Source organism: Atractosteus spatula, chromosome 25 (genome assembly GCF_055471065.1).
Source record: "Atractosteus spatula isolate fAtrSpa1 chromosome 25, fAtrSpa1.hap1, whole genome shotgun sequence".
NCBI lineage: Eukaryota > Metazoa > Chordata > Actinopteri > Semionotiformes > Lepisosteidae > Atractosteus > Atractosteus spatula.
In genome coordinates this window covers 2,745,892-2,797,709 of record NC_142730.1, presented here as the reverse complement: position 1 = coordinate 2,797,709, position 51,818 = coordinate 2,745,892, and the positions used below count along the sequence as shown (strand labels likewise).

Below are 51,818 nucleotides of genomic sequence, written 5' to 3'. Positions count from 1 at the left end.
TTCTACAGCATCCATGCCAAATCAGAAAGGGGGGCATGTCTCTCAGAGCACCCCGCGTTCAGAGCAGGCAAGTGTGAAACGGTACCCCCGTGTTAACTGGGTGGAAAAAAGACAAGGTGTCCGTCTGAGAAATAACTTCTTTTCTGTGCTGCTCCTTCTAAAAAAAAATTTGGGTGGTTCTGTCAGGAGAGATCCTACATCACAAACACACACAAAAACAAAATACCAGTTTGACAGGAACTACCTGTGGAAATCTTCTGTTTGAAGCACAGACAGTGTCTCTTTCCTCATAACTTGTACTTCACTTCCAGTTTCCTTGTTACCTGTTGAACTGCCCGTGATCTGTCTTAGATTGTGTTAAAGATTTCCAAACAGATATAATCCTAAAACTCAAATGTCGGATCAGAAGATATGAAAGGGTACAGACAAGAAGAGGCCATTTGGGTCACTTACAAGAACAGCAGCAATATCTGAAAACATGAGTGTCACTGGATTTGCATTGCTACAGGATAAATAAAGGAACACACCCAGAAATAAAGCTGTGAAGCTTTTTTTTTTGCATTTTACCTGACATAAAATAGTCCCTTGTTTCGTAAGGGGGTGGGGCTGAACGAGGTATTTGCTATAAGAATATGCGTTTGTACTGTCTGTGTCAGGGGAACTGGCGTGACAGCAGAGGGCACAGGGAGTGAGGCACGTGCAGTACAGTAGGTGGACACAGGTAAAGATCTTCCTCACTTGCCGACACAACATTCCATCGGTCACAAAGCAAAAAGGCAAATATCTGCAACCTGTTAAAAAGAGAGAGAAATCATTTTAAAACGTTTTAAAGCTATACAAGCTCTCTCTGGTCTGGAGATAACAAATAACAAAGCACATAAGGACAGTCAAACCTGTATTTAACCTAATCCAAGCCTGTTTTTGACCACCAGAACTGACTGAATTACTCAAAAGATCATGAAGAATGTTGTTTCTGCAGATGAGTTTCATTCCCTTTGTAGAACAGTGATGTGGAGCTGTTAAAAAGGTAAAAATAGGCCAACATGTACTGGTAAATACCACATAAAGGAAAACGTAAATGCATTTTTAATAAAATTGGCAAATTGCAAGATCTTTGCCTGCTAATGCACAGGACAGCTATGGAGAATCTATGTCACTGTTTCTTTCTCATTATACAATGCAGATTATACATTTCATTGTATATTTTTTCTTGCGATATTCATTATGTTGTCAAACATTTATCATTTTTTATTGTTAGTGGGAATTTAGTTTTGATTTGGTTTCTGAGAGTTACAACAATGTGCTCATTGTTTGTAGCCTGTACAAGATTGAAGTGAATAATCACTAGGCATTTTGTGGGAGCAGAAGTAATTAAATTATAATTTTATGCAACTAAATAAGTACTAGATTATTTTAGTAAAACCTCGAATACTGTATGTTAGCCTAGTCAAAAGTATATCCCAAAACTAATAATACAGTAAAGCATTCATTGAAAAAATACTTCTTTATATATATTTTTTTTTCTTATTCAAAAATGAATGCTTGAAGACTGCTTGGTTTCACATACGCATATCGACTCTGACATGCCTAAATGTTGCAGAGAAAAAAGAGGAGTAATTATCTCAAGGGAAAATGCTTGCCTGAACCTGATTGAGTTTTTCATTTCATTTGCCAAACCGTTTTCTTCATTCTTCTTACCAAATGCTGCCTTTTGTGGTTTCAAAATATTTGCTTTTCTCTTGTCAGGTGGGAGGAAAACAGTGGGTACAAATGCATTTTTTTCCAACTTTTGATCTCTCAAATGCAGATCAAATTTAAAAAATAGTTTATTTCCTGGGAGCCAACAAAAAAGAGGTCAAAGGGGACTAGATAAACATGCTTTTAAAGCTAATCAGGCCGGAATGAAAACAAAATTCATCATCTTAACTTCAGCATTTGATCATTTTCATTCCAGCTGTACCAGCTGGCGCAGTTTATGTGAGCCATTACCTGGACTAACGCTTGGATTCATCTGATCTTTTTTTAGTTGCTTTCCATTTAGTAAAAGCAATTCTGTCAACTTACAAATTCCTGTCAATAAACCGAAATCTCCGACAGTTCCAGAAGTGAAAACAGATCAAACCCGTCTAATTTGTAATTGATAACTTAGTTTGATTAAAATAATCAATAGTTTACTTGGAAGTTTTTTTTTTCATTTGAAGCTGTGAAAAATATTGTAGTACTTGTTGTGCTCTATGTACATTCATACGTTCAGACTGTGAGGCTGTTCACAGGACCATACATGCTTTCTGCTAAATATATTAGGAACCTCCGGGCACATGAACAGACTCTCTCAGTGAAGGACCATGCGTAGATGGTTTGAGACAGGCTTCCATAACCTTCCCAGACTGAAACGATTCCCAGAACTCGATCAGAATGAATCAGTGGGCAACTCAGTCCCGCGCATCATATAACCTGAACAGAAATGTTCAGAACCTGAATAAAGAAATGGCATCCTGTTAGAAAAATTGGGGTAGGATCGGACATTCTGTTCAAGACTTTTCTGTTGCTTGCTGAGGTGCCACCCATCATATTCAGAGGGGTTTCAAAGGGTTTGGCTGTCGAGTACAACGGAAGGATACTTAATGATATTTATCCATCATTTATCCTGGTGTGGGTTGTGGGGAGGCAGAGATCACGTGCCTGCTGTCCCCCTGCTGAGATCTTGCTCCACTGCTATAAGACCTTTCAGTGGATTAATCAAGAGCAGGTCCCAGACGAACCCTTTTCCTCCTCCTTCCTAAATCGAACTGTCCATCCATTTCCTTCCAAATCAGGGGTGTGGGGGAGTCCCGGCAAGCAGCAGATACGAGGGGGGGTACATCACCAGTCCATTACGGGGCCAAAATTGAACGGTTGAACCCGTTAATGGCCATGGCCCTCCAAGAGCAGGACTTCCTCTCTGTTCTTCCTTCGTAGGTTTCAAGATGGACGCCTCCCTGAGTACCATCGGCCAAGGCTGTTTCGGAAAAGTCTACAAAAGAACGTACAAGGGAAAGCTGGCGGCAATCAAGAGAGTGCCTGAAGAGCGTCTGCAGGAGAGGAGCCTGGACAGAGAATGCAGAATTTACCAGTGAGTTTGGTTCATTCAGACAGGGGGCCCACTTTCACTGACTCGTCATCTTCACCGGCAAAACTGTGGACGGTCTACATTATTTGATGACCACAGTGGAGCTGAATAATCTTTATCCGACGGACACTTAAAGCTTGGCTTATTAATACTGCTCCTGCTCCAACTGCTAGGGCAGCATGGTGGAGCAGTGGTTAGCACTGATTCCCTCGCAGGGCTGGGGCCCTGGGCTCAATTCTGGAACTGAGGGGCTGTCTGTGTGGAGTTTGCATGTTGTGTTTATGTGGGTTTCCTCCAGGTGCTCTGGTTTACATCCCACAGTCCAAGGACATGCTGGTAGGCTGATTGGTTTTTTAGAAAATGTGTGTGCCCTGGTGTGAGTGTGTGTTCGTGTTTACTACTAATAATAGGAAGACCTGAATATGTCCACTCCATCACCAGACATTTTTATATTAGTGATTTTTTTTTTCACGATGTACAGCATCCTTGGGTTTTGAAATGACCTTTTTGTTACATTTGCATTTTTAAACCATCAAAGATGTTTAGAAAACCATCAACAATTATTATTTTAACTTAGAAAGTAGATAATACTTGTTCTATTCACAGTGTTATCCCCTTTCAACATGAGCCCATTATAGTGGTCAAAACACAGCAAGACCATGGCTTCTATTTTCCACATGAAGCAGATGGACTGAACCAGAATCGTCCAAATAAAGAGCAGACTCGTGGGTGGAATCTGAAAATGAAAGTCTTTCTAAATTCAGGTGAAGTGAGGTGTGGTAGGCAAGGTGAGAAAGAATGAAACTAGAGCAGCATTTTTGAAAGCGTCTGTGAGGCGTGGATGGTTTGAAAACAAGCCAGACGTGTCCATAGTGCCTTTTTCAGGGGAAAACCAGACCAGAAAGGGCTGTTTTGTAAGTGTCATCAGTCTCTGCCTAGATAAACCAGATAAAACAAAACAAAAATGAAGAGGCACTGATTCTAATCTTCAATATGTTAAGAACAGGTATGAGCTCAAAGCTGTTAAAGAGCTGTAAAATCCTATTTAAACAAAAGATGCTCAACTGGTAGAAAAGTGGTTTTGATTATATAAAGTCTATTAATTTCACGAATGGGCATTTTAAATCATTTCAGGGACAGAATCGAGCCAGCTCATTGTAATGGGTGACAAAATGGGATGCCATTTTCCCACTTACTGAGCTGCAGAGAGTTAAACGAAGCACACAGCTTGCAGAGAGTGATATCACTCGAGGAGTAGCCCGCAAACAAAAAGCACAGGACCTTCACACTCGTACATTTGTGCTACGTGCCAACAAAACACAAGCGACTCGGCCTTTTTCTCTCTTCAAGAAGAGTTGCAATCAAGGGGAGGCCATTTGAAACCATTTGGTGGTGAGTAATTATCTGACCCCAGGATCTCATCCAGCTGTTCCTTGAAAGAAGCCCAGGGTATCGTCTTCAGAAACAAGGGTTCTTCATTTACCCTATGTTCCCGATATGCTTTGAGTACAGGCGTGCCTCCTGTTCTCAGATTTGAATGCAGCTCCCTTAGTTTCCACGTGTGACTGCTGGTTCAAGATTCACCAGTCAATTCCGGAGAAGTCCCCTGGGTTGTCTTTGTCGGTTCCTTTCAGGATCTCGAATTCTTGTATCCGGTGTCCTCGTAATCTCTGTTCGAGACTAAAACAGTCCAGTTCCGTCATCCTCTTGGTACAGTACTTTCCCTTCAGCTCTGAAATATCTCTATTGACCTTTGACAGACAGATGAATCACCCCAATATCGTGAAGCTCCTAGATTCACCCTGGAGGGAAGATGGCAAGTGGCACTTCCCACTGGAGTTTATCACTGGAGAAGAGCTGGAGATTGCCCTCTTCCAGAGAAGGAATTCCAAAATCCAGGTAATCCGTTGATTAAATACATTTACAATGCTGTTAGGGATCAAACCTTCAAGTACAATTGATATGTGGCAGAGGATTGGCACCTCTCAGCAGGATGGGTATACAGTATGACAAAAGCACTGCTGATTGAAATCATATCCCTGCTGCTAAGAAATCAGGTTAGTTGCCACACATCACATCATCACGGGGGCTCGGTTCTGTCTTGCAAAGCTGACATGGAAAAAGTCAGACCATCAGCTCAGATCCATTTGGAGAGTTACAGATGGAAGTGCAGAGAAGAGGCATTTAGTAAAGAGCTGCCACTGGCAGGCACTTCTTTATGACATCTTGGCTACATGTAACACCATTACAAGCACGCCAATGAATCTGTGTGGAATGTTGCTAGAGCTGGCTGTGGGCTAGGCTGTACCAGTAGGAGAGCTGTGACCTGCTGGACTGTTAAGGATCTTGTAGGCTAAGCTTGGGTTGGTCATGTCACCCACTGATGCCCACCATCTGTTTCGCCCCATCGCAGCTGACCATGCCCATCAAGGCCACCATCATCACGGGCATGTGCCAGGGTCTGCACTACCTCCACCAGAAGAGGATCGTCCACCAGGACCTCAAGCCAGACAACATCATGGTAAATGAGAGCGTCCCAGTGGGGCAGAATTAGACCAAGTTGGTGGCCTTATCTAAAGCAGAAAGCCCCGTCTCCACAATTCTGAGAGCCTGAAATCCAGCAGGTTTCCGAAATCTCTTTGAAATTTCAGTAGTGCACGAATACCTGGGTCCAAATCAAAGACACTGTGAGACTGCCTGTGTGTGGAATGTTACAGCCTGGGCTGGCACAACGGCGACCAGCCACACAAACTATTGTGCCTTGAGGAGTATTGAGAAGAGAGTAGTTTTGGTCAACAGAGCAATTTTCTTCAAGTGTTAAGTTGTTGGTGCTCTCAGAGCCCACTTAAACCTGCTGGATTGTTGCTCTCGAGGATGCGGATTAAGGACTTTTTAGACATGAAGCCATTTTCGGACCCAAGAAAAAGATTGCTTATACGAAGTAGTAATTCATGTCACACATATTTGATAATTAATGAAACGATAAAGAATAAACTTTAGGTGGCTTACCAAACTGTGGTAATAATATTCTCCAAGGGCATGGAATACATGTCACATCCTGTTTAAGTTGTTTTGGTTGAGCTCATCCAGGCCCAGGATGGTTGGTGCGGGGTTCCTAATATTTTGGCCAATACATTCAGTTCAGTTTATAGTCATATGCACAAGTGCAATGCAATGCTTATAGGTATGAATACGTACAGAAATGCATTAATACATTCCGGTGCTGCACAGGGCAGGAAAAACCAGGTCCCCTTTGTCTTTCAGGTGGAGTACGACACGTACCGCCCGGTGCTGATCGACTTCGGGGTCGCCAAGATCATTTACTGCGGGGGCATATCGACCGCCCCCAACATCGGTAACGAAGCCTACGCCGCCCCGGAGATTTTCTCCGGCCAGCTCCGGAGCGCAAAGTCCGACGTCTGGGCGATGGGGAAGGTCGTGGCGGAGCTGCTGCTGGAGAGCCGCCTGGATCCCAGGAGGAGTCTGTCGTGGAACCTGGGCGTCCGCCTGCGGGGGTCGCCGTACCTGCAGCCGCTGGACACGATGACCTCCCTCACGTGTGTGAGGCGCGCCACGATGGCCGACGTCATCGACAGCATCGTGAAGGCGGGGGAGTCCTTCCCCTTGGGCGCGGGGGGCGCGGCCCACCACACCGACAAGGAAGACGAAAGCGTCGCTTCGAGAGGAGGATTTTCTGACACCTCCTCCCAGCACCTGACGGTCGTGGCCGGGAAGCGGGGTAGCGATTTCCCGAAGGCCAGAGAGCCGCCGGCTTACGCGCAGGCACAGCGTGAGGCTCCGAACAGGAAGGAGATCGGAATCACCAGAGGCTTGGGCCAGCTCACGCTTCTGGACAACGCACTGTCCGGCAGGGGCAGCCTGTTGGAGAAGGTCTTCTCCGAGGGGGCACAGGGCTTACTGGCCCACCCCAGCACGGAGGTCAGGAAGGAAGAACACCAGTATTTCCGCTACGTCGCTACGCAGGTGGACAGCACCACGACCAGCCAGGTGACACAGGGACGGGTGGAGAAGTCCCAGGGGAAAGTGGTCAGTGCCGAGTTCCTAGAAAGCTCTTACAAGCACTGAAAATCAGGGGGAGGGAGCCCGAAGAGCGAGCCCTTTCCAACCCTGTCCTCCAGCATTTTGTTGTAAATGAGCTGTTACTTCTCTTGATCGACTTGTCCATCTCCTCCTGCTTCACCATTCTGGATGACAAAAAACACTCCCCCCCCCCCCCTCCTCCCCTCCTTCTTTTTACGAACGTTGTTTTGTGAAGATTCGATACTACGAAGCAGGCGAATTGTTACCCGCATTTCGGATATCGAAAGCCGACTTCGAAACTGCGCAGAAGCGATACGAAGGAAAATTTCGAAACCTCCGCCACAGAGAGCAAAGATGTCACACTCTGAACTCTTCACATTCCACTCACTCGCGTGGGCGAGAACGAGCGCGGAGTCTAGGGAGTGGCAGGAGAGACGGGTGATACTGTTCGCCTCGTGTAAGAAAAGTTGTGGTTTAGACTTTATCTTGTGCGTAAAGCTGCTAATGAAAATTGTGAGTGTGCGTCATTTTACAAAAAGCAAATGAAGTGGACGCAGTACTGTTCTTAGATGATGTGGTATCAGTAATCGGGTTTGTATTACTGAAAACACAAACCACAGTGTGAATGATAGTTATTAGTGTTTCTTTTGTGATTTGTTGGTGAAAAAAGTAAAGATAGCGGTGACATCTTTGGGGGCCGAAACGGATCGTAATTTTCCCCCCCATAAGAAATAATGAAAATGGGTTTTTATTTTCGCTATTAGCAAGGCTTTCCGGCAACAAATTACGTTCGTGAAAAAAAGAGGTACGGGCGTAAATAAAAAGCAGCCTAAACGAGCCAATGGCCATTTGTGGTGAGGGTCCGGCTGGAATGAAAAGCAGAAGAGACCAGGGGGCACGTCAGTGGTGAGCGGGGACATCAGCTCGTCACCCGTCCCAGATGCGCAAAACCCAGTTGGCTAAAAATTCCAACCCAGCAAGGAAAGGAAACACACCCTCCTCCTCTGCTGCTGGAGCGGCTGGATGCAGCGGCTTGTTGATTGTCCCAGCCCGTATACCAGGCTCGCAGGTTTGAGCCGTGCGCAGCGCCACACGTCCGGCAGGGGCTGTGACATGCCACACAAGAGGAGAGGGGCCTCTCGTAGGAGTAGAGCAAAAAAGTGAACAGAACGATACGGTGGGTGTTTGCGATTCACAGCTATTTAGCATTCTTATGTTTAGCTTGGCTGTTCATTTCTGTGTAAATCTTACAGTAAATGAAAGATATTAAACATTTGTGTGAATTTTTGAAGGTCCATGAATAAGTGCCTGCCTCACTTGTTTTCATGTCATTTGTACTGTATTTTACCTTGAGGTGGGTTGTCTTAGAAATGAGTAATTCGTTTGTGATAGGGTGTTGCTCTGGCTAAGGCTAAACAAGCAGGCAGAGTAAAATCTCAAATATATTAATTAATAATAATTATAATTGCTTACACTTATATAGCGCTTTTCTATAGCTATAAGCTATATAGCTTATATAGCATGTTCCAAATCCAACCAGCTGGGTTTGTAAAGTGGTGAGACCCCTGCAGCCCTGTTCTGCTGGCCTTTAGTGCTGTAATATAGGGAACACAGCTATAGGGAGATATTCCAGTGGCCACTGTCACGATCACCAAGGACAGATTAGTACAGGAGTCCAATGTTAACACTTCCTAATGCATGGTTTTCAGAACAGCTGTGTCTATCGAGGTCATATATGTTCAAAAGCATCCTTCACAATAATAATACATTGCACATTTTCATAGATGAGTTATTATTGACCTCACCCACTTCACTCATGGCACCTCAAGTTCAAATGTTCTAGTGAATTGACCAACGTTTGGGACAGATTTTGTGACAGGCGATGAAGAAGATCTCCCTTTGTTCACACACCCTTTTATTCAAATACTTGTCAGGAAAAAACATCTTGAGCAGTTTCTGGAGGCTGTCATTAAGGAAAACAGCTCCAGCAAAAAACAGGAACGAGGCAAGGCAGTTGTTAGAGATATAATCCACGTTTTTTTTATTGAAATCCTTCATGGATACAAAAAACAGCGGCAAACAAGTCACCGGTCTGTCATTTTTTTTTCAAATCTGTGCAGGCAGGGCCAAGACACCATCCCCTCCCCCCGCGCGGGAGAGCGAACCCCTCGTTATGCCTCGCGCTGGAAAGGGGAGCGTGGCATCGGCTACTGCCAGAAAACAGGCACTGCATAGGCACCTAAAAACAAGCCCCCCCAGGTCGAGCCCGACAATTAAAACAAAAGGCGGATTGAAGACCTCATAAGGGGCGTGCAGTTCACAACAAGAGGACCTTAAAATATTCTTCTTTTAAAAAGGAGTTATATAAAGAACCAACCGCTTAAGAACAATCACTCTTTAATCCCCCCCCCACCAAGACACACATACATATACAATCTCAATCCTTAAAGCAATAAAATATCTGACATGGGCTCTACTGTTTTAGGATAAACCCACTGCCAGCAGATCTTTGTTGTGATTATAGTGGATCCATAGTCCTACTTTGCCTTCTTTATTACAGATTGCTAGCTACTCCATAGGGTGTCTGTCAGGGCTGATCTAGCAGCTGGTAAAATAGGCTCACACAGCTTCACAACGGCCGCCACATTAAGGAAAGCAGTATTTATTCACCTGGGACCAGAGCACAGCTCCTGGTACGAAAGGAACAGCAGTGGACCGTGACTGGGGTCGGCCCAGTGGTGATGCACCAGTGGCGGGGGGTAGGGTTAGTCAGCCACCCCGCCCCCGCGGTCTCCCCCCTGCAGGTCCCCCGAGATGTGCGTGACCCGGAGCGCCTCTTCCCCAATCACTGCTTGCTCGCGCTTCTGGGGGGGGGGCTAAGAGGCACAAGCCAGGGCAGGCTGGGAATGACACCAGATTGTCATGGAACACGTGAGGGAAGGCAGTGTCTAATTCTTGAGCCGGGGTTTTCAATCAGAGTCGCGCTTCTTAAAGACAGCGCCGTGTTCCTCTTCTATTTCCGCTGATGCCCAGCGATGTAACCCAGAGACTTCGCATCTCCAACTGGAAATCAGCCAGCTAATTCCCTGAACTCGCACTTAGTGCCGCCCTCCCTGCTGCAGCAGAAGAGCAAAAACGTCTAGAGATGTGGCTGCCATTTTTTCTCCCTAGTGTGAAGTAACAGAATTCTATTTCACTTCATAACGCACCTGGTAAAAATATTCAGACAGAACTACTGAAAGAAGCATCATGACAAACCAAGCCGAAGAACATAAGAGAAACGGGACCTCTTTCCTGAGTGTGGTTATCCGAGTCCTAGCAACTGGCTGCATAATAAAGATCTGAAAAATGAATACTTCCCCCACACAGAGTTTATCAGTTCATTTGAAGCAGTGGAGATCTTAAAAGCCTCAATAGATGAATAGCTGCTGATTGGCTCAAAAATCAGATATTGTAAGACTTTGTACAGGGCCAAAGATTGAAATGGGGGAAAATAAGGATCCCTGTTCAAGGATTTGGCTCTGCAATTGAGCTTCCAGAACACATTTCAGCTCCCAAAAGACCAGGACAGAGAGATACTGAGGCCAAAACCATCACCAGAACGAACCATTCAAACTGCACAAGAATGCCAAGAGGAACTAAATGACAATAATCTGCACAGAAGCATGAGCAGTGCTTCTTGAGATATCAAGTTTAGAGACTACGTTTCAATCAGCAAGTGTGCAACTGAAAGCTTTTGAAAGGCTATGTGCTGAGTCTTCCATGCACATAGGCTTGGGACAGGAGTTTGATCATCATGAAATGCTGTGAACATGGGTCGTTTTCTTTAGACGCCACTGATTCTGGAAGATTGAGCAATGCCAATAGCGCAAACTGGGTTTGGTCCAGTAATTCCTACATCGTTTTCCCACTGCACCAGAAACAGAAGTTCACGTCACCTTGCTCATCAGACTTTTAATACATTAAGGTGTTTGCTACCCAGCCTGACAAGCCTCTGATAAGAGAGACTTTAGGTAGGTACAGATATAACTAAAATCTAACAACATCCAGCGCCAAACGGAAAACAAGTAACAATTTGTTAGGCTGCAGGCAAAAGGGGAACGGGACCAGAATGGTAAAACACGTGGGAAAGAAAGGAAAGGATGAATTTGGTGACTTCCACAAACTAACTAGCTGGAAAGAGTGAAACCTGGAATGATTAAACACTTGACCTATGACATCACAAAATATAATTCAATCAGGCCCAGCGATTAGGGAAGACAGGCACATATATAAGGTTGCCAGTTTCATAAAAATCCTTAGATTAAAACTCCCACCTTAGTTCTCCCCGTACTACGCATTCCTTGAGTTTTTAAGATTGTTGCTGCACAAAACAGTTTAAAGTTTCCAAAGTTTAGATCTACTTAAGTCCTGCTGCTCTAATACAACACCAGGTCTAAAGAAAAGACAGAAATGTTCCTTCTCGTCTTATATGATCCAGTTCTAACTGGGGAAAAAGCAGCCATGCTCCCAAACCTGTACTGTAGTGTGTTAACATGAGTGAAAAGAAAGTATTCAAAATTAAAACAAGTCGGTGAAATGGAAACAGCTCATGTGCTGACAAGGTCACGGAGCGCCAAAGGGTAGTGTCATTTCTAGCAGAAACACGTGGCTCTTAAAACACCCAACACCATGCAGCAGCTTCCAATTTTCTTGTTTTTAAGGCCCCTCTGATCTATACAGATCTTGGCAAGAGAAAGAATAGGACAAGAGAAGGACTTGGTCTGGGATCCGGGTCTGAGCCTGTTCGTGTCAGACACCGACCATCTGCAATGGCTCAGGAGCACCCCCTTTACTGTGATTGTTTCACGAGCCATAAAAAAGGACTAGAACTTTTTAATTGGATCGCGTGGCTGCCAGATTAAATATCCAAGCATTGACTGAAACAGGATCATGGCCGCATCTTCCCTCACGAAAGAGCACTCCACTGCCAGAAGCAAGCTGTCCACATGTGATACACGGGCCATGAGGACTATATCTGCACTGAAACCTTAAAATGGTATAGAAAGAAGGTACGCAAAAAACAGGTAGCAAAATCAAGAGACTACTGAATGTACGTTGGGGAGTTGTATCAACACACACTACGGTTGTGGCCTGCTTTCTCTCAAGAATCATCCAATAGATGGATTTCTAATTCCAGGTGACTCAACACGAAAACAACCTGCAGTAAACCTCTAAGAAAGTTTTTAAGGAGTTACATCTCGTTATACCTTGCAACGAGAGGTGAGCTTCCTGGATTTCATGAATAAATGGGCCAGATGTTGAACGTCACATTTTCCTGGTCTTTTGTTTCCAAGAAGACGCGGTTTTTAACTGACCAGAATACATAAAAGAATTGTAGAGAGCCAGTGCCTGCAATCAAGACAAACGGAGAACAATACATTTCCTAGTCCTTCAAGCCTGTTGTGGCTCATTGGCTGTTTCGTTTTGGATCTGTAGTGTGTGCAGATACACAATGATACCAATTCTACATCAACCTCCGCAAAGAAAGATGCCCAGCGGTATCGTACAATCCCACGTTTTGGGAAAACGGTACACGTCTAGTCATAACTGTTTTAGTGTGAAGTTTAAGAAGAAGCATGGTCTGCATTATTCTCAAGACTATAGCAGCTCGTGTAGTGAAACAGCTGCAGTCGGTATGTCTGGCATGAACAGGCTTTCATATTTTTTTTTTTAATTAATGGTTGGATTCTCCTTCAAGTTTTCAGCGAGGCAGTGAAGTCAACCCCTTCGTTGGGGTCCTACCCTGATCAGACCCCACCCATCCCCGAAAGAGTGAGAGCGAGAGAGGACGAGAAAGAGAGAGCAAAGTTAAGGCAACAGAGGTAATTGTTCACAAAGCTGATATCAGTTATGAGCTCAGTCATTTCTCTCATTCCATACCTTGGAAAGAACTTGTCCCAAAAGCACAGGGACATTGTGGGTTTTTTTTCTAAAAAAAAAGAATAGCTCTATAACTGTGTCCATGTCTTATAATTTAAAAAAAAAAAGGATTTAATGTACGAAAAGAGTCCTTCAATGGTTTTTGCTCCGTAAAGTGCCATCTTTATAAAAGAAAGGATATCCTCCTAGAGAGATTAGCCCCTCCCTCTCACGTTCCTGGATTTAGAAATGAAGGATCCGTCTGGATGTCCGGGCCTTCCCGGCCAGCTTGGTAACCAACAGACAAGTTCTCAAGTTCTGGGGTGCAGTCCTTTCTCGGAGCCGATGTCCACTGTGATGTTGGTATACAGAGGCATGTACTCCTTCGACAGTACTCTGTACTCCATAGTGTTCATTCCATCCTGTTTCCACGTCCTCCTGGTCTTCGCCAAAAGGTTGAATCTGAAATGGAGAGCGGCACTTTAGTCCCTTTCCTTCTGTACACTGCAGCTCTTTATAGCCCGGACTGCATTTTATGACTTAAAAAAAACCTGCGATTTAATTGTTGCGATGAGCTAGGAACGGCCTTATGAAATGGAAAAACCAACCTTTCAGTTAAGACTGCAGAAGGAGGTTTTGAGAGATATTGGCAGAGGTGGTTTGATTTATATTACCTCATGATAATGATTTTATTTTTTTGGCATTTTGGTCTTTTTTTCTTCACCCTCCTTTCTCCCCAGCACTATACCCTTTGCCACACTGGAACAGACTTTATACGCCTGTACATCTGGAATTTGATGTTTTGAGATGACTGACGGCTTTCTTTTCAGTTCTGATTACCTCTGTATGTTCATAATAAAAACCACAAAACATCAGTAACAAAAAAAATAGTAGGGATGTCCAGGTCTGCTTTAATTACTACAAATTAGAAAACCATTCAGGTTTTCAGAATGGCCCTCACTTAGGTGTGTGAACTGACATGTGACCAAATCGGACTTCAGCAGGAGGAAAAACACTCCCTCTCTGGGGGCAGGACTGATACTTAGCACTTAGAGCTGTCCATAGCACAGACTAAGCTAGAAAGAGCTTTTTCTTTAGAAGTAAGGGATTATTAATCAATTGATGAGTTCAATTAGCAATTAGCAAGGCCAGACAGGACTGCACCGTGTTCCGAGTACAAAAGTTGTTGGAAATAATAAACTTTAACTACTGGACCTTTGAATACGATGGCCTCAAAAAGCAAGCGGATCATTTACAGGAGCACCGGCAAGAAAGGGACAACTGGAGAAATAACCAGTTAAATAACCCCAAAAGGACTGAGACAAACTGCCTGAGAACAAATCTGTTTCTTCAAGTAGTGCTGCAGAACTGTTGGTTTGGGCCAGTTTAACTTGTCTACGTGGCCATTGTTATTGAAACCATAAATGCAACTACAGGACATTAAACATGACAAAAAGTTCTGTACAGAGGTCGAATTACTTGCTAAAAGAAACAGGCATGCCTATCGAAAGGCAGAGAAACCCAGGTTTCTATATGACACATAGAAACCTAAGTGAAATACTAAGTTGAAACAGATCAAAAGCAAAATGGGATATCTAGCTCCATAGATCACTTGCAAGAGTGTGGACTATTCATGTTGTGTTCACTGTTCTAGATGGGCTGTATGGCCTCCCCATTTTCACACTAAATCACTCGAGTATTTGTGTTCTTGCAGTTTTAAATCCGCACATGCTGGCACTTCCCTTCTGCCACTAGAGGGAGCCAAAACAGCTTCTCACCAAGAACCGTTCTTTTGGGAAACTGCGCTCCTGCTTAACTTATAGCACTGACCAACTCATCTTAAAGTCGCAATAATGTTTTGGCAGTTTTTAAGTTTCTTTGAACAACTCAACAGATATTGTCATAGAAATGTGGGCAATTTGTAATTCCATATTTTCCCCCAAGCCAGAACTCAATTTTGACAATCAACCTTGAAAATCCCGGCTGTCAGAAAAGCATGTCCTTGATCCCATGGAGGGTGGTTAAGTCTCACCCACCGTGTGCAGATTGCAAATCATGATCAAAATGTATAGTCTTTGCTATAAAGGGGGGGGGGGGGGGGGGGGAAACCACAAAATCCCCTTATATACTGCGAGACGCTCGAGCTTGTCTGAAGAGTGTTCGGGCGAGGTCACCTTTTAGGGTTCTCTTCATTGCCTTTGTCGTGTTCGTGCTTGATCATCTTGTAGCGGCCCACCTGCACGGAGGGCCGGGAGATCAGCATCCCGCTTAACGCCACCCTGAAAGAGAAGGACAGGCAAATAAAGGACCTTTAATGACCAAGTAATCAAGACCTTGGATTATTGTCCACAGGACAGCAGCTCTACAATGCAGAGTCCCTGATCACCATAAAGAGGTGCTGGTTTGGAAATTCTAGTCGGAGGGAAGAGCTTCACTGATCACCACTTACTGCAAAAATGTGTTTTTTCCTTAAAGGTTTCCCATTCCAGTACTGACTAAGACCAGCCTTGCTCAGCTTCTAAAGATCACCTACAAGGTAGCAATGCACTTGTCAATAAGAATAAGAATAAGAATAGCTGATACTTATATAGCACTTTTCAGGACACTCCACTCAAAGTGCTTTACAGGTAATGGGGATCCCCTCCACCACCACCAGTGTGTACCCCCACCTCGATGATGCGCCAGTCTGCTCCCCACACACCAGCTCTCAGAGTGATGAAGCCAGTTCAGAGATGGGGATTATTAGGAGGCCATGACTGGTATAGCCCAGGGAGAAATTGGCCAGGACACTGGGGTAACACCCCTATACTTTTCAGGAAATGCCCTGGGATTTTTAATGACCACAGAGAGTCAGGACCTTGGTTTTACGTCCCATCCGAAGGATGGCATCTTTTTACAGTATAGTGTCCCCGTCACTATACTGGGGCATTAGGACCCACACAGGCTGCAGGGTGAGCGCCCCCTACTGGCCCCACTAAACTCTTCCACCAGCAACCTTAGTTTTTCCCAGGAGTCTCCCATCCAGGTACTGGCCAGGCTCACACCTGCTGGGCTCCAGTGGGGTTGCCAGTTGTAAGTTGCAGGGTGATATGGCTGCTGGCAAATAGAAGTAATCAAGGAAGTAACCTGATACACCGTTCATCCTTTTCACAAACACAGTTCCTGAGGGCTCTGTGGGGAATTTAATCTTTCCGTGCGGACACTGTCCACATTCCACTCCAGGAGGATTTGCACAGCAGCTTTTCTAACAGCTGCACCAGCAGCTGAACGATGAAACATTTTTTGCCCTGTTTTTTCCCCCCCCTCACTACCTCCCTGATTTCGTTTTTTTGCAGTTGCGGGATGCCAAAATCAATTTAAAAAAAAAATAAAGGTGCCAATTAGTGTAGGGTGTAAGGGAAGTTGGAATTCGAAAAGACAAACGCAGCGTCGCACTGAAGGGCTGGTGAAACAGAGACAAGGAGACACGACTTGTGATGCTGAAATGTAGTGACAGCAGCAGCTGAATATCTGAATACCTGTCCTTTTTATCTGGGCAAAGACTGCTCTGATGCACTCCCAAATGATTGCAGGAATCATCCCACCAAGCTTTGACAAGAGGGCTCGTCACAGGATAGATTGAGAGTCTTTTTACTCTTCCTCAGACGTAACACTCCATGCTAAAGTGGCCCAGATGCCTGCGTTATTAATTACTGCTCTACTGGCTCGGCACACAGTACTCATTGTTCCTTCCCCTGCTGACACATTTAGGAGCTCCGTCCAAGAGCTGTCTATGCTGCTTGCTCAAAGAATTTCAGCGCATCAGTAAAATAAGGTCTTGACTTTCTAAATCCAGGCTGGTTCTCGTTGTGATTTCAAAATCAACCTTCTAGTTTAGCTCATACTATAATTTCTGTAACTTTACCAGTGCCTGAAGATGGACTGATTCGTCTATAGTTTCATGAACTGGTGTTAACATTTGTATTCTCCGAACTATAGGTACCCATCTTTGTTGTCTATGAATAACACTGGTTAGTTTCTAAAGCATGACAGAGGAAAGACCATCAAGCATCATGCTAAAAGTGTCCTAAGGTGACCAAACCCAAGCACAGAAAGGAGAAGAAAATAACTTTCCAATCATTGTTCAGAACCAGCTGTTTGTCCCTGATCTGTATAATTAGTCCAAATCTTTTCTAGAAATATTACGAGCAGGTATAGAAAGAAAGAACTTCAGATAGATCTATCTTTTGGGGAGATCCACTTAAATTCGGACAAGGGGTACGTCACAGAGATGAGTGAAGAATGGACAGCAAGAGTCAGCTGAAAGAATGTTCAAAGAAACCAAATGCTTTCTAAAAATGAGTATGCGTGGTTCTTCTGCAGATCTTATTTATAAACGGTGCTTCGTAATCTGTGATGTTGTGAGAGTATTTTCATTCCAAATTCATAATCATTTCACACCTATGTCAGGGTACCTTACCTAATAATGTTCCAGCATGCTGCTGATGTTATCTGTTGTAAAAACCTGGGTAATACATTCATTTAGCATGTGTCCTATTTCTTTATCATCGTTAAATAATCTCCTATTATTTCAAACTATTTACTACTGCTTTCACAGTTCTGTTACAGTCCGAAACATTTTTTCTGCATTGCTGTTCTGCTGTTGTCATATTACATTTCGTCTCTCTGCAATTTTAATGTTTTGCTGCTGTGCACAGCATCCAAATTTTCTGTTTGTGAATCTCAGGCCCTTTAACACAGTCTGCTGACTGTTCTGTTCCTCCTGTCTTTTTCCTTAATGTCTCCATTACTCCATCAAGGCCATACTTTCTTCATTTATTTTGGATAAATTTATTCTGTGCTTTTAACATTGTTTTTGAAGTACGACCAACCTTCTTCTATCGATTCGGTACCCATCTGCTCTTGATTTAGCGATAGTCAGCTCAGCCTCATTCTTTCAGTCTGCTTTTTGCAAATTATAAACCCTAATTTAATGCACATGTTTTACAGATATAAAGTATGATTTATATTGTCCTTTATGCACAGTGTACAATGGAAGCAAAAATGCAAAAAAAAAGCAGTTTGTATATTTTGTACAAGCATTCAACTGCAGAGATTGTGAGTGTCAAAGTTTTGACAATAGTACCCACGGTTGATTTTTAACGATTTTCTGTGTCCACTCGAATGCCTGCAGCACAAACTATGGAGCACAAACCTTGGGCAAAACACCCAGAAAAAAACTCAGAATCCCAGAGTTGGGCCTTGTAGAAATTGCAGGATATGATACAGCTGCCCAACATTAGGCTGATGTCACATGAGCAGCAGAGCTGAGAGAAGACTGAAAAGTCTTCTGGGGGATGTATTATTTATGACAGCTATGCTCTGTATCACTAGAATAGGTGGTACACAATCAAGGCAGCCTTTATTTTCCCTTGAGACAGAGCTACACAACAAGAATGATAAGGCGCTGGAGCTGGTAAGGTGCTGTAAACTTTACAGAAAGTAAAAACTCATTTCTACGATGAAAGAGAGCTGAACACTAAGGGAACTTGTGTACAACGTATGCAGGAGGTGACAAGGAGGGGGTGATAAATGCCTGGGGGCTTCTTACCTGACCGCGATGTCATCATCCTCCCCTCCCCAGCCCCAGTAGTTGTTGGGAAAACCGTTCATCTTCAAGTACTGCTCGGGTGTCAGAGCGGACACTCCCCCGAAGTAGGTGTTGTACGGCAGCCTGCCAGGGACAAAAAGAACAGTCGGCAAAAGCCTTTGTGAAGTTCAAAGGGCCTTTCCCTCACCCTACTAGGACAGGTGTCTGATTTACACTGGACGAGGGCGGTCCTGGATTTCTCAGTCAGAGGACCACAACGCAGCTAAATGAGACGAGAAGACCGAGAGACAGACAGACACAGCCGGCCCACCTGGGAGACAGGGTGGGCGAGACACGCTAACACACCAGTTCTGAAAGGCGGTCAAGGCAGGTGAAAACCCACAGGTAAGGAAAGAGACAAGAGACTGACTTGTATCCAAACTTGTCCATGGCGATGGAGACGTGCTTGGGGTGGCGGTCGCAGGTGTAGAGGTTGCGGTCGTCCTCGGGGATGAGGTCCACGTCGTGATAGAACATGCAGGTCCACTCCTCCTCTTTCATGGCCTCCTTGAATCCCACGTTCAGCAGCTTGGCCCGATTGAAGGTGTAGTTCCCTGCCTGAGGGACAGAGGGCAGCAGCACCCATTATAACTGGCAACCCTCTCTCAAAACCCGCCCACTGCATTCCCTGCCTCAGCCACAGGAAGATCGCCTCTGAACTGCTGTTTCTTCGTTTTTACCCCCATACTGGGAAAATCCGTTTAACAACACAAAAGATGGAGAAAATGTGGATGGGCTGTTTAATCAAGGTGGCCTTCATTTATTCCCAGCTGGGAGAGACCTACATTAACAGGAATGACAGGGCGCCACGCCTGGGATTAACGCGGCTCACACGTAACAACGCAAGCCTCCGGCTGCCTCCAGATATCACTGGTGTCCACAGGGAAACCGGCTGACTCTGACACCTGGTAGTGCAGCTCATGAAAATAGATAGTTAATGACTTACCTAAGATCAGAGCCTGTGATCTCAGGACAATGGGAATGAAATTAATCACTCGGGAGCCCACCGAGAAAATTACAATGGATACGTTCAAACCCGATTTCCAGACCTCCAACAGCTTCTGCACTTGGTTCTGACGCCGATCAAAACCCTTTAGGTGAACTACTTGCTTTGTTACAGATTTCCTCATTATTCTCAGATTCTAGAACGCTGAATGCAGGCTGCTTCCCTCATTTCTCATTTAGCTGTATTGTTCCAATGAAAAGGCCCACAGAACTTAAGCAATTGAGCAAAATCAGCATTAGACACAAAGAGCTACCGGGTAGGAACAATTTATTAAATAGGCCGAGGACAAACTTGGACTGTTTCTTGGCAACGGCACAACCTGGGGCAGGGCATTTCACGAACCAAGCAGTGCAGAAAACAGCTAATTAAAAAGAAGCTCATTTAAGGGTCAATTTTCTCTAATTAAAAAAGGAGAGACCCAAAGGATTCCGACAGACGGAGCTGAGAGAAAATACCTGCTGAATAAACTCGGGTTTACAGGAGTGGCACACAGCAATTGACCACATTCACTACCTACGGTATGTCCAGGCCTGATCCTGGAGAGCCCCAGTCCAGCAGGTTTTGTAGTTGAGCATTAAATCACTCATTTCTGAAGATCCCTTGGAACAGTTCCTTTCTGAGCACTTAAGCAGGCAATTTGTTAAATTAATTTAGAGAACATTTAGGCCTAAATTCCAGGTACTGTTTAGCCCTCATGAGCCAGATTTCTCGTAATTAAAAAAGATTGCTTGATTGATTCATCAGTACCTTTCAGATGTTGCCAATCTTTAAAAATGAGTGACCTATTAGAGTAATTGGTTTGGGGGCTTCCCAAGACCATAGTGGAGATCCTCTGATTTAAGGGAAAAGGCTGCATTGTCTCAAAAAACAAAGAAGGGTGTGTTCATGGCTCACTTAAACGACACCAGCTTGAGTACAACCTATTTATAAAGGTTAAAAAAACTCTCCACTAATCAGGGAATATCCAGGAAGGGGACAAAGCTTCTTAAAGAAAAAGGACATGTAGCTCAAAAGATAAGTATTATACAAACTAAATAAGATATAAAGCACTCAAACCACTACTACAGAAAATGATGGAATTCCGAAAGTTGATTACTGTACATCAAATCTTTTCCTCAAACACTGACCACTTCCCACAGCCAGATGTTGACATCAATCTGTATACTGGGTAAATAGGACTGTTTTCACCCTTCATGGGTGAGTTGGAGTGAATGAGAGTTAAAATACATCCCTCGGTTCCTAACAAAACGCAGCCAAAATAATCAGAGTGAAATACTGCCTGGAGGATTTAAAACAGTTCTGCCAATATAACAACCCAGCTCCTCTTGTGAAACCAAGTTTCTTCAGTGCTCAGTACCCGATACGTTTTGGCTCATCAAGGAAAAACTTGGATCTCTTAACCTGCTTTAGATTTTATCAAATATTTTTTATAATATAAACAAATAAGCATGTAGAATATTCAATAAACTTCAATTTTAAATTCTAGGGTGGCATGATAGCACAGCGGTCAGCACTGCTGCCCTGCAGTGTTGGGGACCTGGGTTCAATTTCTGGGGTGCTGTCTGTGTGGAGTTTGTATGTTCTCCCTGTGTTGGCGTGGGTTTCCTCCCACACTGCAAAGACATGCTGGTGGGTTAACTGGCTTCAGGGAAAACTGGCCCCAGTGTGTCTGTGTGTGTCTGTGTGCCCTGTCCAGGCTGTACCCTGCCTTGTGCCCGTTGCTTAAAATGATCGGCTCCAGCTCCCCCCGCGACCCTGAACTGGACAAAGCAGTTAGAAAACGGATGGATGGATGGATCTGGAATGACATTAAAGGGCACTACAGATGCATTTTAAAGACGGTTACAAGTTTGTGTTTTCAGAAACTGGCATTGCCAGATATTTAGCACACACCTGATGTTTTCAAACTGGACTGAACTCTGCTCATGAGGGGCGTTCAGCTTAGGCGCCCCGCCCATCTGACACCCCACCTCCTCCTGCCTCCCTGGCTGAGCCCCTGCGCCCCCGTACTCCCGCCCCCCACCTGGTGGATGACGTAGATGCCGTAGTTCAGCTGCTGGCGCTGGAGGAAGGGATGCAGGTAGTAGAGCAGGTACTTCAGGTGATGCTCTCGGTTGCGGTGGGGGATGATGACGGCGGTGCGGTGCTTGGACTCGCAGTCCGGGGGCCTGTAACGCCCCCCGCGCACCACCAGCGGGTTCTTGCGTTTCACGTCCTCCAAGGTCAGCTTGGACGGGAAGGTGACCCGGAACGGACCGCCTGGAATACAGGAGAACATAAGAAACCGGAGGAGGCATTTAGTAGAGACCTGATCCAAGGATGGCATGTAGGCATTTCTTTGGGGAAAAAAAAAACAGGGTATCGGTATCCACAGCATGGCTGTGTAGCTTGTTCCACACTCCCGCATGCCTTTGTGTAAAGAGGTGCCCTGTCCTGACTGGAGGATCTCAGCTAGCTGTTTTTTTTTTAAAGAATCCAGGGTATCGGCTTCTACAAAGAAGCTGGGTAGCTCGTTTCCTTCTCCCACAACTCTTTGGGTAAAAAAAGGGGCTTCCTGTTTGGGGTTTTAAATGCACTTCCAAATAGTTTCGCCTCGTGCCCTCTGGTTTGCGTATGAGGGGTGGGAACAGTCAGACGCTTCGCCATACCCAAGTCACTTTCAGCAGGAGAAACAAACGTCCTCCCGTTGTGGTGGTGCTTCAAGTTCTTATAAGATTGAGAGTCCGGCCATCAGAATTTGTTAAAAAAAAACTCAGAAAACTCCAGATAATCAGAATGTCGATGAGCTTTTAGCGGTGCGCAGAACAGGAGGGACCATGTGCGTCCAGGTATGAAAGGATACAGAGAGGAACACACAACGCGCACAGTAAAAAAAAAAAACACGACAAAAAAAATGACCGTGACAGAGGAGGGGTGAAAGACCGCAGGGGTCAGAGGATTACGTTTGGAGATGCGATAGCCTTTTTTTAAACGCGACATCCCTTTTAACACTGTGTGACTAATCCGGGGAAGAGATAACAGAGCTGCACAATGCGCTGGGACAGGAGCCCAGGCTTGGCCGCCTGCCAGGGGCGCCATGTGTCTGCAATTTATTTCCGTCACACAAGCAGACGGACGGCATGAGGGAGAAATCTGTATTCATCTGTCTGTGCTGAAAAACGGCCCTGACTGATCGCGTTACAAAATGGGCACCCTGTTGCCCCTGCCAGGTCTCTGGAGAAAGAGGAGCAATTACTAGAGTGAATCCCGTTTCGGTGGGAGGGCTGTCAATTCCCAGGAAAGCAGGATACAGACACTGGGGCATCTTCTTTAACTGCAAACACAGGCCACCTGGTTCTCCGTGGAAAGGGGTGGGAAGAATCAGTGGAAGGCAATTACACGGGGCTCACTGGTCTCGTTTGATCAGTTTCCGATAATCCATAGGTTCCAGCACAAGTCCCATTGCAATAAAAGACACAAGGGCTGTAACAGCTGCTACCCAACGCTCTGTCTGCTGGGCTGAACTGCATGACAGAACGTCTGGCCTGCAATGGACTGTGCACCTTAGCATCCTACTTTTTTCTTAATCCCCCTGAATTTTTTTACTGGTTTAGTTGAATATCTAATTAGTCCAAGCAATACAGCAAGCAATAAAGCATTGCTCTCCTCTGTCCATTTCCCTCTGGCTCCTTGCCAGCATTTGGTAACTTATTTTCTGTTTAAGGCAGTCACTGCATAAAGTCTGCGACCAGACTTTGTGTTTCAGTGTCTGTGTCTCTGAGCTTACATGCCAGAGCTCGTCTTAGCTGTGTTTCAGCTTGCCATATGGTCAGACATGGGTCCATACTAGTCAGCGCCTCCGATTGCTGCTGCTAAACTTCAGCGTCAATGGGCACTGATCCGGAGGAACAGCTGTCACAGGCGTCCCACCCCAGAGAAGGCACATCTGGCCAGATGTCAGGGATCAGTACACTGATCTTCCGTCTCGCAGCTCTCCACTGAAAACAAAATCCAGAAGAACACAGCCGTCACGGAGCAGCACCACTGCAGCACATCTGCCGTCTGCTTGGAAAAGCAGCAGTCCGGTTTCCACAGTGCCTTTTTACCCACGCTCCTGGGGGCGTAGGGGATTTATGGGATTAAAAATGTGGGCGTTTACGTGTCCGATGCACTTCATCATCGGAGCCAAGGAGTACATCCGCATGAGAAACCGTGCAAACTCATTTGGAAAGTCAGACTCACAGGTTTTTAGCTCAATTTGCCCAGAATCATTTCACCAGATTTTATTTCCTGGGTTTGTTTGTATCACTTTGTTCAAATTTTATTATCTTTTGGAAAAGCACTGAGAAATCAAATGCAAGGAAGCACTTAACTTCCCTTGTATAACCCTTCGCACTGACTTTTCCCTGGCAGCCTCAGATGTGCCACTTTATGCCAGTACCATATAATTCAGTGTTCAGGACAGAAAGCTTCTTTACACAACGTTGGTAGGAGTATGGAACAAGCTACCCAAGTATGCTGTTAAAGCTGATTCCCTGGTTTCAAGAAATAACTGGATGAGATCCGTGAATTAATTAACTTCTAATTACCAAACTATCTAGATCAAGTGTGACCAATTCTGGTCCTGGAGGACTGGTGTGTCCTGTTTTTCTCTCTGAAGCAGCAGAACCTGACCAGCTGGTAAGAACAATTAGTGGGCCCGTTAAACATGTAACGAGCTGATTTAGCCCTTTAAGAGTTGAGTTGAAATGAAAACCTGGAGACACACCAACCCTGCGGGACCAGGATTCATCACCCCTGGACCAGATGGTCTCCTCTCTTTTGTAACCTTTGTGTCTTTCACCTTATCATTTATATGAAAATTGACTGTGTTTATGCTAAAGAAAACGCTTGTCCTGGATTTCCATTCTGGTCATCTTGTCATGAGATTTGGGATCACTGGTTTAATGAATCATGACATATTACACTGCTGAGTAAATAGCTGCAAACAATCCAGGATCCTAGTCCGTTCCAGTACATGATTTGTGTAAACCTAATTGTATGATTCATGTAATGATTCCATTCTGCAACTCAAAAGCCAGCTGTATCCTGTAAGGCCTGAGCTGGAACAACTTGCTGAAAAACAATATCCAACCTCCAACATCGGATCAAGAGGTAGACAATCCTGGAAAATCAAGCTCTGCAAAAAACCACTGATAGCTAAGGGCAAAATGAGATTCCACACAGACTTAACAGAGCAATTTAGATGCTTAGCTGGTCAGTCAGAAACCTGAACTACATCTATGCTTTTAAGAACAAGAGCTGGCAACTAAAGAATTAAGTCTTCATATTTCCAGGACGGATCTTACAGAGTGATAAACATCCAACATGTTTTAAGATCTGAAAAAACATCCAACAGTTCCTACCGATCTTATTGCTAAGTCAATTAAGGGATCAATTGTGTGATTGAGAGCTGGGCTGGAACGAAAACTAGCAGGTGTGATATTATTCAGGTCTAGGATTGGCAACCCTTGCTCTAATCTAATCCGGCCTGGAATTTATAACTGGCAGTCCACTGGAGCTCAGCAGGTGTGAGCCTGGTCAGTACCTGGATGGGAGACACCTGGGAAAGCTAAGGTTGCTGCTGGAAGAGGTGTAAGTTTGACAAGTAGGGGGCGCTCACCCCTACAGTCTGTGGGGGTCCTAATGCCCCAGCATAGTGACGGGGACACTGTACTGTAAAAAAGCCCCGTCCTTTGGATGAGACATGAAACCAAAGTCCTGACTGTTGCCAGTCATTAAAAATATCAAGGAATTTCTCAAAAAGAGTAGGGGTGTTACCCTGGTGTCCTGGCCAAATTCCCCTTGGCCTTTGCCAATCATGGCCACCTAATAATCCCCCTCTCTGAACTGGCTTCATCACTCTGCTCTCCTCCCCACTGAGAGCTGGTGTGTGGGGAGAGTACTGGCGCATCATCCAGGTGGGGGTACACACTGGTGGTGGTGGTGGAGGGGATCCCCATGACCTGTAAAGCACTTTGAGCGCAGTGTCCAGAAAAGAGCTATGCAAGAGCAGTGATGATGATGATGGTTATTATTATAACTCTACTAGAACTTTTAGAATCTCTCCCTTTCTCCCCCATTTCCCCGTCTCGCTCCCCCATAACTCCCCTCCTCCCTGAGGTTCCGCACAAGACTCACTGATGAGAGGAGACTCCGTGGGACAGTACGGCAGGAGTTCCTCTTTGACTGCGGACTTGGCCTGGAGGCTCAGGTTGGCGTAGATGTCCCTGAAGCGGGGGTCGGTCACGTTGTGGGTGGCCGGCTGCATCACCATGGTGACCTGGGGCAGCTCCGCCTTCCGCAGGATGCGGAAGAAGTAGGCCACGCGTTTCTGGTAGCCTTCCCGGTAGAGCAGTGCCATGACCACCAGCTGGACGCCCAGGAACATCACCAGGTAGCGCAGCTTTGAGCTCATCATGGTGCGGATCGGGCGCGAGGGGCTGCGTTTCGGAGCGAGATGGGCCTGCGTTCGGAAAACTCCCCCACGGCTTGGACGCGGGCGTCTGCAGTCCGCATGAATTCCCTACTCCCTACCAGCTCACGCCAGTGGCTCCATGCCGTCTTCCCAAAGGCACTGACCGGGGCAGGAAGGCAAGGACGTCAGACCCGCCCCTTCCTTCTGCCTGGATTGCGGAGAGATCCCAGAGACCCGTGCCTCAACAACGCTTCACAGACGGAGCCCTGCCCTGCGAGGGGGTGGCGGCGGCGGCGGCTCGTCAGCATGAAACGCCTTCACGGGGCAGAGGTGGCGCTCCTGAGTCAGCGGGGGGGGTGGCGGGGGAGACCGGCTATTTTCCCATGGTCCGAATCGCCAAATCGAGCCAACGCTGGAGACGTACTGCGGTGAGAAGAGGGTCAGCTGCAGACACTCAAGTCTGGGAAACAGAAAATTAAAAAAATAGTCTCGATTAGAGTAAATCTATGACCATTTGTCGTAATTATTATTGAACAGATCAGTGGTAGACCGTTCAGTGCTCAAGGCAAGATGCAATTGCACACTGACGAGTTAAGTGAGTAAATTGGTCCGTTGAGCCATGCAGAAATCAGAGCTACCTTCCTGATTTCAACTAAAGAGCTAACTCTTTCGATTTCCCGGCTGGATCTTATAGATACCCAGAGTGTTTCCATGCTGATTTGTTGAAAACACTCTGCTGGATCACTCAGTCATACCTTGTGGGGGACAAACAGAAGATAGGTGATTTGACCAGTCCTACAAGTTTAGATCTGTGATATATCTACAGATCTAAAAGCTTCGACAAGCTGTTCCCTAATCTTCCTCCTTACAAGGATCAATACAACTTCATAGAGTACAAGGAGGTAACGTCCCCTCCCTACTGTAAAATATTTGAAGACAATTCACAGATTGTGAATAATTGTTAGAACTATACAACTGCCTCACAAGACAAAAATATTACTGACATTTTCCAGAGCATTCCAATATCCAATCTACATAATAGCCCATTGAGGTATTATTTAGCCTTGACACAAACTCTCTTGTACAAAATGTCTTTCTATAAAGAAATGGCAAAATTAATCCTACTCTGCTGGGTCCCTGAGCAAGGCCCTTAACCCCAGCTGCTCCAGGGGTGCTGTACAATGGCTGACCCTGTGCTCTGACCCCCAGCTTCTCTCCCTCTCTGTGTGTCTCATGGAGAGCAAGCTGGGGTATGCGAAAAGACAAATTCCTAATGCAAGAAATTGTATATGGCCAATAAAATCTCCTCTCATGGCCTTATACTATTGGATCAACCATCATATAACCAATTTGAATTTTAATCTAGCCAAAAAATTCTTTTGATTTCTCAGCTATGCTGCAGGACAAACCAACTGCACTGCATCTGTGACAGGACAGCCATATTCGGTTTCAGGAAACTGGATCAAAATTCCTGCGGATGGAAACATTTAGTCCACTTTTTAGTGTGGCTCTGGTGCCCCAAACCAAACATTTCTGCCACACTTTCACCCCGTTGAATGAGCTACATTTGCCTGTTTGACACAGTGTTTTGCATGCCTTGCCTGTGGCCTCCTTCCTTCTTTCTGCTTTAAAAGAGATTTCACTATTGACCAAGCCACTACAGCACAGGGAAACAAGAAGCCCAGCGAGTTAAAGCCTGCGGCAAGTCATCATGCTAAACAAGACAGCAGCTACATCAGCCTGATGCCAGTTCTAATCAGGCATAAGCAGTTCAGCCAGCCTGCCCCGGTGACTTGGGTAGGTATTAAGGAAATAAAAAGAAGTTGCAGCTGCAAGTGGTGCACCAGCAGGGGGCGATCTTTAGAAATTCCAAGGCAATGACCCCATATGGCCCCATGACACCTGAATTCCAATGTGTGGAATCTGGCGAGAGCAGCCAGAGAGAGAGAGAGAGAGAGAGAGAGAGGTGGTGTGAAGCCGATTTCCACCACAGCTGACAGCCGAGCTAGATGAAAAGCACAAGCTGATCTGGCTGCCGCAGCAAACTGCTCAAATTTCCAGACACTAGCAGGATTTTTGGATTTTTGGAGAAATGCAAAGTAAAAAAAAAAATTATCATAAAGAATGATCTAAACTAGAACAACTGCAGTCACACAGAGGACACTGCAAACTGCAGGATTCAAAGAAGGAATGACCTACATAAAACACCTGTTTTTTTTCCAGGTATGATGTCAGTGGGTACCACAGGGCCACGCTGGGGTTCCACGAGCACATTAAAAGTCTCGGGTGGTGTCACAATGTGAAACACCTGTACAGGTGTATAGATCCCAGTGGGATTAAAAAAAGCATGGTGGCATGTGGCCATCTGAGCCTGAACTGGATGTAGCAGACAGAATAAATAAGGCAACACCTGTGTCACAACGCAAAGCAGAAAAAGGAGAAACACTAACACCTATGGTTTGGCATCATGCGTTACACATGGTCTGATCCATTAAACCCAGGGCAATGATTACATTTACAAAACATAACAGCACTCTGTACTAGGTCATAACAGCAAGGCACTGGCAGCACTGAATCCTTCAAATTATTAACTACTTATCACAGGCCTACTTTCTTCTGACAGTTTTTACAGGTTTTATGTTCGCCTTTAAATTGCATCAGCTGCATAAACAAAGACTAAAGCCCTTTCCAAATTTCAGCAAATCAGTTTTCATTTAGCTAATGAGGGTCATTTAAAATGGGCAGAAAGGACTAACAAAACACCTTGACTGGTGTGGGTAAACTTCCCTTGTCCACTGGAAGGATTCAAGTCCTGTAGGGGCACGGAAAACAAAACCTTATTCATTTCTGCACAATAACACGCCAACTTATCTTGGCATTTAATAATGTTTTACTGTGCATTTTCCGTATTCTGACGGAGAATGGCACGGCTGATGTTGAGCTCAAATTCCTGCATGTTTAACATGCTGTATTCAGGAAACATCATGGCATAACTTCACATAGTCTTCACTTTCGTCCTGTTGGAGCCAAACACAGATCACCCGAGTCCTGAAAGAGCAACTCACTCCCTAACTGACTTCACAGCATCAAAGCACTAGATAATTACAGATACTGCGAGGGTAACTGGTTTAGAAAAAAAACACAGAGCGAAACAGTGTCAAAGGACAAGTTTTTAACAAATTAAAAGGGTAGGTCAACTGCGCAATATATGCACAATCATGTACAAGTGTAAAAACCAGTAATCCTTCTTCTTCCATCAATCTATCCATCAACAGAAAGCCATCTCAGAACACACTGTCAGTCTAGAGACACCATTACATCCATCTTCTAACCACTTCTTCAAATTCAGCATCGAGGGAGAGCCGAAAACCTATCCCGGCATGCAATGGGTGCAAGGCGGGTACATCCTGGACAGGAAGTCAGGCCTTTACAGACACACAGAGACTTTCCCAGAAGCCAATTAACCTAGCACCCAATTACCCTACACAGTTTTTGGACTATGGTCAGAAACGAACACCCGAGAGGAAACCCATGCAAACACACAGAGAACATACATACCACTTACCATATACTACACCATTCAACTGAGCCAGCCTACCTTGGGGAGATTAAAGGAAGTCTGAGTACCCAAAAAACACTGAACACACACACGCAAACTCCACACAGAAGGATCCCCTGTGCAGAAAGGCCAGGGTTGCTATGCTGCATCTTCTTATACCAAGTCATGAATACTGATTTCCACACAAGTGTTTGACATATAAGGTCATAAGCGCTCTGTTTCCAATCTGCTTCATGGCTAGAGCTCAAAAACAGATGCCAATGTCCAGTCAGTGCAGGACATCTTGGCAAATCTTAATAAAGGAGAAAATATTGAAGTGTTCTCATAAATCAGCCTTCTATGTCATATAACAAAAGCTGGCAACAAGACAGAGGCAAAGTAAAAAGTGCAGCACATTCCACAAACGTTTTCTCAGAGGAAAACTCACACTGCTTGAAGTTAAATTAATTAGGACAGCAAATCTGTGCACAAGCGACTGGAGGCAAACAGAAAATCGAACAACAGTTGGACACAATGCAAAACAAACATGAAATTAAATAGCAGGACATTGGAGGAAAAAAACCTGGTTTTAATGAGCTGCTTGGACCAAAACGACAAACCATGACCTACTTTATTTCTAAGAAGGCTAGGAACGTAAAAATTAAAATGAGAATTGGAACCGGCAATATGACTGACTCAGAGATTTTGCTATCAGATACAATCTAACAATCCGGTCCTTTAAAATCAATCTTAAACTGCCTTAGTCCCGCACTAAAGGGTCAGTTTGCATGAAAGTTGGTGAAAACTTAGGAGAAGTACATAAAAAGGAGTAGCCTAGGCCTCAGCAGTACCAACACAATGGTGATGTCAGTTAAGAGTATTCACTCTTCAGGAGAAAGGGTGGTCAATCGTGATTGAGCGAGAAGCAATGAGAAACGCACAACACTTTTTTTTATCCTCAAGTTTGCTTTTGTGCTTCATCTGTCATACCTCAGATTGTATGTCTGCATTGTTTTCTTATGGGCTTATCATTTGCTTTTCACGCCTGCCTGTGGAACCAGACTTCCTCCTGAAACACCCCGACTCGATTTTAAGAAATTACCCTAGGCGTTTTGTGAGCATCCGACGTGGCAGTCAAGACAAAGATGGCACGAAAGGAGAAGCCGAGAATCTCTCAAAAGCAGACAAAGGCAAAACGCCTCGCTGGGCTTGCATTTCACCCAGAGCTCCTTGGGTTTTGTGCGCAACCTGTGGAGCTGTGCAAGTGCTTCTATACAACAGCGTACCCTGACCTGCCTTCCTGTGCAAAGGTGTGTGGTTTTTTGGTTTTGCTTATGTGCCAGGGATCTGTGCACTTGGTCAGTAATCACTCGTCATTATCAATAATCACTCACAGTCATCAATCGCAACACCCGCCTGTGAAAAACTGAATGTGAATCTCAGAACATGTGCCTGTTGGAACTCTTCTTTGGGGAAAAGGGTAACACGGCTGCGATCACGTCCATAACAATAGCAGTGTTTCAGTGAGCCCTCATACAACAAATCAGCATTGTTTCAATGATACCACAAGAGAGTAAGTCAAGCAAACAGCTGCTCGTATACCTTTATTGGCAAGGATCTGAGGAGCTGACACACCTGCGAGGGAGAGCAGATCTCCTGTACTAGCGAGGGTGCTGTCCGAAGCCTGTTTGTGGAAGCTTAGAGAACAAAAAGCAGCACAAACCTCAACAAATTAAAAGTACACAGAGAGTGGCTATTTGGAAAAGCACTCACCTCTGACAAGTGAAAAGACTCAAATCCACACTGCGAAAGATTCCCGAGATGTATTAGTTCCAAGTTTGTTTTTTAAAGGAAATAAAATGTTGTAAATCGTGTGCGAGTGTACACCAAGTCTGAACAGGGTCACCCCAGCCGTGTCATACAATAAATGCACGAGACTACATTAGATGTTTTTTTTTTGTCATTTCCTCAGTCATCTAGAACGGTTTCGATAGGAGTCGGATTACTGCTTTCAGCAAATCATTTCAAATTATCGGCACATGTTTTAGCCAGCGCTCGGCTGGCGTGTTTTCGTTTCTGGAAGCTGGCGATCAGAACGGAAATCAGTTGAAGACTCTACAGCCGGTGGTCACTCTCTTGGTCTGTGCAGCATTGGCCCAAAGGAAATCTTTTCTAGCAGGTGTGTGACGAGGACAGCGGGTTTTTAATCCCAGTGCTCCTGGGTTCCCTCGCGCCCTGTTACACGGAGTCAGACTGGAGACCCCATCCTCCCACCCAACGAAAACTTGCTCCATACAGATTCGAAGCACACACACTGAACCCTCTCAGACCGGATTAATAATTTACAGGATCAATTTGTCAGGAATGCTGATAATTCCCTGAAGAAAACAAGCCAGACTTTCGCGGTAATGCATTTTAAATCCAAACAAACTCACAACTCCTAATGCACATCTCGGAAATATATCAAAACTCTATTAACGAAACCTGGGAGACAGAACAGTGGTGACAAAAGAGATCTGAACGAAGAAAAACTGGAAATGACCTGTAAGCTGCACAACAACATACATGACCCACGATCACTTGAGAGACTGACGGGGAAAAAGCACAAACATAAAACATTTACAGTGGTTGTCCGGGAGACATTGCAGGCCAAAGCAGAGACATTTACAAGCTACTGTGTGGGCACAATTAAGAGACACAGGAATATAAGAAACTTGTTTCATAGGGTAGCCGTAAGGCCAGTACACACAAATGGCTAATAAAATAACCTTTACTGCCCCCATCATTTAACACAGGGGTGTCTACTCCTGATCCGGGAGGACAAGTGTATTTGCAGGCGTTGCAAGTCTCATCACAGCACCGGTGCCTCCATCTAAGAAGTGGAAGCAGCTGTAAAATTGATCTCATCAAGACAACAAGCAGCTGGTTTACTGTAGGTTAAGACAAGCTACCACTTTCAATACAAATGAGTTAATGAGCAGATTTCGGCATCCCCTGCATGGGTAGAGGACGTCCTGCTACGTGCAGAGATGTGAAGAAGCAAATCGAAGTTACCAAAACCAGGTCCGTGGATTTCTTCTGGCAATTCCACCTGTCGATTTGGTTTATCACCTGATCGTCATTCAGGAGGCTTGAAAGGAATGAGCGAGGGAGGCAGACGGGTAGATGTGGGGGTGGGGAAGGATGAGAAACATCTCATCCTTGTCTCTCATCCGAAGGACGGCGCCTTTTAACAGTATAGTCTCCCCGTTACTATACTGGGGCATTAGGACCCACACGGACCGAAGAGTGAGCGCCCCCTGCTGGTCCCACTGACACCTCTTCCAGCAGCAACCCTAGTTTTTCCCAGGAGTCTCTCATCCAGGTACTGGCCAGGCTCACACCTGCTGAGCTCCAGTGGGCTGCCAGCTGTGAGTTGCAGGGTGATATGGCTGTTGGCATAAAGGAACAGTAAAGGCGTTCCCCTTCAGCCCAAGAATGTAAGCCGCTGCATTTTTCTCAATGAATCCCAGAACAGCCAAGTCTTGCCTGCAGCGCGCCAGACCAAGACTGTACACGATCTGGCTTCTTACCGTATGTGCCACAGACTGCTTTCAGGAAACAGCGCAGAAAAACAGACCCTAAATTTCTCTCGTCCATCCTGTCGCATAAGGCGCAGGGAGCTGACTAGCACCCCCTCCTGAGCAGCTCCTGCCCCCGTTCCGGAAACCGCTCGGCAGGAGTGTGACGATACGCCCACGCGCGCGGCGCCTGGGTCGAGTCTCATGGAGCTTCCACGCTTTCCCGGATATCTTGAGGGAACTGGCAGATCTGCTGGAACCGGCGAGTTATGATGAAAAACGAAAGGCCTCAAGTGTAACAGTAGCAATACTGTATCCGACATCTTCACAGGTATTATTTAAGTGTACTGCTACCTTGAATTTATTTGGCCTTGCATTCTGGTTAAAGTACTGCAATGGATTAATATTATTCTCTGGCGTCCCCAAGAAACAGCTTTAGATTCTCAGTTACTGCACAAATTTAGTCAAATCAACTTGCCACTTTTGGCGTTACAAGCTTATCTTCTTCATATCCAGGGCCTGGTCCAAAAAAAACAACTGCGTTAAAAGTAATAAAAATAAATGAGAGACATTAATTAATCAATAACTGAATAAAAGGCCAGAAATATTAACAATGACTCCAAGAACAAAAGGTTAGCACTAAAATATTTGTGACAGGTTTAGAACTAAATGATTCTGCACGCAGTGTTAATTTTCACTATTTGTTGGTGGAAGGCAATAAACCTCTTTCGTCCTGAACTGAGAGTACAATGAGGGGACCCAGTTCAAGCTTTTAATATCCTCAAGGGCACAAAAAAGGGCAGCCAAAACAAACCAGAGAGCATTAGAGTGCTTTTCACATTAAAAAGGGGAGGCACTTCTTTGCACAAAGTGTTGTGGGAGTAGGGAACGGGAGCATCCTGAAGCCGATACCCTGGCTTCTTTCAAGAAATGGCTAGATGAGATCCTGGGATCAATTAACTACTAACCAACCACCGGAGGGGCTAGATGAGTTAAATGCCCCTTATTCATAACTGTTCTTATTAAACAAAAAGAAGGAGTGAAGACGTATCAATCTCCATGCTCAAAAACGAACAAATTCCTTCCTGATTGAAGGCTGGGTTTTTTTCCTCTCTGAGGATATCACATTTGTCCTTGCCAAAGATGAGGCTGTTCTTTGCAAACACTGAATGCATGCTTTCTGCTCAGCCATGCTGCACCAACTGCGTGCACAGAGACATCTTGCTCATTCATTTCTTAAGGCTGTCAGCTCGAGCAGAAAGAACCAGGAAGACAAACCGTGAACACAATCTGTGAACAGAAAGGACTGCTCAGTGCCAAAATCCTCTTACTAACACCCACTTTGCCTGAATTCTCAAAGCGTTTTTCATCTCTTAAATGGCTCCAAATTCTTCTTGCCTGGAGGGAAAGGAAAGGAAGATACCTAACTGGGTGCTGTTATAATTTCCATCTTTCGCAAAAAAAAACCCTTCCTTCAATCTCTTGTTCCAAACACAACCACAGCCTTATACAGATTCATCCTAGAAGAGAGGTTTTCTTTCAAAACTCGTGTATGAAGCTTGATTAGTATCTATAAATCTATTTCGGACACACTCTGGGGTAATAGGACCTACAGAGGTGAATGCCTTGCTTTTTACCCCATAAAACATCTACAATAAAATGCAATCAGATTACTTTTTACTGTATGTGCCACGTCATAGACTTCAATCTATTTTAAAACAGACTCTCACATTAAAATTGCAAAACTATGATTTCATCACTGAAAAAACACTGCCGGAATGAGATCTCTTTTTTGATCTGTGCCTCATATTACCCAGATCAGTCTACTGCTGGGCACTGTCAAGAAAACTGCTAGGGCTACACTTTGTAAAAAAAACTCGGCCATAAAGGTGCAAAGCAAAAAAAAGAACATGCGACTCCTGTACTGTCACCTCTGCACTGGCTTCCCATGAGATGCTTTGAAACACTGAATCAAGTGGTATCTAACTGCTTGGGGTTTGAGAACTTCTTTGCCAGATCATAGTAAAGATTCATCCACTGTGACTTATTTTAATGCTTTTAATCTTCACATTTATATATTTGATTAACATCTTTTAACATGTTCATTTTTCATTCTTTTTATAGCTTTGATTTTAACCACGTGCAGTCCTTCAATCTTGTACCATGAAAGACATATAGCATTCCCTTGACAAACACGAAGTGGCAATGTGGGTGCCGAGACAAAAACGCCCCCAATAAGTGCAATGAGAAAGATCACACAGGAAACAAACTGATGAGAACTTGTTCTAACTCCACTGGACCTCTATCACAGCCCTGCAGATAAATTATAATCCACCCTAACTGCCTTCAAGGCTGGCCAAAAACTCCGCCAGCTCCAAAACAAAACTGATGGATTTGCAAAAGTACAGTATGCACCGAGTTTTCTGGGGCCGCCTGTGCTCGGCGCACGATATGCCAGGGATCGATTTCTTCCAAACGATTTGTTCCAAAGCGAACCCAAAGAGCCAGCTCTCTTATTCCACTCAGCTCTCACTCCAGATGTTTGCCAGATGTTTTAGCAGGCTTATACATCCCCCCCCCCCCCCGGCTCCAACACACACACTTCCTCTCTTCAATACAGGCCCACACAGCACACCCCTGACCAAGCATTCGCGCGCTCGTGCACGCACACACCCACCCAATCAGTAACTTACATTTGCTCGCAGATAAAGACCACATCACCTTCCTCTTACCCTTGAGGATTCCAGCAGGCACTTCAATACCACAAGGTTACATCTTTAATGAAGCAGCATGAAGGCCACGCAGCCCTGTTCCGCTCTCTCCCCACAGCTGTTTCTGCGATTCCCACCCTCTCAGGTCCCTCTCTCTCTCTCTCCGCAGCTCCCTCCTCCTCCCCCCAGCGCAGACTGGAGCTCCGTCCTCTGTCTCTTCCACTCTTCCAGTGATTCTCGCTCTCCTCCCCTACCCTGGCTGGCCTTCTGTCCATCTCCCCCTTTCCTAGAAAGGTGACCTGGATCCCTTCTTGCCTCCTCGTCCTTCCGCTCTCCAGATTTAAAGGGGGACTGCAGTCCCAATTTCTCAGATTCGTCATTAAATCTTGGCAGCTTAATTAATTCTAGAAACAAAAATACAAATCTCAAATTAACCTCAATTAACTGAACTTTGTGAAAGTACTGGAAATCGTCATCGTTCGAATTCCCGCGAATTGTGACGTGACGCCGCCCTTCCTGCTCACTAGTCACCGTGATGACTAATGTAATGCGATGTTCGAGCGAATAAATACTGTGCTGTGTAATGCGTAATAAAAAAATGTGCAGCAGCCATTTCACCGCAGAAATGTTCCGACGTGTTCACAAGTAGTGCCTGCCAGCAAAACCGTCTCAAAATCTAAAGCAATATGTCTGCTGGATTAAAGGAGATGTATTCACCAGCCTGCTTGTTTGCAATGTCCCAGGGACGCGCAACCTGACCGGAAGTTTTGTTGCCTCTTTCGGAATCGCAGAATACGGAAATTCTGTCTGTTCTGTGCTGTAAAGGTTGTACACGTTACTGTGCACACTTTGCTTCCACCGTGCTTTGAAAGACACTCGTTGATGCCGATTCTTTCCGACCAAGAAATCTGAAAACAGCGCTGCAGTTCCTTCTTTAATCCTCCCTCTCAGTCGCCCACTTTCGACTCCCGACTCGGACAGGACTCCTCCTTCTTCTCGCCCCCACCTCCCTTTTTCCCCTCGCTCTTCCTCTGTGCTCGATTTCGGTTCCCCTCTTTCCTTCCCTCTGGAGCGCCACTCACTGGTCTCCAGGCCGCCCCTGAAACCCCATCACCCTCAGGACACGCGTTACACAGCGGGCTGTCCGTACGGCACAGGGAGACACTCAAGGACACGAGGGCACGGGCAGAGACATCTGGTTTCCCACATGCCTCCACGCCCTGGTGCAGACGCAACCATAGGCGTGACTTTGAAAACCCAACCCAACCTGCAGTGTGCAGACGTCACTCTACAGACCTGTCACTGCGAGACCCACTTACGCCTACGCAACGCGGTCTGTATTCAACAGTATTGCAGGCTCTTATCCTACTTATCTTACAGTATCTACATCAGGTAGGACATTTGATCATCTTCTGATGAGCCCCTATTTTAAAGTGTCAGCAGTTTAAATGTGTTAACAGTAAACAGTCAGAGGTAGGGTTTCAGATAAATATGCACAATCCAAAAAAGATTGGAAGACAAGGAGAGAGCAAGCAGGCAGTTAGACTAGACAGACAAGACTAGGGCAGAAATACATAGATAGATACTAAAGCCCAACTGTCACAGCTCTACACTGTGATCTGATCTCAACAGCTGGGCTTTAGGACAGCAGGTCAGAATGACTGAAGAGAAACCCGACTGCTGACTGTTGGACCATACACCTCGTTATAAATGTTCTGTAGTTTATCTAACCCAGGCGATCAAAGTTCAAGGGGGATGTTAAACATTGAAGGCAGGCAAGCCTACTGTACGTTGGGCTCTGTGGGGCAGGGTGCTTCGATATTGATGAAGAGATAAGAGAGATCAATCCCTGCATTTTCCACATGGGCCAGAGGAGCCAGGCTCAGTGACCCGAAAGGTACGGTACAGAAAAGGTGGCCTCTGTGCTAAAACCCGGATGCTCTGCCCTCAAGCTTATCACTTTGCAAGGAGAAAATGAGTTTTTTTTTTCCACTGAGCTGTATGCCTCTTTCAAGGGAACTCGTGAATTATTAACTACTAACTGAAAACCCTTTAGGGCCTAACGTTTTGTGTTTGTGTGAAAAAAGCAGAAAGCGCTCATGTAGTGCAGGACTGCTTCCTTCGATTGAAAAAAAAACACATTGTTTGCTACCGTACAATAATATTGACAGCCAGCGAGACAGAAGTCCTGACACATCTGTCTGCTGTACTTTTAGGAGGACATGCCCGTGCTGTAAGGTTACAGAGTCAAGACATCAGAACTGCGGGTAACAGCACTGTGGAAGAGAGGTCAGGGATCTGAACTCGTATCCGGAAGGTTACTGGACAAAAAAAATTACAACAGCAGCTTTGCAAACAGCCAACACCAATCACCTTCATATTCTTCTTATACCAAGCCAAACGCTTAATGTAATCCCCAATTCCATTACCAATAGACTACTAATTATCTGACAATGAATCACCGCTGTGGCTATTGACAAGTATTTTACACAACCTCCCCGCCCCCAAAAAAGGGAAATAATTAAATTTAAGCAAAGGCTGGAAGACCAAACCTTCACAAAGACCAAAATTAAGCTCTTTTGCCTTCATGCTTTTAGCTCAGAATAGCGGTGCTTTTAGAGGAGAATCTGTTATGGGACGTTGGAAGCAGACGTTTGTCAGCAGTTAGTCTGGTGTCGCGTAACGCCGCCACTGGCAGGGAAGGGGGGGGGGGTCCTTTCACCCCACTTTTCCACGACAACCGACCCTATCTGTTTGGGCTAGCCTACGGACAAAGGTGAAAGGAAGAGAGGATATTAAAAGAAGAAAGTGTGGAGGGAAAATAAAAGAAGAAAAACAGGAAATTTGTCAGAAGGGAAATTGCAAAAAGCAAACCCAGGCTTTGGACAAAAGAACCGAAATCAGGAGTTAAATACTTAAAAGCAACTTAAGCCGACTGACTTGGGGAATTTTCCCTTAACTGCTTTTAAGCCAACAAGGATCACTTAAAAATACAAGGATTTTTTTCTCTCTCCAAAAGCATTGACAACGGGAACCAGGTTTTGCAATACCGCCGGATATTAAATCAGATTTATGTTCCAATCCTTGGAAGCCCGTGCTGCAAGATGCCTGATGCATATGAAAAACTCACCTCCGTCACGGAAAAAAAAACCCAGCGGGTACGTGAGTGTTCCAGTGAGTGTACGTGAGCTCCTGGTAGCTGAAAAAGCATTCCTCCGAGCGCTTGCAATTCAAACCTCCGCATCCGAGGCAAGCTTCCTGGCTCAACGAGGGCTCGGTGATGAGATCAGGCTGGGTTTCATATCAGTGGAGACACAACACTGAACCATTCATCAGCTCGCTTGCATTTACACTTCTAAACGAGCTGCCAGCCCAGCTGTAGACTCAACGCTTGCTATGGGACAGGAAACCCCAGCGTTGCCTGCCTCGCACTGTGGTATGAAAACCGCACACCCCTCCGTGCAGAGCTGCACAATATGTGCTGAGGAATGACACCCTGAGCCAAACACACCATCTCCCTGCACATAAGAAATACAGAGGACACGTAGACAAATACCACAGATACCTGCCCAACACTGCCAACAGCTTAACGGGAGGAAGGAACCTGTGCTCAATGAGTGGAGTGGTTCTGCAGCCCTGTCTCCCAGTACAAGTGCTCTCTCCTTGTGATCGACTTCACACGCTCTACTCAACATGTCGAGTTACCGCAGCCTCTCCGTCGCTTCTTTTAATAGACACGGCCATTTCCGTAATTATAACCGGACCTCGGCTCGTCAAAATCGCTGTAATTATGCCGCGTAATTCATATCATTGACCCGCTATATTTAAATTACACCTTTTTCTTGCCAGACACCTCTCCCTACCTGAGCTTTTCAGTCTGATTCACTGCTGACCCACAGGTTCGCAGAAAGATGTTGACGATAGAGGGTGCACAAATCAGTAGGTGTATAAATCTCCAAAATGCAATGCGCCATGGAGATGCATCACGATCGGCATGAGGCTAGAACAGTGTAATTGTAATTTAAAGCAATGATAATGCTTTCCAGTTCTAATTCAAACAAGCTTTCCTGGCACAGACCACCCACCATCTGAGCTGCCTAACAGTTCTTCCCATATAAGGTTGGTATATGTGCCAGTACCTGTCCTCTGCAAATGCTCAGAACTCTATAAATCCAAACACTATTTTATCTTTCAGGGTTAGAAAGGATCAGCATTGATTGAGTGCATTTCAAACCACAGTAAAAATAAAATGTCCGCAGTAACTTGTAAAACCTCCAATTTAATTTCCAGGTATGCACATCGCCATGTTCTGCGATTCACAACGAGGCAACAAGACTTCTGGTGACACGTTGAGGCCTTATTACATTGTAAGGAAGAAGGCCTGTGAATAGATCTCTTAATCCAATAGAAATATTGCTCTCAATTTTGAGACGGTCTTGCTGACAAATAGTACTTGTGAACTCTGCCGGCAGATCACGTTGCAACACTTCTGCAGTGAAATGTCTCCTACACAACCTGTACGTATGACACAATCCAGGGCACACTTCATCTTGCTAAACTTGTTTTATTTAATTTGTTTCGGTGGCACTTGTCACCCCCTGAAAGTTGGCATAGAATCACATATGGATGCCGTGCAGAGAAGTAGTGGGATCTTGTTGGTCTCGTTCCGTCTATTTTTCGGTTTTAATTGAGCAAAACGCACACATTTGTATGTTGAAAACTAGGCAGCCTGTGTTTCCCTTGTAAAACCTTCAGTTTACATTAAAAAAGGAAATTTCCAGGTATGCGCAGCTCCATGTTCTGCGATTCAGAACGAGGCCACACAACTTTATTTAAGCAGCCTTATTATATTGTAAACGAGGTCTGGGGCCATGAGGATCCTAGTTCAATCCTGGGCTCACAAATGTTCCAATGAACAAGAGGCGGAATAACACGTCCTGCTAGAGCGGTTTCTTCCCCGTGTGCTAATGTAAGTTCAAACCAAGAAAACACTGTGTCCCCCTGTAGAAGCCTAGTCCATCCATGCCTCCCTGCTCTTCTGAGACAATATTTGGAATGTTCTCTGTAACCAAGCTGAGACGTTCCCCATATTTCAGTGCCCTACTCAGCTCACGTCACTTTGGCATGTTGAGAGGGAGCTACTCAATATGTTTTCGAACCCTGTAATGAAATACAGTTGGCAACCTCCTACATCTAGGCTGAGTCACCTATAGTAGAGGAAAATGTTGCAGGGCTTGACAGTGCTTGATGTGGCCTTGCATTCATTGGAAAACACCCACGGTGACCGAGGAGGGCTGAACATGCCAGGTTTCCAGCTAGAAATCTCCTTTCCACAGCCCTGCAGAGTGAGTATGAAGGGAAGCAGAGAGGCAGGGGGAGGAAACGCTCATGAAAGTGAAAGAATGAACAGGTTCTTGGGCTGCCAGCAAGCACCATATCCCAACGGGCCTGGTTGCCATGCTGGAGGCTGAGTAACACATCCCCAGACAGAGCGACTATCTTGTTTACAGCCTGTTCTCCAAATCCACAAGGACGGTCTGTGGGTTCATACTGTAACAGAGGCAGAAAAAGCCTGACTCCATCCTCTTAAGCTTCATAAACAGCAGCTTCAACCGGTGCTACGACGGCCACATGTGGTCTAAGATGTTTCATGACTTTCAGAGCTTTACACGATGGACAAACACACCTTGTAAACAAAAGCTGGAAAAACAAAGACAACTGTATACATCATGACATATTACAAAACACAAGACACATCATGTGGTGTCCTCATTCTCTCTCTTGATGTACAGTATGAATTTACTTGGTAACTGCTTATTTACACACAAATGTGAAAAGCAATCTGTGATATTAAGGATCCTATCTAAAAGTCTAGATTGGACTGAAGGAAAGTGTGATAGTGGCAATCTACAGGTTACTTTCTCCATAACAAGTCTTTAATTCTTCAATATTAAAGATTAAAAAACAATTCATAACAAATTTCAAAGGCAATTCAATTATTGGACAGGTAACAAGCTTGAAACTGATACCAGGCTTGTGTTTGTGACACGCATATCAGAGAGATCAAAGTCTTCAAGGACATCTGGGTGATGACCACTTTAAATGACTACATGTCAAAAAACATTTGAGATAGCAACGTAAAACTGTGACTTAACTCCTTCCTCCAAAAGACTAAATTCAATGATAGGAATACTGGTGGAAGTGAATGCAACAGTAATATAATTTCACTTCTCAGTGCTCACGTTTCTGTTCATCAGCTGTGCCTATATGCTCAGTGTGGCTTGAGTGATGACCACTATAGTCACTTTCACTAGGAGAGTGAAGACTTGTGCGCACACTCCTCCAATATGTCCCCATTTCTGAGTCAAATGCCATTTCACAAGTGTCAAGCTTAACAGCACTTTAGAGGAAAAGTGATGCACTTCTGAATGGAAGTACCTGGCCTAGTGTGTGCGGCCAAATGGGGGCTGGATACAGGCAGTTAAGGGCCAAGCCAGTAATGAAACAGTCCACAGGACTCGTGCGGTGTATTGGTAGAGGCGTTGTGAAATTGTGTACAGAATTTATTCTAAGGATAATTACATCTCAAAATCATCCCCTGCATTTTTTTGTACTCCCATCCTGAATTTCATCTCCAAACACAGTGAAACCTCAGCACTGAGCACAGATTCCTGGAGATAGGGAGAAAATGACATTAATGAAAGGAGATCTATTTCTGTGGTAAGGCTATATTCACCGCTGTGCATAGATGGAGACTGACAGCGGAAAACTGCACTTCTTTCACTTGCATGTATGTTAGCTAATCACTAAGTGGATTTCTCCTTTTCACCGTGTTCAGGATTCCTTTGTAAACATGTCTGGGGCAGTGTGGAGTAGCTGTTAAGCTGCTCATTATCATTAATGCATGATCAGGATGTTCAGTGTTTGAGTCTCTAGTGCAATGTGCTTAACCCTGATTATCCCCGAGTCGTGGCTCTCCAAGACCAGGGTCGGTCATTCCTCGGGATTCTTCTTTCCTCCCATTTCCCGAGACTGCATTAAGAGGCCAAGCTGACACCTGATCATAAAAATTCAGATTGACTGCCCAATCTTTCCAGGGGCACATGTGAAGCGATTTAGAAATTCACTGTGATCCAATTCCCATTATAAGAGCTGAAGTCACCTCGGTTACTTTTTGCCAGTTAAAACTAATTAAGTCTCCCTGGTTTTGTTTCCTTTATCTTGCATTTCCTCCGCTATCTCCTAGCTACTGTTCTCCTCACTTGGGAGAGAAAATGTGATCATTAACCAATCAAAGCTGAGCTGAACAGGAGCCACAATGTTTAATGAGTTACATGACAAGGTTTGCACACATTAACCAGCTATGTTAACTCTGTGGTAACACTAAGTTACTCTGTGATATCATGATCTAGTGAAACTTTTTTAAAGTAGTCATTCCAGAGTTGGGGAAAGTTACTTTTCAAGCAACTCGCAAGTGACTTGTGTAAGGGATTACTTATTAGATCTAACAAATTAGTTCCCCCCCTCCTCACCCGAGTCCTGCGTCTCCTTTGTAGATTAGGACAAGCTTCTTGAGTGATTCAGCAGACCTCTGAGTCTTCACTTTCTAAATATTTGAGCAAAATGAGGTTTTGATCAATTCAGCATGTTAACTGGTTCAGCCCTTTCGCGACTTCAGCAAGCCTGCCAACACCCAGGAAATCACTCAAGTAGCTGTTCTGCCCACAGCTAAGAGGAGCCCAGACCGACTATGCCAAGCCCTAACTAGAGTACCGCTAACCTGAGTACTCTACATTTTTCTTTAAACAAATTTTTCCTCCCCCATCTACAGTGCTCGAGGTGAAAAACCAGACACCAACCACGTTTCCAATTACAGAGCAGACACAAAGGACCCCACCTTCAGTAGCAGTACTTTTATCACAAAATACCAGTGCCCTGCAGCTTTGCTGAACAAAGTTTGCTGTTTTAGGAATACCCAAAGGTTGAGAATTCAGACAATGGCTTGCGAGTATGCAGCTGACAGGATATCGTAGCAGGATGGCAGCAGACATGAAAAAAGAGCTCCTGGGAAATACTGTTGCACAACGGACAGAATTTATTTATGTCAGATCCTGTTCCAAGCCCTCATCTGGGTCCAGTTATTTTGCAAAACTGCAATTAGATCTTGACAGCAGATCCAAAGCACTTTAGCCTCCATCAAACATGAAGAACTGGGAAAGTTATGGAGCCACCAAAGCCACAATATCGGTAAGCATTCTCTCCTTTACCGTGGTATAGTGTTTTGTGCATACCCCATCAATTGTGCAGGGACAGAAATGGATCACAGATTTGATACGTTAGCACACCAAATACTAGCGGTAAATCATAAGTTATCCAAACCTATAACTGTACTTCTCATAGGCTTCAAGCTCAGTTGCATGTAGATCTTCTGGTTTTTTAACTCTTTCTAGGTATTCTATTTCATATTCCAAAACCACCTTTTAAAGTGGTGTATTTCAGAAGATACATATGATATTTATATCTTTATATCAGGCCTGTGTTAACCCACATGATAAAGAGGGCTCCTGAGTGAAGCTACAATCGGTAAGCCCTGATGCACGTGCCCTGCAGAACAGCACAAGGACTGTTTTTAGTTTTTCTTCTCCGGGTCTTGAAACTCAGATGTCAGTCCCACAGCAATGTTTCTCCGGACAAGAGCAGAATATCCACCAGTCAGAATTTAAAGTAAAGGCAACTTCGCTGCCAAACCAACCCTTCAGGCTTGTTAGAAATGTATGGTGTGCTGACAGAGATACAAAAAAGAGATATAAGAAAGAACAATTATAAATAACACCTATCATTTGCAATATACAATATGATACCATATGTCACATTACAGTGAAGAAAACAGAGAGACACACTAGTATCACTTTCACACTTTTTTTAAACCCACCCAGATCTGGTTCCCATTAGAAATGAATCACACAATAGGTTTACACTATTAAGAAAACAACAGATTTAAATTACAGCCCCAGGTATGTGCTTATTCTCTATGATAACAAGCGTCGGTCTATTGGCATTATTACACCAGTGTACTTAACAGAAAGAGACAGCTCCTATGACAGCATCCCTTGCAATTTCCTATATTTTTTGCATCTCTAATTTCACAAACCTTAATCATTGAGTCATCAACCAAGATATTAACTTGCTTTGTTCAATCTTGAGCATTGCTAAGGTCCTGATTACTCATGACTTGGCTTAAAACAACCTCTGACGCCAAAAAATAATTTTTAAAAAATAATTTCCAGAATAAGAATATTATATTGTAGCCCCTTTCCACTGACGCACCCAAGCTTAGATGATAGCGAAGCTAGGTACCATAGCCATACACAGAACCTGAACATTTCACATGCAGTGGGCATGCAGGGTTCCAAGAAAGAGAGGCTGCTCGGAGAGAACAGCCTAAGAAGTACAGTTGACTGCAAATACCTTTTCTTTTTTTTACTTGGAGCACTGCAAAGTTCCAAACGAATTTGGGATGATAAAAGTTTCTTTTTAGACTTAAAGGGGGAACTGCAGTCCCAATTTCTCAGATCGGTTATTATATCTCGGTAACAAAATAAATTCACTGACGGTGTAGAAAACATTTTAAAATTTCGAATGAAGCGTAACACCCTGAACTTTGTGAAAGTACTGGAAGTCGACATGTTGTCGCAAACTCGCATTCGAGTTCCCACGAAAATGCGACGTTATGCAGCCCTTCCTGCTCACTAGTCGCTGTAATATAATAATAAAATAATAAATGCGATGGGACTAATAAAATGCAATGGCCGAGCAAATAAGTACAGGTTGTGCAGCAGACATTTTGCCACAGAAATGTTCCACTATGATCTGTATGCAGATCTGCATGCAAAATCGAGGGCAATATTGCTATTAAATTAAAAGAGATGTATTCACAAGTTTGCTTTTTTTACAATATAATAAGGAAGTTTTGTTGCCTCGTTCTGAATTGCAGAACATGGAGCTGCGCATACCTAGACATTTATTTTTGTTATGTAAATTGAAGGTTTTACAAGGGAAATGCAGGCTGCCTAGTTTCCAACATACAAATGTGTGCATTTTGCTCAATTAAAACCAAATAAAGAGACAGAACGAGACCAACAAGATCCCACTACTTCTCTGCACAGCATCCATATGTGATCCTATGCCAACTTTCAGGGGGTGACAAGTGCCACTGAAACTAAATAAAACAAGTTTAGCAAGACGAAGTTTGCCCTGGATTGTGTAATACGTACAGGTTGTGCAGGAGACATTTCACCACAGAAATGTTCCACCGTGATCTGCTTGCAGAGTTAAAAAGGAGTATTTGTCTGCAAGACTGTCTCAACATCGAGAGCAATATTTCTATTGGATTAAAAGAGATGCAGTCACAAGTCTGCTTGTTGACAATGTCAAAGGGCCACTTCACATTACCGAAACTTTTAGAATGTTCCTCAATTCCATGTAGCAGAACAGAACAGACAAATTGCAAAGGTGGCTGAGCCGCAGTGTCCAAAAAAGCTGAAAGTTGATTGAACACAGTACACTGAAATGAGCTCACGTGCGTAACTCAACTGAATAATTCTGAAAGTATAAATCTCACACTGTCTGACTCCAGTCAGACCTACTGCTCTGAACACTTCCAGAATCCCACTGAACCCAGTTTCAATGGGAACTGAGGAATTGTTTCAATGGCATACACCACCTCCCGAAATTTGGCATACATAAAAGAACACTGTGCAATCAAGTAGCGAACAGAATCTTGTTCATCTTGCTCTATGTCTTTTCAGTTTAAACTGAGCGCACTGCAACTATTTGTATTTCCGAAACTAGGCAGCCTGCAGTTGCCTAATTTGGTCAGACTGTCGTAGGGTTCAAAGAATCCTGAAACACCCGCGTCCTGTTTAATTTGCTGAACATATGCACAATGACCAAGCACAAACAGTGACTCACACCAGACTGAGCCACCCTAGAGAGCAGAGTTAGCTTGTGATGCCTTTGTTTCATCACCCCGACTCCATGCCATCGAGACACTGTAAAAGCACGACGTACTAAACGCTGCTTTTTAAACTTCAACAAGGCTGTATGAGAATACAGCGACCTGAGATGAAGCACATAAAAAGGCAATGCCGAGACATCTTCAGCATCCTACACCTATATAACTTGCCATTACCACCTCTTAAACCTCACCTCTCCTTTTTTGTTGTTGCTGTCGTCGTTTAATTTGAAAATTTCCAAGGCCTAACTTTCCCGAGCCCGGCTTCCTTGCTCAACGAACAAGAGGTGTGAAAGAGTTCGATGTTTATAGGCAGGCTGAGAACATAAGACTCACTCAGCGCTTTTAAAGAACAGAGCAGCCAGGGCTACTGACGTCAGAGGGGACTTTTGGAGAAAAGGAGTGCCCTCTTTAAGAATCCCTACAATGTCGGAGAATACTATTTTTTTGTATGGGGAAATGGAGTTTCCTAAGCAAAGGCGGACCTGCATTCTTCTAGTGTCTTCTCTGTCCTTCCAGTTTCTTACTACTTCATCCCTTTCAGAGGTGCGGGGGAGCCTATCCCAGCAAGCAATGGGCACAAGGTCATGTACACCCTAGATTGGACAGCAGTCCATCATAGGGACCGCACGCTCACACTAGTAGCCGTTTTCCCAGAAGCCAATTAACCCACCAGCATGTCTCTGCACCGTGGGAGGAAAGCCACACAAACGCGGGGAGAACATGCAAACTCCACACAGACAGCACCCCAGGCCCGGAATCGAACCCTGGGCCCCAGCACTGTGAGCTTCAAAAGCTCATCTGGGGCAATTGACCACATTCACTGGGAGAGAAAGTGTTATTATTCAGCATTTCATTCCGACTGGCCGACCACAGACTGATAACGGAACAAAGCAGAACTGAAGGAAGAACTGTACATGGATACAGTCAATCCTGCTTTTACATAAACTGCCAGAACAATGTAGAAAGTTAAGACATCAGTAACTTTACGAGGCACACCTTTTGCAAATTTCTTCCAAGGAAATACCTTAATTTCCGTATGAAAACTTGGTGGAGTAAATATCTTCCGTGCTTACAAAGACTCATATTTTCTTGAGAATGGAGTTCACTGTTCAGCTATAGTCGATCTAGTCCAGCTATAGTAATCTAGTCAAACATAAGCTTACACACAAGGAACTATAAGTAACAACCATGGTTTCAATAAAGACTCTCCAGCCGTGAATTCCCTCATCCCGTTGTGCCCCAAATACTTAACTAAATACCTTGAAATGTTCAGGTTCCAGAAAATAATTTTGTTAAAAAAAGAACAATACAGATTCGCTACTACACCCTTCCACAATGCAACGCAGAGGTATAACAACTGTAAAGACAAGTGTGTGAGTTAAGAAAACAGTACCTAAAAACGCCAGAAATCACTGATTCCCGACAGGGTTTTTTTGTGGTAAGTGGGGATCTAGTTTCTGGTTGATTGACCTGTTGTGCGTGTCAAAAACAGATGAAGATGGGCTTCTGATGTAAAGTTTTGCCTGCGCTCCACGTCATTAAACTCCAAAACCGTGCGGCTTTCCAAAGTTACCCTCATATTTCTACGCCACGTTTCCCAACGCAACACATCCCCATGTGGCGTCGCCTGTCACGTTATCTACGTATCTCCTATAACCACAGAAAAAGCACAACGTTATTAATTCCCCCCCTCTCCCCCACCCCGGTTCTGCCAACTTGGAAATTACGTAATACTGTTCCAGCAATTCTTAAGTTCTTTGTTTTTTCTCCTTCAACAGAACCTGCGTACATTGCACGTAAGCCGACTGTGCAACACCGTTACCAGCTTAACATCGGCCGTGGTGGAGGCACTGCTGTATCATCATTACCTGGCTCGTAATCTCATTACTCGTGACCGCTTCACTTCCGAGTGCAAAACCTAAAGCACCCGCTTCGTTCTCCTTTTTCGGTTCGGTTCTAGCCTAGGGACTGGCAGTCCGGACGGACCGTCGGAACCATAAGCGAACGGAACCCGCTCTCCTCCGTCATCCTCCCCGGAGCCAGCGCGTCTCTGTAAAGTTTTATCCTACCCGGGCAACAAAAAATAATCATTATAATAACGCCACCCGCCTGCATTGTGTAGCAGCGCCATGTGCGCGCTGTTTAGACGCGGCTGCACGCCGTGTTTTTCGGCGACCACATGATTGTCAAAGCCAGACGTGTGTCACAAAACGAACCCCCTCCCCTCCCCTCCCCACGCAGATCACCGATATGATCGGATCCGCAGCGCGTTTGCGTGGAGACGCGACCCGAGGGCGAAGCCGACTCCAAGAGGCGTCAGACGTACCCGTGTCTCCGGTCCCAGACGGCGGCTCGGTCTCGGCTGTAGCCCGGCGTTTGTCTCCCGAACCCACCGATGAAAACAAGTCGGACTGGCCGCGCTGCTCCGAAGGAAGGTGACGGGGAGAAAGAGAGAAGTCGCCGCTACTTAATATACCTTGAACCCACGACAAAAGCCTGCGGGCGGAGGCGTAGTAGCTGTTTTTTTTGGGGGGGGGGGTCACCCAACTTAACCGGAGCACGCCGCCGCTACCGCAGTAGTAGCGCCCAAACTCCCGGACCGGTCCGCCAGCAGCCCCCCTCGCCCAGCGCGACTCGTACCCCCAACCGAGCCAACTCCAACCGGCCCCTCACCCAGCCCCCTCGAAAGGACCAGAGGGGGGAAAAAAACAAACTTGCAAGGGGCCGGGGAGGAGGGGGGGGGGGGGTGAAGGAATGGAAATTCTCCAAAACTAGACATAGAAAAGGCTAAAGCCCCCCCCCAAAAAAAAAGACGCACATACCTCCTCGCCCCCTCCTCGAGTCTTCTCTCCCAGAGCCCCGAAACCTGCTAAGTTCCGTTTCCTCTCTCTCCTCCCCTCCTCTTTTTTTCTGACCCGCACCTCTTCTTCTTTTTGCTCTCCTTGTAACGGAGAAATGAAGTTGAAGCAGGAGCCGAATTTCCCACTGCAGGAAGTGATGTCAAGAGCAGAGCAGAGCCCGAGTAAGGGGAAGGGGGGGGGGGGCAGGCAAAAGCGAGTTTGTCTTTTTTTTTCTCTCTCTCTCCCCTCTCCCTCCCGTCTTCCCCTATGGAAGCGCATTGCATTGCTGCCATCAAGGAGAGGGGGAAAAAAAGTCGCAGGCTATCTCGTTGTTACGTCTGATCGTCTGAATGTATGCACCGCGGTGTGAAGTTGTGCAATGAAGCAGCTACAAGGCGCAGAGAGCTCAGCTGGAACTGCTGTGGGCTTAGTATTCGTGGCGGTGTCCAGCTTTGTGTGACTTTCCACTGGAGTTTATTCAACAATGACATGTTTGTACCCAATGTGAACACAGTTTTAGCCCCGAGGGGACACACACGCGTCTCCATTAACAAGAACGAGTGTGCACGTCACACGAAACACTGAAAAGTCGGGTGATGATATTGTAATTATTGTGTGGCCGGCTTTGCTATCGCGCGATGATCACATCAGTACGGTCCGCGAGAACGTACGGTCTCGTAATTACGTAATATGCCGCCTCGCAATCCGAGATACCAAATTAATATTAGTACATTCTCGCATGCTACGTCAATGACTGCATTGTCGATCACTCTCTGTCAGTTCTAAGCATTGGAATCGAATCCAAGTCACATCCGTCGTTGTTTAAGGATGTGTCTAGACGGTTACAACTTAGTTCTCATTCGGCAAAATGTAGCGTTTCATTATGAAACTAAACCCCAGCGGAAAGTCAGTCTGCGCGCATTTTGTAGCGCCGGACTCACCAACCACTAAACCCACAGTTCAGCCGAGCTCTGGGTACCTTGGTGTTTCATTGCACAGTGCAAGAAGCGTTATGATACTCTCTAATTAATGATCATCGCAATCTCGTAATTACGAGATATCTCAGGATTTTGTTTTCCCTTGATGGCACCGATGCTTTTCTCCATACCCCCCTTAGGAAGGCCGCCCTTGAAAACTGCCCAGATAAGCAGACTGGGTCAGTGTCAGTCTCACGATACCGCCTGGGTAACCGAGCTCCGTGCTGGAGCGACCTCCTTTGGTATACAGACATGCGCCGCGCTGTTATGGCAACGGCTGATACAGACAAGAAAGTTGATCTGTGTTCGTTTCATCGAGATGCGAAAGAGTTACCTAGTTTAAGAAACTAAACACACGCAGCGGCCTAGAAACGCGTGGAAATAAAACACAGTATCGTATATGTAATGAGGAAGGCAATTTTGCATGAACGCGCATATGCTTATAAATATGATTCTACTGGCCCACATAAACCGCGTTATAACGACACGACACGTTGTATTATAATGTAATCTGAAACTGTGTATTATGAAGAAGGGATTTTACAAATGGAAAAAAAACACCTAAGGATCAGAGCGTTGGGAAGCGTCTCCAGCTAACCTGCAGCTCTTCTGGAATTCCGCTCGATAAGTGATAGTTTTGCTTGTGCTTTATTAATTGGTCTGGCAGTTTTATACGTGCGTTCGGAGTGGAAGGATAAAGACGTAAAAAGCTGGGCACGACAGCTGTAAACTAAATTAAATTTCTCATACTCATGGTTTATATTTATAGCCAATTTTAAGAGAGGCATCAATCTTTGCTTCAGTTTACTGTACATATATTTGCTTACAATAAGCATATTTTCCGCATTGTAATTAGAGTTGATTAGTGGCATAATATTATTATATTTGCCTGACTGCATGAATGCCCACATAAGCAGTATTCATAAAGAGATGCTTGAACTGGGAGTTTTAGCTTGCATCTCGTCATCTCTCAGAGAATGGTTTATTTTATGTTAGCGCAGTCTGTTGAGGTTTACACCTCAATCATTAGGACTGACGGGACATGATGCAGTT

At 45.0% G+C, this 51,818-nt stretch overlaps 2 protein-coding genes across 6 annotated transcripts; one reads left to right on the top strand and one right to left on the bottom strand.

The window, feature by feature from the left end:
- The first annotated feature begins 645 nt into the window (after positions 1-645).
- Positions 646-8,445, top strand: LOC148815059 (glycogen synthase kinase-3-like). Of its 2 annotated transcripts, none has more exons than XM_088905318.1 (5): positions 646-721; positions 2,959-3,112; positions 4,870-5,008; positions 5,523-5,630; positions 6,374-8,445. In XM_088905318.1, exons 2-5 carry the CDS (start codon positions 2,967-2,969, stop codon positions 7,193-7,195), a joined length of 1,215 nt encoding a protein of 404 aa, XP_088761444.1. In that variant the 5' UTR covers positions 646-721; positions 2,959-2,966; the 3' UTR covers positions 7,196-8,445. The 2 variants fall into 2 exon arrangements, with proteins under 2 accessions (XP_088761444.1, XP_088761445.1); XM_088905319.1 differs by lacking the exon at positions 646-721 and adding an exon at positions 959-1,027.
- Positions 8,446-9,164: 719 nt separating this feature from the next.
- LOC148815058 (beta-1,4-galactosyltransferase 3) lies at positions 9,165-49,904 on the bottom strand. 4 transcript variants are annotated; one of them, XM_088905646.1, is made up of 8 exons: positions 49,771-49,904; positions 49,275-49,368; positions 25,846-26,582; positions 21,710-21,945; positions 19,051-19,238; positions 18,642-18,764; positions 15,226-15,330; positions 9,165-13,513 (listed from the first exon to the last, which is right to left on the bottom strand). In XM_088905646.1, exons 3-8 carry the CDS (start codon positions 26,123-26,125, stop codon positions 13,363-13,365), a joined length of 1,083 nt encoding a protein of 360 aa, XP_088761772.1. In that variant the 5' UTR covers positions 26,126-26,582; positions 49,275-49,368; positions 49,771-49,904; the 3' UTR covers positions 9,165-13,362. The 4 variants fall into 4 exon arrangements, with proteins under 4 accessions (XP_088761772.1, XP_088761773.1, XP_088761775.1 ...); XM_088905647.1 differs by lacking the exon at positions 49,771-49,904 and adding an exon at positions 48,817-49,013 and having other exon boundaries at positions 49,275-49,345; XM_088905649.1 differs by lacking the exons at positions 49,275-49,368; positions 49,771-49,904 and adding an exon at positions 39,062-39,082.
- Positions 49,905-51,818: the final 1,914 nt, after the last annotated feature.

What these genes read in the sequence shown, in the direction of transcription:
- LOC148815059 (XM_088905318.1), top strand. Translation starts at nt 2,967, where the DNA reads ATGGACGCCTCCCTGAGTACCATCGGCCAAGGCTGTTTCGGAAAAGTC. An exon ending in GAAGGAATTCCAAAATCCAG is followed by an intron (nt 5,009 to 5,522) that starts GTAATCCGTTGA and finishes GCCCCATCGCAG; the next exon opens with CTGACCATGCCCATCAAGGC. An exon ending in TCAAGCCAGACAACATCATG is followed by an intron (nt 5,631 to 6,373) that starts GTAAATGAGAGC and finishes TTTGTCTTTCAG; the next exon opens with GTGGAGTACGACACGTACCG.
- LOC148815058 (XM_088905646.1), bottom strand. Translation starts at nt 26,125, where the DNA reads ATGATGAGCTCAAAGCTGCGCTACCTGGTGATGTTCCTGGGCGTCCAG. An exon ending in GCATCTACGTCATCCACCAG is followed by an intron (nt 19,239 to 21,709) that starts GTGGGGGGCGGG and finishes TCTGTCCCTCAG; the next exon opens with GCAGGGAACTACACCTTCAA. An exon ending in ATGGACAAGTTTGGATACAA is followed by an intron (nt 18,765 to 19,050) that starts GTCAGTCTCTTG and finishes TGTCCCTGGCAG; the next exon opens with GCTGCCGTACAACACCTACT.